A 72,089-nucleotide genomic window follows, 5' to 3' on the forward strand; every position below is an offset into this window, starting at 1 on the left:
CTTTTTAAAAATGCAAGCTCCTGGCTGGGTGCGGTGGCTCGCGCTTGTAATCCCAGCACTTTGGGAGGCCGAGGCGGGCAGATCACGAGGTCAGGAGATCGAGATCACGGTGAAACCCCGTCTCTACTAAAAACACAAAAAAATTAGCTGGGCGTGGTGGCGGGCGCCTGTAGTCCCAGCTACTCGGAGAGGCTGAGGCAGGAGAATGGCGTGAACCCGGGAGGCGGAGCTTGCAGTGAGCCGAGATCACGCCACTGCACTCCAGCCTGGGCGACAGAGCGAGACTCCGTCTCAAAAAAAAAAAAAAAAAATGCAAGCTCCTGAAACTGACTTTGCAAAAATTACAACTGAGGATATTATGACAGTGAAAGAAGTCAGACCTAACCGACTCCATCTTGCTTTAAGCTGTCCTTGTTCATTCCTGGGTGTCCGCCAAATTAACCTTGGGAAGGAATTTAGTTTATAGTTTGACTCTGAAACAAAAGTGTTAATAGTCCTGTTCCAAAAAGATCCCCTTTTTGCCTGGGGACCAGTCTGCCTTTGTAGGACTAACAAATTAGCTACAAGATTAGAAACTCCAGTTTAGGGACCAGGCAGCAAGGGTCTGAACCTCCCCAGATTGCTCCTGGGGATAACATCACTATTGTAAAACCTAAGATCAGTGCTTGAGATATTTTGCAGACCCTGTGCTCAGTGGATCAGCTGACACCACCCAAACTGATAATCTGGCTCAGCCAATTCTGTGATCCCACCCAGGAACAGAAGACAGCAAGAAGAACTCACTTCAACGCCCCCCCCCCATAAGTCCATTTGCCACCTAACCAATCAGCACTCCCCACTTCCGGAGCCCCTATCTGCCAAATTATCCTTAAAAACTCTGATCCTCAATGCTTGGGGAGACTGATTGCAGTAATGATAAAACTCTGATCTGCCATACACAGCTGGCTTTGCATGAATTACTCTTTCTCCATTGCAATTCCCCTGTCTTGATAAATTGGCTCTGCCTCGGCAGCGGGCAAGGTGAACCCACTGGGCAGTTTACATTCCTAAGCCTTACACCAGATCCACGAAATCAGAATCTCCAAGGTTAGAGCCCTTGAATCACTTTTTTTAAATTCTCTGTCATTCTGATCATTGCTAATCATTGGTCATAGATGAGATTTAAAATCTTAGTTTAATTTGTTATACAGATTTGATCTTAAATATTTAGATTCTGTTTATACCCTTAATTACATCTAGAATAATCCTAAAATGTACATTTTGTATTTTTTAAATAAATCATTAACAAAATTTAAATTTTGCACTTAAAAAGAAAACTTTTCACAGGTTTTATTCTACTTATGATGGAATGTGTAGGTTTTAAAAATTATCATATGATTAATAACACAATTTAAAGGTTTATATATGTCAGTGGTTTCATCACAACTCAAAAATTCCTAGTAATTAGTGCTTTGAGCCCCATTTAGCCTAAGAGGGCTAATTTGGCCCTGTGTGTTATTGAGCTTTATTAATTAACTCATCACCATGTATTTTATAAGTTCACAATTTATTTAGTGTGGTAGGAAAATAGATAAGCAGCAGCAAACAAACTTATCAATGCTGGTATATGTTGTTTTATTTGCTGTTTGCTTTCATTTTTTTATGTGATTTTAGCTTGCACCGCCATGAACCAGGAAACCTGGCCATACGTTGCACACTAACTCGTGTTGATTCAGCACAATGAACGACCATCTCCTTTAAGTGGAATATAAATGACCATTTTAGATGGTGGCAATGACTGCTAATTGTCCTACCTGTCAGTCCCGGCCTCCAGCCAGCCCCCAAGATTATATGGGACAGAAATATCTGTCCTATGTAAGCCACTGTTATCTTGTCTCTGTTACAACCAACACCTAACTAATACACAGTGAATGGTACTCAGTGTGTCCATTTTTAGGACGCTCTACATCCTTTTCTGTCATTTTGACATTGATAGCATTTGGGATGATGTAAATTCTGCACACACAATGTACAAAACATCTACTAAATAAGGCAATAGAGCTTACGCTGCTATAATATTTATGTTAATGAAAGTACTGTACACCTACAGCAGAGATGAAGCTAAACCGCAAGCTCATAATACGTAAATGAATCTTGGATTTGGGGATTTAGACATTGAAAGAATTGCAGTCCTTCCCTGGGCTAACACTATCTGTAATAACTCATCCTGAATAACATTCCAGGGAAGAGGAAAGGGAATACATGGATAATCAGAAACCAAGAATTTTTAATGTGTATATGGATAAATTTATGAATACTAACTGAAACTCTCAAAGACAGCTACAACGGTGCACATATTGAGCCAATTTTTAACTGGACCATTGGCCCTTGATGGAAATTATTTAAGTATCATTGAGAGCTGTTGCACGGATCAGCAACAGGGCGTTTTCCACAGTAAAGGGGAGAACTAGACCATATTTGCCTCGGGGAATGATACATGGCAGATATGAATCTAGGTTGGAGGAACTTGGCTCCTGCTGGAAGATTTTCTTTCTAAAAATCATTTAGTAGCACAAATGAATGTTCAGTGTTTGTTTTGGATAAATGTTCACATGTGAGGTTACCCTGGGCAAAAGGACTAATCCCTCTTTCTTTCACCTGCTTTTTTCTTCTTCTTTTATCTTGTACTCCAGTCTTAAAGGTGAATCTTTCAAATTTTGATTTACTGTATGATTTTCTTCTTTTTACCACATTTGTGTTTGTTTTTTGTCACTAATTTCTTTTATGTGGTTTCCAAGGCAATACATATTTTTGTAATGAATGTTTTTAAAACACCTCTTCTAATTTCCATTAGAGCTATCTACAGAACAATATCCCCTTATTTGTCTAGCAAACATATTTTATTGTAGATTGTTTGTGTTTTTCCATTTTAACCTGCTTCTTTATACAATCAAACTTACAAAACACCCTGTTTTATAAAATATGATAAATAAAATACCAAGTGTTGGAAAGGTCCACTCCTGGTCTAATGTTCTATAGATCAGCACATCTCAGCTGCTCTTCACCACATGTGCTGGCAAGATTCACTAGAGAAACTCCAGCACTTAGTCAATGAGTCGGTAAATGAAATGCTCCCTTAAAAATGTCCACATTACTAAGATAACCTGAATGTTGCCAAATAAAAGCACCTTTTCTGCTTAAAGGATCATCCTTCACCGGGTATAAGAACGTCTCTTTACTGTGGAGTCACTTGTACATAGTCTAGTGCCTGGCACTGGGTAAATGTTAAAATATTTGCTAAATGTTGCTCATTGCCAACAAATCACATGAGAAAAATGGTGGAGGTTTTTTTTTTTTCTTAAAGAAGATACAAGTAAAATCTTAAGTAGTACACTTCAATATCCCATCATTTACATAAAGTCTTCCTCATTCTTAATTTTAATTACTTCTATTTCCTCCTATTGTTGCAGGACATTTTCTTGACTCCTTCATGGGATTTGCAGCAGGGGTGCCCCATTTACCCAGCCTACCCCACTCAACCCCTCGCACGAGGGTGTACGAGACTAAACAAGTGCAGGAAGCGGCCGGCTGCTTTGGCACCGGCAGGAGAAAAGTCCATTCACTCGGGTCCGCCCCGCTCCACCCCTCGCAGGAGGAAGCACATAGGCAAGTGAGTGCAGGAACCAGCTGGCCGCTTTAGTGCCAGCAGGAGCAAACTTCATGCAGGCCTCACAGCAACATCCAGGCCAGGGTGCCCGCGACCCCAAGGCCCCAGAGGGCGTGTTACAATGCTGTCTTAGCTCTACCGACAGCAGTGGGCCCTTTCCATTGCCACATGGGGCGGCTGCCCTCTGCCAGTGAGGGCAAAGGGCCAGTGTGACAGCCTTTTTGGGTACCTGCACTTGGTGGGTCCCGAATTCTTGCCTGGTGCTCAAGGAGAATGAGGTCGTGTGGATGAATTGAAGGGTGGTGAATGCATTTCTCAGCAGAGAGGGGAGCTGGAATGTGACGGGAAGGGCAGTTCACTTTCCCCTGAAGTCAAGTTGCCTCTTCCCAATGTCCAGCCGCTTCTCCTCTCTACTGGCTAAGTCTGAGGTCTTTTAGGCACAGGATGGTTAGCAGGTGGGCCATAGGCAGTTTTGGAAAAGGCAACACTCGATTGGTAAAAAGGCCCTATTCAGAAAGATCCAATCAGGAAAGAGCAAGCACACTGGGATGGAAGTTCTCACGTTGAGCTGCGGGTTTAAGGCTTTTTGGCTTGAAGGTGGGGTTTTGCCAGGGACCCACCCCTGTCTGCCTGGAGTTTCTCTGCCTCCTGCCTCTATCACTATCAGTCCTTCTATTTTATCTATACATCTATTAGTCTCCTTCTTCTTCTATTATATCAGTTTTAACATCTTTATGGCATTAGAAATTTTTATATTTTTTATATTTTTCATATTGAGAATAGCTACCAAATCCATGAGTTAGTACATTGTTTATCACTCATCATCTTTTCCATCAGACTCTCTCTTTGAAGTACAGTAACTTTTTTAATTCAATAAAAAGCTGTCTTCATTTAGTTTTCAGTCGTTTTCTTATTGCAGAAGTATGTTTTAAAAATGTTAAATATAGCAAAGTCATCATAATGCATAACCAAGTTTTGCACTGCAGAAAAACTGACCACAAATTCTTTTAGTTGTCACAATTGTTTTAATATGCAACATTTACAATCTCCCCCAGAAGGCTTTAACTAACCAGATATTGTAAATATAAAATAAAGACGCCTTAATGCAAATACCTTTAACGATGCTTCATTGTTTAGTGAAAATATAAATCCTTTAGGTTGGTATCTACAACTTAGCAGCATATGGCCGTGATGTGCCCTTCTAACCGAATCCAAGTATCTATGTTACAGCAAAAATGGACTATTCCTTATTCTTCAAACATGCATTTCATTTCCTCATCTTTGTTCACTTTTTTCTACCTGGTACAACCTCTTCTGTCCCACTTCTACCTTCCATTATTTTCACTTCCTTTTAGTTCCATTTTAATTGTCCCTCCTTCCACTTTGGCTCTCTTGATCCTACCAACTAGCTCAAGAATCTCCCCTTCCACTGAATAAGCACAATGTATACTTGTTTCTCTTACAGCTCTAACATTTTGCTTTTATTGATAGTTCTTGCTTTAATGTCCTCCTATGTAAGGATAAATAAAGAGGAAAAAACTGATCATTTTTACTTATCATTATCATCCCAGCCATACCAACACAATCCCTTGAACACTGTAGGTCTTCAATAAGTATTTAGTGAGTGTATTAGTTTCCTGGGGATGCTGTAACAAAAAATAATAATAATAATAATACCACAAACTCAGACCTTAAAACAACACAGATTTATTCTCTTATAGTTCAGGAGGCCAGAAGTCTGAAATCACTTTCACTAAGCTAAAAGCAAGGTGTTGGCAGGACTGCACTCTCACTGGAGACTCTATGAGAAAAATCTATTTCCTTGCCTTTTTCAATGTCTAGAGCTGAATTCCTTGGCTCATGGCCACTCCTTCCATCTTCACCATCAACAAGTAACATCTTCAGAATGCTTTCTGCACTTGAAAGCATCTGTCTCATCACCTTCTCCTTCATATCAAATCTCCCACTGCCTCCCCACCATTTTTTTTTTTTTTTGAAATGGAGTATTACTCTGTCACTCAGGCTGTAGTGCAGTGGTGTAATCCCGGCCCACTGCAACCTCCACTTCCCGGGTTCCAGAGATTCTCCTGCCTCAGCCTCCCAAGTAGCTGGGATTACAGGCACACACCACCACACCCAGCTAATTTTTGTATTTTTAGTAGAGATGGGGTTTCACCATGTTGGCCAGGCTCATCTCGAACTCCTGACTTCAGGTGATCCACCCACCTCAGCCTCCCAAAGTGCTGGGATTACAGATGTGCGTCACCACACCCAGCTCTGCCTCCCTCTTAAAAGGACATGTGATTACTTTAGGGCCCACATGGATAATACAGGATAGTTTCCCTGTTCCAAAATCCTTAATCACATATTTTGCCATGTAAGGTAATATTCACCCTGTTGCCATTATTTTTAAGTTCTGGGGCTTAGGACATGGATATCTTTGGGAACCATTATTTAGCCTACCATGGTAAATTTAATGTAGCAGCCTTCACTAGTTCTGTCAATTACTTTTGTCCCTAGATGGGATGATGTAATAAGGCTCTGAATAGTTTACAAAGTGCTTTTATATTTAATCATCAGGACAGCTCAGTGAGTTCAGTATTGTTATTATCTATGTTTTTTTGTTGTTTAATATTTTTTTAGAGACAGAGTGTTGCTCTGTTGCCTCGGCATGATCATAGCTTACTGCAGCCTTGAATGCCTGGGCTCAAGTGATCCTCCTGCCTCATCCTCCCAAGTAGCTAGAATTACAGACACATGCCACCACACCCAACTAATTGTTTTTTAACCTGTTGTAGATATAGGATCTCGCTATGTTGCCCAGGCTGATTTCAAACTCCTGCTCTCAAGCCATCCTCCCTCCTCATCCTCTGGAGTTACTGGCATCACAGTCATAAGCCATAGTGCCTGATTTATCCATGTCTTAAACCACAGAGAGGTCCTGTCCAACGTTGCAGAGTTGCTCTGTGAGCAAGCCAGGTTAGGCTGACTTTTTCCCTGGGACTCCCAGAACCACCAGCCTTTGATTCCTTTCTGGGCATCTTTCCCACGTCCAAAGTACCCCCTTCTGTTAAAACTTTGTAAGCCACATTCATTTAAAGACTTTTAAAATAAAACCATCTGATGTAACATTCAAAATATTCATGCATGCTGAGTCTTCATCTAACAAGCAGTTTCCCCACTAACAGCACCTGATGTCCTCAGAGGTAGCAATTCTACCCTGACAGCCTCAGCTTCTGCCTATCTGACCGTGCTGAGTCCTCTGACCCAAGTAACCCACTGGGTCTGCCTTCTATCTCTCTTAGCCTTGTTAGAGAGTTCATTTAAAGAAGGCTTACTTGAAAAGGCTGTTTCTTAGAAGGAAATGACTACCTTTCAGTTAGAACTCTCTACTAATCTGGTAGGAAAATGGTTGGATCTGTCTCTCCTCACTTTTGTACAGTCTGAGTTTTCCTGACAGTCAGATGCCTTAGGCACAGCACACTCCACAGTCTGGCTGCTTCCTGGGTCTCTAGCATCTTCCCACATGGAACTGTGTCTTAGCACAGTTGGCACAGGCATGCCCTCTAATTGGAACACTTACTCTCATCCCTCCTTTGTCTCCCTGACAACATCCACTCTTCCTCCAGGGTTTAGCTGCATCCATCTCCTCTTTACAACTTCCCCCAAGCAGAGCTGACCCTGCTTTATTTTGTACCCCAGCATATCTGGGACCATTTTGCCTACATAGTTCAGTATTTATCAACTGAATGGCATCATTGTTTGTCTCCTCACATAGGAATTCCCAAGGGACAAACATTTAGTATAATTCTTACTTAATCTCCCTGGGTCTTAGTTTCCTTATCAAAAAATAGCGATGATGATAATTCCTGTCCCATAGGGTCATTAGAAGGATTAAATGGATAAATATATGCAAAATAGACTAGTTCCAGGCACATGGAAGTGATCAATAAGTGCTAGCTGTCGTTATTCATGACATTTATCACACTCTGGCATTATTTTAATACATTTGCTTATAGTCTTTCAACCTGCTTAGAAAGTAAGCTCCATAATGGCAGACATTTTTGTCTGTTTTGTTCACTAGTGTATCTGCCAGAGCCTGGGGACTCTATCATATGCCTGGTACACAGTAGGCACTCGATAAAAATTTGGTGAACAAATACATAAGTCAATAAAACTTAAGCAGCTAACATTATGCCTGTTATATAGTAGGAACACAATACGAGTTTTTTTAATTTAAATAGATTTTTTTCTTTAGTATCATTTTTACCTACCGGATTCTGAAACTGCACAATTACTTTTTCAATGAAGTATTATCCTGAATTTAGATGAAAGACATATCGTCTTCATAACTAAAAGTTCCCTTCTATTAGTTCACTTTGGTTCAAGGTTTCCTCATCTCCTGTATTTTCTGTTCAGTTGCAAGGGGTTTTGGAATATTTTCTCTAGGTGTTAGAGAAATCCTTTAAAGTATCAGCCAGGATACTGTGAAAGATTAATAGAATCTCAGGACCCCAAACTCAGTATGCCAAAAGGAAAGTTAAGCTTGGAAACTGTCACCCATACTGTTTTCCTTTTATTCCCAGATAGCTGCAATTTCACAACCCATGTCATAACCTCGCTTCCCCTACTCCCTACTTTCACATGTAAAATGTAGGTTTACTGAGGCTAATCAGAGTCTCACAAGAATGTATCCACTTGCCTCACTGCCTACCCTCCTTCCCTCCCCACCCCGCCCCCCGCCCCACCACCCACTCCCCTTTCACTCTACTTGCTCTTTTTTCTTTAAATACCAAAGTTCACAAAATCCCCTTTGGAAAAAGCATAGATGACAGATGCTTCTGTGATTCATGTTTTTTCCCTGGTGAGTCCTCAACTTTGGCTGAGTAAACCTCTAATCAATTGAGACCTGACTCATCACTTTTTGGTTTACAATGCTTATTTAAATGAATTGAGACTAAGTAAAATTAAACATTCTTTTCCTGAATCACACTAGCCACACCTGAAGTGCTCAATAGCCATATGTGGCTAGTGGCTACCATACCAGGCAGCGCAGATATAGAACGCTCCAATCATTATAGAAAGTTCTATTAGATAGGCCTGGTCCACTAAGTTATGCTTCAGGAACAAACACCACCAAAATCTCAGAGGTTTAATGCAGCAAAAGCTTATTTCTGTGTACACAAAGTTTACTTCAGGTCAGGATGACTCTAAGGTACTACCTTCCATGTGCTAGCTCAGAATTATAGGCCATTTTGTTTTTGTGGCACTTCTATATCCACATGTATTTCCATGAGCGCAGTGGCCAGGAAGAAAACAGATAAACATGCACCAGTTCTTATGTGCTTCCACCTGGAAATGACAGCCATGCCTAACTTCGAGGGCCTGGGAAGCCCAGTGCTCTTTGAACACAGAAATAAAAGGAAATTAGTAAACATTAGTAGTATCTGCCACATTTGGCATGACTAAGTTTGTGTTCAAACAACCTCCTTTAGAAACTCTTTATCTTACCAAGGATTTGACTGGAATGGCGTGCTTTCCTTTAAGGAGTCAAATTTGACTTACAGAGCCAATAAAAGCCCCCTGGGAAAACTAGCTTCATACCTTGCCCACACAGTCCCTGTACAGGCTTCCTGACCTGTGGCAAGTACAGAATGTCACTTTCTGACAGGCCCAGGAGCCCCACATAACCTTGGGACCTCAAGAGAAAAGGAATTTACCCAGTTCATAGGTATTTAAGGGTACAAACCCATGGCTGAGCCTGGCTTTAAAAAAAGTCTTATCTGAGATTCCTTATGGAACAAAGTTCCATCAAAACCAATTTTAAAAGCCTATGTAAAAAAATTATTATTCTTGCTGCACTTTATACAAATAATCAGGCCAAGTATAATAAAGCAAATTGATCTTACCATGGTTTGTCTTTAGTAAAAATGGGAAACTGCAAGGAGAAAAAAAAAATATGTTTCAAGAACTATGGAACATTCATTATTAGATTCTAGTCTCATTTTTAAGCTTTTTAAAGCTTTTTTCCTGCAATTTAGACTAACCCGGCTTATTCCTGTAAACCAACCAGTGATCTCTGGCTGTAGCTCGAAAGAAACAAGAGGGATGGGTAATGTAAAAAAAATCTAGATCAATATTCTAATTCTGGGCACATACTGGAATCAGCTAGCAATCCCATATCAGCTTGGTTCCAACAGTTGCCCACTTCATGGAAAGCCTTCTAATTTGGTTTATTTGGGGTAATTTTGCTTATTTTGCTTTACTGTTATGAAATACATTTGCTGTTGTACTCTTTGTGTAGGAATACAGGATAAGCTTACTGAATGTTTTCTTAAATTGAACACTTATTATTCTTCCAGATATTACCTTTCGTCAGAGTTATGAATGGCCCTTACCATGCTGATGCTTTCTGACTGAGCTTGTCTCTCTCCTTAATACAAAGGACCCTAATAGTTACGCAGGAATATCATCACTCCTATTCAGCCTGAAGAATTTATAGAAGGTGGATCTTCATCCTCCTACAACATTTAGGATTAAGGGATCTCCTATAAAAGGGAGGCAGGGGAATATGTCAGAGGTGTTTGAACCAGAGCAGCCCCATCTTGAATAGGGGCTGGGTAAAATAAGGCTGAGACCTGCTGGGCTGCATTCCCAGTAGTTTAGGTATTCTAAGTCACAGGATGAGATAGAAGGTCAGCACAAGATAAAGGTCTTAAAGACCTTGCAATAAAAAAGCCAGCCAACACCCACCAAAACCAGAGTGACCTCTGGTTGTCCTCACTCCACATTGTACAATAATTATAATTCATTAGCATGCTAAAAGACACTCCCACCGGTGCTGTGACAGTTTACAGATGCCATGGCAATATCAGGAAGTTACCCTATACTGTCAAAAAGGGGGAAAAACCTTCAGTTCGGGGAATTGCCCATCCCTTTCCTGGAAAACTCATGAAAAATCCACCCCTTGTTTGGCATATAATCAAGAAGTGACAAAAAGTATCCTTAGTCAAGCAGCCCATGCTGCTGATCTGGCTATGAAGTAGCCGTTCTTTTATTCCTTTACTTTCTTAATAATCTTGCTTTCACTTTATGGAGGAAAAAAAACTACCGCCTTGTATGTACCCTCCTGTAATGAAGACTATGGCATATTAACTGTCATTTTAGAAACACAGTAGAGACTGTCATAAATGCTACTTCTCTGCATCTTTCTCTTTGCAATCATTTTTAAATCTGATGTCTCAGGTTTTGACCTCAGCATGATTTAACCCATTTTCTACAATACCCCAGAATGACCAAATCATTTTTCTGCTCAAATCCTTCTGCAGTTCCTTACTGAATACAGATGAAAATGCAGTCTCTTGGCTGGGTGTGGTAGCTCACACCTGTAATCCCAGCACTGTGGGAGGCTGAGGTGGGAGGATTGCTTGAACCTAGGAGTTTGAGACCAGCCTAGGCAACAGAGCAAGACCCCATCTCTATTCTAAAACAAATTTTTAAATTTGTTTAATTTGAAGAAATGCAATCTCTTTAACATGAGATTCAAGGTCTCCCAGAATCTGGCCCACCTGCTCTCCCAAACTTATCTCCCATCATGCCCTGCACTCCAGCATTACTGCACATATGGCTGCTTTACTCCCTGGTCTTTTGCATAATTCCCTCACCTTATGCTCTTACTCTCTCTGCCTGAATGTCCTTTGTCTCCTTCCCTATCCATCGTAGTTCTCTCAGCCTTTTAAATGCCACCTTCTGTGATTTCTTCAGTTAAAATTAACCTTCATCCCATATTCTCCCATAGTTTGTATCTTACTCTGGTTATGTATCTCTTATAAGCAGCTTGAGGAAAAAAATGTAATATTATTCATCTTGATTGTCTTACTGAAAGCTAGGAACATACAGCAGTCTGTGCTTAGTAAATGTTTGGTGAATTTAATAACACTTTCCCTGAGAAGCATTTCTTCAGAAATTTTCCACCCAAACTATTATCGCCTTGCAGAAAAAAACTATATTCACAGATTAGAAATGCAATCTTTTTTTTCAATAAGCAACCAAATAGACTTGGGTTGAAAATATAAGGAGTGGATCAATACCTTAAAATTCAAAAGAAATTACTCAGTGTTTCACTCCTAAGGAAAGTAAACATTTAAGTCGTTTTGAATCAACATTTTCTAAGACTTTAGAGAAATGAAAGATTATATTTTAAGGATTTTCAATAGAAATCAGGAAAATTAAAACATATTTAAAAATAGCCTACAAGAACTTCCTGTGTCCTTGAAATGTATGTGTATGCTTTAATGTGGTAAGAGAACATAATTGCGAATTACCTCTAAAATTTCAATATCATTAAGAAGGCATTGAAAAGAGATTCTGAAAAGAGATAGCAAAGACTTAAACTAGAAAAAGGAAGTATAGGAAAGATGTTATTTAATTTGTTAAATTATACAAGAATAAGGGGAAATACTTAAAATAATAGAAAATGGAGAAAGGAAAGACATTATCTCAAAACATGTGGAGATGAATGATAATCATTTCCAAATAGGATGAAAACCTGGAAGAAATATTATCTCAATGATAGTCTACATAAAAGGAAAAAACTGGGAGGTTTTTCACAGTCACCTGCAGAGATTATCTGTAAAATAAAAGGTAGATGACAAACTGATAAAGATGTGACAGGCTATTTCCTAAGAGAATGTTCTCATGTTCTCTGTGGGAGAAAAGATATTACAGTTGATTTTTCAAATTGGAGTTTTTAAAAGTTTAGCTCTATTAAAAAATATGCCCTTCCTCATTTTCAAAGGATCACGGGGAACATATGATCACTCTTTCAAATACCCTTTTTGGAGTAAAACAGCTGCTTTTCTTACAGATGGCCCAAATCATCAAAACATCATGGTGGATGAGCTCTTTCCTAGAAAAGTCAAGGGAAAACATCAACACTCTCTGATGAGCCAATCATGAAGACAATAAAGAGTCTATTTGTGCCCAGATGGCTGGCAGAATTCTTTAACCCTTACCTTTGCTTCAGCTGTGGTACCCATGCTAAATAGATCAGCTCAATTAATGTAGTATCCCCTGGGATCAGAGCCGCAGGTGTCATCTCTATTCAGAGAAGTGAGCTGTGCTCAGAGAAAAACTGTGCTATAGCCACAGGGGGTTGCTCTGTGGTGGTCATCCAGCTCACAAATTAATGTCATTGGTTACAGAATCTGGGTCAAGATCCCCAATTCTTGAGGGTGGGAGAGAGAATGTCTAAATTTCTTTTAAAAATGTATCCATGGACTGCAGTGAATGAGTTTCTACCCAGCCTAGAGGACAACCCAGATGGCTGAGTTCCAATTTGCCCTAAGATTTAAATATGTTGTAGGACATGAAAAATGAGAGTCTCTGAGGAAATACAGAGAATGCAAGGTCCATTCTAGAAGAGCAGCAAGGCCTTAAAAGGTCTAACTCTTTAAGGCCTAGAATAGATGTCTCAGAAGTGGGGCTGGCTGGGAATGACTTGTGCTGTCTCACATAAGACAGTAAGAATCTGCTCTATGTCCCTATGGGACACTGACCCAGATTCTGCCATCTGACCTTTTCTGACCTCTGTCTGATTACCAAGCCAGAGCTGGTCTGGAACACACATCTTTTCTTGGTATCTAATGCCTCAATCCATTGTATGACTAGCCCTCCTGACCTGTTCTTGCTTTGGCATTACCCAACACTTTGTCCCAATCTTCGCCTATCTCTTAGGCTCCAGGATACCATGTTCCCCATCAACCCTAGTCTATTGGTTCACATCTCCAGCAGAAATGTGCAGAAACCACAGGAACAAAATGGCCCTTTGCTCCAACTGACCCAACAGGATAGCAGAAAGACACCCAAGCTATGCCCTGGGCAACAGAGAGAGACGCAAATCTCACATTGCTCACAACATGTCTCTCACTTTCCCATGACTTGAACACAGCATCCACTCGAAAATCCTGATATCTTCCTTCATGATGTCTTCTCTATAAAGGAAGCCTCTTTCCACCCACTTCTCCCTTAGTGCCCATCTCCACCTCTATTCCTACCACTCATTAAGCCAGTGCTAGGGCACGTGGGGTTCATATATTCCCTAACAGAAGCAGAGTCACTGGGGATTTCCAAATTGGTTAAGATTATAACCTTGAAATCGGGTAGAATCCCAACACCCCCACCTTCTAGCCATAGTAACATATTCATAAAATTAGTCTGATATTCATTTTTCTTTTTAAATCTCCAAAAGACTATTACAACTAATCTCATAGGTTTGGCATGAAGATTTTGTCAGATAATGTGTACAACGTACCCAATACAATACCCAGCTCATAGCAAGCATTTAATAAGGTAAAATATTATCCCAAGTCTAGACCATACAACGGAGACACCATTATGTTCATCACTGTATCCCCAAAACTTAACACAGTGCCTGGTACAGAGTGGGCACTAAATAATTATTTGATGAATGAATCAATTAAATAGCAACGAAATGCATAATTGTATTCAGTATCCCTTCTCTCCCACCTGCGCATATAATAAGAAAAAGAGTAAAGTCAAGGTCCCTTAGACATAATATCACTATTTAATAGACCTAGAACAGTCAGCTATAATTTAAACAAAACTAGTTCTCAGGGGGACATACAATTAGGTTTAAATAAAGAAAGGGACAATGTTCAAGGCATATTGTGAACACATGGACAGACTGTGCCAGTTGGCCTGCATAATGCACTCTCACTGTTCCTGTACTTCCTGAGCAAAGGCTTCCAAGGTCAGCAGACAAACCTCTGCACAGTCATGTCCTGGAGGAATGCTCTGGGACTCACATGCCCAAGATGGATCTTCTGCCAGGTTTCTCTTTCGTCCCTGAAGGCATTTGTGGCAGTTAAGAATTGGGTTTGTCTGCAAGTAGCAGAGATCTGTTTTCCATGGTTTAGACATGTAAGTTTATTATTAATTACAAAGTCTGAGGATAGCAGCTGCTGTCACTAGCACGGCAGCTCAAAGATTTCAGGGACACTGTCTCCATGTGGCCTTTTACTCATTATCCCTAGCATCCAAATATCATGTCCACATTGTAGGCATGAAGGAGAGAATGGAAAAGCCAAAAAAGCACAGCATCTGTAGCAGAAAAACAACTGTTTTCAGAAAGCAAACACTGTAGTTTATACATCATTGGCCAAAATTTTATCACATGACCTCCTCTAGGTCAAGAGAGATTTGGGAATGTAGGTTGTTGTTTTCAGCTAGGCATATTGATGCCCTAAAAAAAAATTAGTCAGTAAAACAGGATGGGCAATGGATACAGGGTAAGCAACCAGCACACTCTGAGCTAGCACTGTACATGTCCTGAGACTGGAATGACAGCCAGGGTTTCTTACTGAAATCTTCATTCTTAATTACTCCCTCTACCAAGCTATTTCAAAAATATCAAGTCTTTCAATGACTGCCTAAAGCTCAATTGTCCTTCATCCTCTTGAGTTAGAGAGCTATCCCTGCTGCCAGGTCAGTGACAGGTATTCACCCTGGAGAAAGATGCTTTTAATTTAACAGTAGGGTCAGTCTCATCTCCGGTCAAGAAAAGCTGCTTCTCTCCCCTCATAAAAAGGCATCTCCAAATCAATAGAATAAACTGGATCAATATATTTTTCATTGCCTTACATATCAAGAAGGCAAAAGAGCTTTGACCTTCTGCACAGTGGAATCCATATAAGGAACCTTCATTACATCCTCATTGCTTTCCCGTCAGTTAAAGATTCTCCTACACATAGAGGGGGAACAACAGACACTGGGGCCTTTAGCAGGGTGGAGGGTGGGAAGAGGGAGAGGATCAGGAAAAATAACTAATAAGTACTAGGCTTAATACCTGGGCGATGAAATAATCTGTACAACAAATTGCCGTGACACATGTTTACTTATGTAACAAACCTGCACATGTACTCCTGAACTTAAACTTTTATATATATATTATATATATAACTATTTAAATTATATATAATATATATTACATATATGTTATATAAATTATATATTATATACATATATTTAAATTATATATATTATTTAAACACTCAAAGAGCACCAATATCCCCAAGTGAGTTTGGAAATATATCTAGAGCAGCCTCTGTCATCTCACAAGAACAAAACAGCCAAGTAGGCCTCAATACATCTCTTGCAGTGGGAAACCAAAATATAACCCCCACTAAGCATCTCAGCTTCCTGGAAAGTTAGGCAATGAGTCCACTAAATGAAATTCCACTGAAGACACTCAATAAAAATTTCCAAACCCATAGCCTATGAGCCCTTTACTCCTCCAAAAGCACAATTACTCCTTTCATATATTGAACCAGGCACAAAACCACACTCCTCAGTTCACACACTCCCTCATTCTAAAACTCAAGCTGATTCTTAAGAGCAGTGGAGATGGTGACTTTATACATACTAACGTGAATACAGCCTAGAGGCCTTGAGCCTTGTTCCCAGCTGTGTCCCTGGAAGGGAAGGTTGGGGAGCCGGGTAATGAGAAAAATATCACAGACCAGCAAAACAAACATTGAATGCCCATCTCGCCAGGCTGAGTTCTAGAAGAAGAGTAGATGAGTTCAGTGAAGAAAATCAGACCTTTCGGGACCTGGTTCCACTTACCTCTCTGGCCTCCCCTTCTGAACTCCCCTCTTCCTGCTCTGCATTCAGCGTGCACATCGAGCGTGCTCCCTCTAGCCTCTGCTTTTATGCATGCTGCTCCCCTGCCTGGAACTCTCCCCCACCTCATTCCTGCCCTAGACTTGGCTAACTCCTACGTGTTCCTTAGGACACAACTTGGACATCACTTCCAGGTTAAAGATCTCACCTCTAGGCTTCCGTCATTTCCCTCAGCAAGCACTCGCCATATATACAGCTATAATACAACTCGCACTTGCCTGTTGGTAACATCCTTCCTCTCCACCCCACAGTAAATTCCAAGAGGGCGGCAGCTGAGTCAGCCTAGTCCACAGGTGCATCCTCCATGTCTGTGACTGTGCCTGCTACATAGCAGGCACTCATTAGAAGTTTACCGAATCAAAGAGTATCTAAAAGCAGGTGCGGGTACAGACAGGTGGTCTCATGTTCTCAGAGCTGGCTGGCCAGAATTTTCTCCCAGCCACATACCTGGATTCACCCTGATACTAAGAACATGCAAATGAAGGGAATAAAATGTGGATAAGTCACGGTATAGCACCACAACCAGGGAAACAACTCATTAATATCTCAACAGGTGAAAGGTCAGAAGCATCATATTGTACGCTGGCAATTGATGTGTCTGTGTGAGTTTCTTTGTAGATTTGAGGGAAATGTTTGTCTTTTGTTTACAAGTATTTCTATATTATTTTCTTCCTCTGATAAGTTACAGCTGGTTTTGTTCCAGGCAATTTTAAACATTTTGTATAAATTCAACCACCACCATGACTTTAAAAACGGATAAACATACCAAAATCATTGTGGTCCAAGAGAAATCATGACAGCCTTTTGTCATTAAAATAGAAGTACATACTATCACGTTGGGAGAATCTCAACAAGCCAGCGGGAGAAAAGAATGGGGAAAAAGCATAAAATGAGTTGTTTTGCTTCCGACTCAAGTCTGTCTCCCCACAGGCAGAACAAGTCTGGCTGAATCAAAATCTATGTTCCAGGGTATTCGCTTTCTTATCCGAATCAGGCTGTAGGTAACTTGGGGACATCTTTCTCTCTCCTTCAGATAACACCACTAACAGCACCCGTGAATGTTAATGTCACACCCACAAGCCTGCCATAGCACTAGATCTAAAACTCTCTTAAAACAGTTACCACACCACTTGGCTTTGAAGACATAATGAGTATATGTATCTGTCACTTCAACCAGTTGTGAACTCCTAGAGGGGAAGAAAGACCACTTCCTTCCACCTTTGAGTCCTACATAACACCCAGCCATTCAGTGCATGGTACGCGTAGTTCTCCTGATACTTCTTTGGAGGTGGGAATGTCAAAGAGAATTGGAATTTTAAACACTTAATTGGGGCTCACTAAATATTTTTGACTTTTTAAATGATGTTTAATTCCATGAAACAGCTTTCAATTCTAGTAATTATGCTTTTGATTATTTCCCCCCCATATCTTATGACTGTTTTGACACTGTGTAGCTTGAGTATCTTTAGTTATTGAATTGCTTCAAAATCTCATTAACTTTTACCTTTTATCTAGTGTGCTTATTCTTTTAATCCATGAAATTTGGCTAATGGAAATTGATTTATTTCTTCTAAGTGTAATCTTCTTGCCACATCTAACCCACATCCTATGTTACTAAGCTTATAGGTTTGTTATGCAGTCATTTCTGGTGTTAAGTTTGTAAATGACGCTTATATTTCCTATACCTGAAGAATATTGCTTTGCTATCTTTCCAGGAGTAATTATAATATCTTGGTTCATTTCAATGGGATTTTCATGGTTTTTTTTCCAGCAGAAAACTAAGTCAGATCATTACTGTCTCATTCAACAAATATTTAAATGCTTCAGATCTCTGAAGGTGATTGTTGCTATTGCCATTTATCGCAATGACTTAGGAACTATTCACTATGTAAAACTGACCTTGGTACTACACTGTGGGAAGGAAGACGCCTTGCTTATGCTTGTCTTTGAAAACTCTTACGTGCTATTAACTAGCCATGTGACCTTAGGCAAATCACTGGACATCTCTGAGCTTTAGTTTCCATATCTGTACCTAAGTCACAGGATTGTTGGAATAATTGCATAAGAAAATGTTTGAGAACATTTCAGGAAAGATGTCCACTGCATAATAGGGGGTTAAATAAGAATTTATCTTCTCTTATCATCTTCCTAAAGTAGCTCCTTTCTTCCTATTTCTATTCTATATCCTAAAGGTCTTGTCGTCAGACTACTTAATGATACTTTAATAGGGTCCTTTTAATGGGAGACTCTGAAAGTCTGAAAAAAATTAATGTTCAAAAGATACGAATGTTGGGCATGAGGAGAGGTCAGAGGGGAGAATTCAGAGGTCAGAGGTACCTCCTGGCCCCATCAAACTACATTGTATGGGGCTACACTTTCTGCCCTCATCTAAGGGCCCTGTCCTCTGGGCTCATTCTTACAGCCAAGCAAGAAGAGAACAAAAAGATTGGTTTTTCAGGATATTTGATAGTAGATGAGTCACTTGGGAAACAGTGCAACTTCCCTCTGAATTTTGGCCGCAGGGTTCCATACCACTGTAATGAGGAGAAAAGAGAGCAAGATTTTTTTAAAATCTTTAAAAATTAAAGACATTATGGACTCTCAGAAGCAGGTGCCCTACTGGCTATCAGCACATTACTCTTTTGGGGTCCCATTGTCTTTAAAGCTTTAACATGGAGTACTTTGAAATTCAACAACAAAATAAGATGATGGGTGTGGTCAGGTGTATCTTACAGCTTTTCAATTCTCCTGTAATGTGGAGATTTTCTATGAGGAGTTTTAAATGCTTCTTACTTTTATTAAGTGTCAGTTCTGCTGCTCAGCAGTAATTAAACTGAAAGAAAAATGTCAAGAATGATAAATTACTATTACAGGTTTATTCTTTCTTTTTTTCAGAAACTAGTCAGCCCTATATCATGAGATTCAAAAATATTAACTTTGAGGATATTGAAGAAGAAAGCCTTCCTACTATGTTATTTTCAATAAATGCTGTCTCAAATCCATGTAAATTTTAATGTCTAGGATTTAAATATAATCCATGGTGTCTGAATACCTTCATGTTTATTCAGTTTCATTTAGAACTACTTGACCCTGCAGAAGCAAGCCACCATAGCTGACACAGGCATACATGGCCAAGTTCATTATTTGACTAAGAGTCAATAATTTTATATTTCAATATTTAACATAGAGAGTGAGGTGGGGGTTAGTGAATAATTTTTCTGAATCAAGTCAATCATCATTAAAGTTTTTTAGAGACAGTTTTCCAAGTGTCTCTGGTATTTTCATCCAAATAGAGCCTTAGGGATCATGAGTAAGAGCATTAAAAGCCAATTCCTTTTCTAAGCATTATATTCCAGACTTGAAGTCTCCTTATTTGAGATAATTACATTTCAAGCTTATTTCTCAAACAAATAGAAGTCAAGATAATAAGCAGGATGGAAGTATAGAGCAATTTAAAGATCCCCCCAACAATTGATTAGTTTGGGATGATGGTATCCAATTTCAAGGAGGGAATATGTAAAATCTAGAAATACAGTTTTCAAATCATTAATATTAATAAAGATGTACCCATTTTTCTTACAGAAGCATTATATCAGTCCAATTGAGTTAGATACATCACTGCCTCACTCTCAGCCAAAACTAATTTCCAACATTTAGTTGGAGACAATAATTCCTGTAAAAGTAGCTGAGAGGCAAGAGAAACAACCTATAATAAGACATGGTTTCTGAGAAGTGTAGACCCTCCACATGTAAAGATTTGTGTGTGGAAACCAACAGAGAGGAGCCTTGGCGACTGTGTACATTGGGAATTGTGGTGTTTCATGTGTTACATAAATCAAGGAGTTAAAAATATTAGATAACAAGAATATTAGGAAATAAGAAAGAAGATTTATTTTCTTCCTTGGTATAATCGAGTTTTACTAGAAGAATACCTTCTGGATAATGAGAATTGAAATGGGAACTGTGCGCATGAAAGAACTTGGAAACAGATATGAAGGGATTTGAATATTACCAAGTTAATGGTCAAGTAAAGACTATGCCTTTCTACCCACATCCAGCCGCTGTATGTTTGAGAAGCTCAAGACTAAATAAATCTCACTTTGAGAATAAACAAAGAGGAAAAATTCACACTTGGAACTATAGAAAGAAATTTCAGAGAAAGAAAAATTAAAAATATTCTAAGGACTACAAAGAAGAGTAGACTCTTAAAATGATTGACTTTTTAAAATAAAAGATATTGAGTGATTTGATTGATTGATTTAAATCAGTATTTATATCATAAAATATAGTCCATACCTGCGCTACAATAAATGTTAAGAAAGTTCTACAAGTAGAAGGAAAATGATAACATTAAAATTCAGATTTACAGAAAGGAATAACGTGTGCTGGAGGTGGTAAATATGTAAGTAAATAAAAATATTTTTTCTCATTTGTTCACTTGTTTTATGCTTAAAGCAAAATAATAATAATGTATTGTGAAGTTTGGAACATATGCAGAAATAAAATATATGGCAGTGAAAGCCCAAAGAATAGGGAGGGGATACTAAAATTTTGCTGCTGTAAGAGTCTGCATTTCATGTGAAGCAGTGTAATAGTATTTCATAGTAGGCTTTGATAAGTTTTAAAATGTATATTCTAAACCCTAGAGCAACCACTAAGAAAAATAGCAAAAAGACTAGCAAATAAATCAATAGTTGAAATAAAATACTTAAAATTACTTAATATAAAACAAAGAAGGATTTTAAGGAGGAATATAGTGTAACAAATAGAAAACAAATATGAGAAAGTAGATTTTCACTCAACCATATTAATAATTTAATAATTACATTAAATATAAATGGTCCACCACTCTGATTAAAAGCTAGAGATTATCATTTAATTGAAAAGCTTCATCATTGTCAGCTTCATTATCCTACTTAAAGAAATTCCTAACTGATACAGAGAGACAATTCAGTTGTTCTTTCTAGAACAATTAGTTTACCTTTCAGAAATGAAAAATGAAATTAGATCCCACCTTGGACATTAGAGAAAAATAAACTTGAAATAAATTAATAACTTGAATTTTAAAAGTAAAATCATGAATTAACTGAATGAAAATGTAGATCAGGATTTATCTGATATTAGGATACATTTTTTTAAGCAGTGATAAAAACAGAAACCATAAAGGCATACTTTTAATATAGCAAAACTTCAAATGTTTTGCCATTCCAAGCAGACAATTCAACAGAGAAGAAATAAAGGTGGCTAAAAAACATGGACAAAATATGCTTCATCATTGAGAAGCCAATGTTTAAATATCTAATTGGAAAAGATTTTTAAAAGCATGACATTATTCAATACTCATGAGAGCATATGGAATCAGGCATTCTCATAAACCATGGAAGAAGCATGAGCACATGCAATGCTTCGAGATGACTATTTACACTATTAATATGTGCTTTAAAATATTCACTTCTTTTTAAAACATTTTTGTCCAGTTTTTAAAGTCATTTAACAGTATTGAAGATGCCCATGAATATTTTTTAACAGATAAAATTTTAGGGTTGGGCATGGCGGTTCATGCTGGTAATCCCAGCACTTTCAGAGGCAGAGGCAGGAGCATTGCTTGAGGCCAGGAGTTTGAGACCAGCTTGTGAAAATAGTGAGATCCTTTCTCCAGCAAGCAATCACTCAATGAAATATTAATATAAAATAAAAGTATGCATATTCATACAATAGAATACTCTGAAATTATGCAAATTGTTTTATTTTTAAAAATTTATAGAATCAGGAGGTACACGTGTGCAGGTTTGTTATATGGATACACTGTGTATGGCAGAGTTTGGGCTTCTAATGTACTTATCACATGAATAATGAACATTGTTATATTGTGTATGGTGGAATTTGGGATTCTAGTGTACTCATCACATGAATAATGAACATTATATCCAATAGGTAATTTTTCAACTCTCACCCTCTTCTGACCCTCATCCTTTTTGGAGCCTCCAGTGTTTATTATTTCCATCTATAATATGTCCATGTCCAGGTGTACCCATTGTTTAGTTCCCACTTGTAAGTGGTATTTGATTTTCTGTTTCTGAGTTATTTCACTTAGGATAATAGTCTCCAGCTCCACCCATGTTGCTGAAACGACATGATTTTATTCTTTTTTATGGCTGAGTAGTATTCCAGGGTATATAGATACCACATTTTCTTTATCCAGTCCTCCATTGATGGACACTTAGGTTGATTCCATATTTTTACTATTATGAATTGTGCTGCAACAAACATCCAAGTGCCAATATATTTTTGATATAATAATTTCTTTCCCTTTTCATATATGCCCTGTAGTGGGATTGCTGAGTCGGAAGGTAGTTTTATTTTTGTTCTTTGAGAAATTTCCATACTGCTTTCCATGGTGATTGTGCTAATTTACATTCCCATCAACAGTGTATAAGCATTCTCTTTTCTCTGCATCCTTATCAATATCTGTTGGGGTTTTTTTTCTTTAGTTTTTAGTAATAGCCATTGTGACTGGTGTGAGATGGTCTCTTATTGTGGTTTTAGTTTGCATTTCTCTGATAATAAATGATGTTCAGTATTTTTTCATGTTTGTTGTCTGTTGAGAATTTTCTGTCCATGTCCTTTGCCCACTTTTTAATGAGGTTATTTCTTTTTTTCTTGTTGAGTTATTTGAGTTTGTTGTAGATTCTGAATATTTAGTCCTTTGTCAGAAGCACAGTTTCCAAATATTTTCTCCCATTGTGTAAGTTGGATGTTTATTGATCATTTCTTTTGCTGTGCAGAAGCTTTTTAGTTTAATTAAATCCCATTTGTCTATTTTTGGGTTTGTCACATTTGCTTTTAAGGTCTTGGTCAATTATTCTGTGTATAGACCAATGTCCTGAAGAGTTTTCCTTAAGTTTTCTTCTAGAATTTTTATAGTTTCAGGTTTTATGTTTAAGTATTTAATCAATCTTGAGTTCGTTTTTATATACATTGAGAGACAGGAATCCAATTTTATTCTTCTGCATATAGCTATCCAATTTTCCCAGCACCATTTATTGAATAGGGTACCCTTTCCCCATTGTATATCTGTCAACTTGCCAAAGATCAGGTGGTTATAGCTATGTGGCTTTATTTCTATTCTCTGTTCTGTTCTGTTGATCTATGTGTCTATTTTTATACTAGTACCATGCTGTTTGGATTACTATAGCCTTGTAGTAAAATTTGAAATCAGGTAATATGATGCCTCCAATTTTGCTCTTTTTGCTTAGGATTGCTTAATTCTACTAAATGTAAAAAGAAGAGCTGGTACCATTCCTACTGAAACTGTTCCAAAATGTTGAAGAGGAAGGACTCCTCCCCAACTCATTCTTTGAGGCCAGCATCACCCTGATACCAAAACCTGGCAGAGACACAAAAATAAATGAAAACTTCAGTCCAATATCCTTGATAAAGATTGATATAAAGATCCTCAACAAAATAGTTGCAAACCAAATCCAGCAGCACATCAAAAAACTAATCCACCACAGTCAAGTAGGCTTTATGCCTGGGATGCAAGGCTGGTTCAACATATGCAAATTAATGAATGTGATTCATCATATAAACAGAATGAAAGAAAAAAATCACATGATCTCAATAGATGCAGAAAAGGCCTTCGATAAAATTCAACATCCCTTCATGTAAAAACTCTCAATAAGCTAGGCACTGAAGGAACATACCCCAAAATAATAAGAGCCATCTATAACAAACCCACAGCCAACATAACACTGAATGAGCAAAAGCTAGAAGCATTCCGCTTGAAAACCAGCACAAAACAAAGATGCCCTCTCTCACCACTTCCATTCAACATAGTATTGGAAGTTCTGACCAGAGAAATCAGGCAAGAGAAGGAAATAAAGGGCATCCAAATAGGAAAAGAGGAAGTGAAACTATACCTGTTTGTGGACAACATGATTCTATATCTAGAAAATCCCAGAGTCATAGCCCAAAAGCTCCTTCAACTGTTAAACAACCTCAGCAAAGTTTCAGGATACAAAACCCATGTACAAAAATCACTAGCATTCCTATACACCAACAACAGCCAAGCCAAGAGCCAAATCAGGAATGCAAACTCATTCACAATTGCCACGAAAAGAATAAAATACCCAGGAATACAGCTAACAAGGGAGGTGAAAGATCCCTACAATGCAAATTACAAAATGCTGCTCAAATAAATCAGAAATGACACAAACAAATGGAAAAACATTCCATGCTCATGGATGGAAATAATCGATATTGTTAAAATAGCCGTACTACCCAAAGCAGTTTACAGATTTGATCCTATTCCTATTAAATTATCAATGATATTCTTCACAAAACTAGAAAAAACTATTTTAAAATCCATATGGAACCAAAGAAAAAGCTTGAATAGCCAAGGCAATCCTAAGTCAAAAGAACAGAGCTGGAGAGATCATGTTACCTGACTTCCATACTGCAGGGCTATAGTAATCCAAACAGCACAATACTAGTACAAAAATAGACACATAGACCAATGGAACAGAACAGAGAGCCCAGAAATAAGGCTGCACACCTACAACCATCTGATCTTCGACAAAGCTGACAAAAACAACCAATGGGAAAAGAACTGCCTAGTCGGTGGAGCCAAGATGGCCGAATAGGAACAGCTTCGGTCTCCAGCTCCCAGCCTGGGCGACACAGAAGACAGGTGATTTCTGCATTTCTGTTTGAGGTACCGGTTTCATCTCACTAGGGAGTGCCAAACAGTGGGTGCAGGACAGTCGGTGAAGCGCACTGTGCGCGAGCCGAAGCAGGGCGAGGCATTGCCTCACATGGGAAGTGCAAGGGGTCAGAGAGTTCCCTTTCCTAGTCAAAGAAAGGGGTAACAGACGGCACCTGGAATATCGGATCAGTCCCACCCTAATACTGCACTTTTCCAACGGGCCTGGAAAACGGCACACTAGGAGATTGTGTCCCGCACCTGGCTCGGAGGGTCCTATGCCCACGGAGTCTCGCTGATTGCTAGCACAGCAGTCTGAGATCAAGCTGCAAGGCGGCAGCGAGGCTGGGGGAGGGGCGCCCGCCATTACCCAGGCTTGCTTAGGTAAACAAAGCAGCCAGGAAGCTCGAACTGGGTGGAGCCCACCACTGCTCAAGGAGGCCTGCCTGCCTCTGTAGGCTCCACCTCTGGGGGCAGGGCACAGACAAACAAAAAGTCAGCAGGAACCTCCACAGATTTAAATGTCCCTGTCTGACTGACAGCTTCGAAGAGAGTAGTGGTTCTCCCAGCATGCAGCTGGAGATCTGAGAACGGACAGACTGCCTCCTAAAGTGGGTCCCTCACCCCTGAGCAGCCTAACTGGGAGGCACCCCCCCAGTAGGGACAGACTGACACCTCACTCGGCCGGGTACTCCTCTGAGACAAAACATCCAGAGGAACTGAATTTGTGGTCTCACAAAAATCCGCTGTTTTGAAGCCACTGCTGCTGACACCCAGCCAAACAGGGTCTGGAGTGGACCTCTAGTAAACTCAAACAGACCTGCAGCTGAGGGTCCTGTCTGGTAGAAGGAAAACTAACAAACAGAAAGGACATCCACACCAAAAACCCATCTGTACATCACCATCATCAAAGACCAAAAGTAGATAAAACCACAAAGATGGGGAAAAAACAGAGCAGAAAAACTGGAAACTCTAAAAAGCAGAGCACCTCCCCTCCTCCAAAGGAACGCAGTTCCTCACCAGCAATGGAACAAAGCTGGATGGAGGATGACTTTGACGAGTTGAGAGAAGAAGGCTTCAGACAATCAAACTACTCTGAGCTACGGGAAGAAATTCAAAACAATAGCAAAGAAGTTAAAAACTTTGAAAAAAAATTAGAACAATGGATAACTAGAATAACCAACGGAGAGAAGGGCTTAAAGGAGCTGATGGAGCTGAAAGCCAAGTTTCGAGAACTACGCGAAAATTGCAGAAGCCTCAGTAGCAGATGCGATCAACTGGAAGAAAGGGTATCAGTGATGGAAGATGAAATGAATGAAATGAAGCGAGAAGGGAAGTTTAGAGAAAAAAGAATAAAAAGAAATGAACAAAGCCTCCAAGAAATTTGGGACTATGTGAAAAGACCAAACCTACGTCTGATTGGTGTACCTGAAAATGACGGGGAGAATGGAACCAAGTTGGAAAACACTCTGCAAGACATTATCCAGGAGAACTTCCCCAATCTAGCAAGGCAGGCCAACATTCAGATTCAGGAAATACAGAGAACACCACAAAGATACTCCTCGAGAAGAGCAACTCCAAGACACATAATTGTCAGATTCACCAAAGTTGAAATGAAGGAAAAAATGTTAAGGGCAGCCAGAGAGAAAGGTCGGGTTACCCACAAAGGGAAGCCCATCAGACTAACAGCTCATCTCTCAGCAGAAACTCTACAAGCCAGAAGAGAGTGGGGGCCGATATTCAACATTCTCAAAGAAAAGAATTTTCAACCCACAATTTCATATCCAGCCAAACTAAGCTTCATAAGTGAAGGAGAAATAAAATACTTTACAGACAAGCAAATGCTGAGTGATTTTGTCACCACCAGACCTGCCCTAAAAGAGCTCCTGAAGGAAGCACTAACCATGGAAAGGAACAACCGGTACCAGCCACTGCAAAAACATGCCAAATTGTAAAGACCATCGAGGCTAGGAAGAAACTGCATCAACTAATGAGCAAAATAACCAACTAACATCATAATGACAGGATCAGATTCACACATAACAATATTAACCTTAAATTTAAATGGGCTAAATGCTCCAATTAAAAGACACAGACTGGCAAACTGGATAAGGAGTCAGGACCCATCAGTGTGCTATATTCAGGAAACCTATCTCATGTGCAGAGACACACATAGACTCAAAATAAAGGGATGGAGGAAGATCTATCAAGCAAATGGAAAACAAAAAAAGGCAGGGGTTGCAATCCTAGTCTCTGATAAAATAGACTTTAAACCAACAAAGATCAAAAGAGACAAAGAAGGCCATTACATAATGGTAAATGGATCAATTCAACAAGAAGAGCTAACTATCCTAAATATATATGCACCCAACACAGGAGCACCCAGATTCATAAAGCAAGTCCTCAGTGACATACAAAGGGACTTAAACTCCCACACAATAATAATGGGAGATTTTAACACCCCACTGTCAACATTAGACAGATCAATGAGACAGAAAGTTAACAAGGATATCCAGGAATTGAACTCAGCTCTACACAAAGTAGACCTAATAGACATCTACAGAACTCTCCACCCCAAATCAACAGAATATACATTTTTTTCAGCACCACACCACACCTATTCCAAAATTGACCACATAGTTGGAAGTAAAGCTCTCCTCAGCAAATGTAAAAGAACAGAAATTATAACAAACGGTCTCTCAGACCACAGTGCAATCAAACTAGAACTCAGGATTAAGAAACTCACTCAAAACCACTCAACTACATGGAAACTGAACAACCTGCTCCTGAATGACTACTGAGTACATAATGAAATGAAGGCAGAAATAAAGATGTTCTTTGAAACCAACGAGAACAAAGACACAACATACCAGAATCTCTGAGACACGTTCAAAGCAGTGTGTAGAGGGAAATTTATAGCACTAAATGCCCACAAGAGAAAGCAGGAAAGACCCAAAATGGACACCCTAACATCACAATTAAAAGAACTAGAAAAGCAAGAGCAAACACATTCAAAAGCTAGCAGAAGGCTAGAAATAACTAAAATCAGAGCAGAACTGAAGGAAATAGAGACACAAAGAACCCTTCAAAAAACTAATGAATCCAGGAGCTGGTTTTTTTGAAAAGATCAACAAAATTGATAGACCACTAGCAAGACTAATAAAGAAGAAAAGAGAGAAGAATCAAATTGATGCAATAAAAAATGAAAAAGGGGTTATCACCACTGATCCCACAGAAATACAATCTACCATCAGAGAATACTACAAACACCTCTATGCAAATAAACTAGAAAATCTAGAAGAAATGGATAAATTCCTCAACAAATACACCCTCCCAAGACTAAATCAGGAAGAAGTTGAATCTCTGAATAGACCAATAACAGGTTCTGAAATTGTGGCAATAATCAATAGCTTACCAACCAAAAAGAGTCCAGGACCTGATGGATTCACAGCCGAATTCTACCAGAGTTACAAGGAGGAACTGGTACCATTCCTTCTGAAACTATTCCAATCGATAGAAAAAGAGGGAATCCTCCCTAACACATTTTATGAAGCCAGCATCGTCCTGATACCAAAGCCAGGCAGAGACATAACCAAAAAAGAGAATTTCAGACCAATATCCTTGATGAACATTGATGCAAAAATCCTCAATAAAATACTGGCAAACTGAATCCAGCAGCACATCAAAAGGCTTATCCACCATAATCAAGTGGGCTTCATCCCTGGGATGCAAGGCTGGTTCAACATATGCAAATCAATAAATGTAATCCAGCATATAAACAGAACCAAAGACAAAAATCACATGATTATCTCAATAGATGCAGAAAAGGCCTTTGACAAAATTCAACAACCCTTCATGCTAAAAACTCTCAATAAATTAGGTATTGATGGGACGTATCTCAAAATAATAAGAGCTATCTATGACAAACCCACAGCCAATATCATACTGAATGGGCAAAAACTGGAAGCATTCCCTCTGAAAACTGGCAAAAGACAGGGATGCCCTCTCTCACTGCTCCTATTCAACATAGTGCTGGAAGTTCTGGCCAGAGCAATCAGGCAGGAGAAGGAAATAAAGGGTATTCAATTAGGAAAAGAGGAAGTCAAATTGTCCCTGTTTGCAGATGACATGATTGTATATCTAGAAAACCCCATTGTCTCAGCCCAAAATCTCCTTAAGCTGATTAGCAACTTCAGCAAAGTCTCAGGATACAAAATCAATGTACAAAAATCACAAGCATTCTTGTACACCAATCACAGACAAACAGAGAGCCAAATCATGAGTGAACTCCCATTCACCATTGCTTCAAAGAGAATAAAATACCTAGGAATCCAACTTACAAGGGATGTGAAGGACCTCTTCAAGGAGAACTACAAACCACTGCTCAATGAAATAAAAAGGATACAAACAAATGGAAGAACATTCCATGCTCATGGGTTGGAAGAATCAATATCGTGAAAATGGCCATACTGCCCAAGGTAATTTATAGATTCAATGCCATCCCCATCAAGCTACCAATGACTTTCTTCACAGAATTGGAAAAAACTACTTTAAAGTTCATATGGAACCAAAAAAGAGCCCGCATCGCCAAGTCAATCCTAAGCCAAAAGAACAAAGCTGGAGGCATCACGCTACCTGACTTTAAACTATACTACAAGGCTACAGTAACCAAAACAGCATGGTACTGGTACCACAACAGAGACATAGATCAATGGAACAGAACAGAGCCCTCAGAAATGATGCCGCATAGCTACAACTATCTGATCTTTGACAAACCTGACAAAAACAAGAAATGGGGAAAGGATTCCCTATTTAATAAATGGTGCTGGGAAAACTGGCTAGCCATATGTAGAAAGCTGAAACTGGATCCCTTCCTTAAACCTTATACAAAAATTAATTCAAGATGGATTAAAGACTTAAATGTTAGACCTAAAACCATTAAAATCCTACAAGAAAACCTAGGCAATACCATTCAGGACATAGGCCTGGGCAAGGACTTCATGTCTAAAACACCAAAAGCAATGGCAACAAAAGCCAAAATTGACAAATGGGATCTAATTAAACTAAAGAGCTTCTGCACAGCAAAAGAAACTACCATCAGAGTGAACAGGCAACCTACAGAATGGGAGAAAATTTTTGCAACCTACTCATCTGACAAAGGGCTAATATCCAGAATCTACAATGAACTCAAACAAATTTACAAGAAAAAAACAAACAACCCCATCAAAAAGTGGGCAAAGGACATGAACAGACACTTCTCAAAAGAAGACATTTATGCAGCCAAAAAACACATGAAGAAATGCTCATCATCACTGGCCATCAGAGAAATGCAAATCAAAACCACAGTGAGATACCATCTCACACCAGTTAGAATGGCCATCATTAAAAAATCAGGAAAACAGGTGCTGGAGAGGATGTGGAGAAATAGGAACACTTTTACACTGTTGGTGGGACTGTAAACTAGTTCAACCATTGTGGAAGTCAGTGTGGCGATTCCTCAGGGATCTAGAACTAGGAATACCATTTGACCCAGCCATCCCATTACTGGGTATATACCCAAAGGACTATAAATCATGCTGCTATAAAGACACATGCACACGTATGTTTATTGTGGCACTATTCACAATAGCAAAGACTTGGAACCAACCCAAATGTCCAACAACAATAGACTGGATTAAGAAAATGTGGCACATATACACCATGGAATACTATGCAGCCATAAAAAATGATGAGTTCGTGTCCTTTGTAGGGACATGGATGAAACTGGAAAACATCATTCTCAGTAAACTATCGCAAGGACAAAAAACCAAACACCGCATGTTCTCACTCATAGGTGGGAATTGAACAATGAGAACTCATGGACACAGGAAGGTGAACATCACACTCTGGGGACTGTTATGGGGTTGGGGGAGCGGGGAGGGACAGCATTAGGAGATATACCTAATGCTAAATGACGAGTTAATGGGTGCAGGAAATCAACATGGCACATGGATACATATGTAACAAACCTGCACATTGTGCACATGTACCCTAAAACCTAAAGTATAATTAAAAAAAAAAAAAAAAAAAAAAAACTCTGAGAAAAAAAAAAAAAAGAACTGCCTAGTCAATAAATGTTGCTGGGATAATTGACTAGCCATATTCAGAAGATGAAACTGGACCCCTTCCTTACACCATATACAAAAATCAGCTCCAGATGGATTAAAGACTTAAATGTAAAACCCAAAACTATTAAAACCCTGGAAGACAACCTAGGCAATACCATAGGAACTGGCAAGGATTTCATGAGGAAGATCCCAAACCCAATCACGACAATAGCAAAAATTGACAAATGGGATCTAATTAAATTTAAGAGCTTCTGCATAGCAAAAGAAATGATTAACAGAGTAAACAGACAACTTACAGATTGGGAGAAAGTATCTGCAAATTACGCATGTGGCAAAAATCTAATATCCAGCATCTATAAGGGATTTAAATAAATTTACAAGAAAACAACAACCCATTAAAAAGTGAGCAAAGGACATGAACAGACAGTTTTTAAAAGAAGACATAAATAGGGTCAACAAACATATGGGGGAAAAAAGCTCAGTATGGCTCATAATTAGAGACAGGCAAAGCAAAACCACAATGAGATACCACCTCACACCAGTCAGAATGGCTATGAAAAAGTCAAAACATAACAGATGCTGGCGAGGTTGTGAAGAAAAGGGAACACTTATACACTGTTGGTGAGAGTGTAAATTAGTTCAGCCATTGTGGAAAGCAGTGTGGTGATTCCTCAAAGAGCTAAAAACAGAACTACCATTCAGCCCAGCAATCCCATTACTGGGTGTATATCCAAAGGAATATAAATTTTTCTGCCATAAAGACACATGCACACATATGTTCACTGCAGCACTATTCACAATAGCAGACACATAGAATCAATCTAGATGCCCGTTAATGACATATTAAAGAAAATGTGGTACATATATACCATGGAATACTATGCAGCCATAAAAAGATCAAGATCACATCCTTTGCGGGAACATGGATGGAGCTGGAGGCCATAATCCTTAGCAAACTAATGCAGAAACAGAAAACCAAATGCCACATGTTGTGACTTATAAGTGGGAGCTAAATAATGAGATCAAATGGACACCAAGAGAAGAAGGGAACAACAGACATAGGGGCCTACTGGAGGGTAGAGTTTGGGAGAAGGGAGAGAAACAGAAAAAAATAACTGTTGGGCACTAGGTCTAGTACCTGGGTGATGAAATCATTTACAGAACAAACTCCCATGACACGAGTTTACCTATATAACAAACCTGCACATGTACCCCTAGACCTAAAATTAAAAAAAAAAGAAAGAAAACAGATGATCCTAGATTATCCAGGTATCACTAATGGAATCACAAGGGTCCTTATTAGAGCTAGGCAGAAAGATCAGACTCAGTAGAAGGAGGTATGATGACAGAAGCAAAAGATGGGAGGTAAGGAATAGAAAAGGAAAGGGGCCATACTCAAACAATGCAGGTGACCTCTAGAAGCTGAAATAGGGAAGGAAACAGATTCTGCCCTGAAGCCTGCAGAAGGAGCATCATCCTGAAAATACCTTGGTTTTCAACTTTTGGCCTCCAAAACTTTAAGAAAATAAATCCTGTGTTGTTTTAAGCTCCTGCATTTGTAGTAATTTGTCACAGAAGCCACAGGAAACTAGTACATACAAAGTATTTTTAGTGGCCTCTTTGACCACACTGAAACTTCCTCTGCTGTTGAGTTAAAAATTCCTCTCAATTCTGTGCTTTAAACAGTCCTAAGGAGTCCCCTAATGCAGGGCATCTGGTGTCCTGAGTGGGTCCAAGATGTCCAGTCCACTTCTAGCAGCTGTTCAGAAACTACACTGACAGCATAGTCAGCCAGGAAGACTCCCATTCATTTTAATGAGGAGAAAGTAAGTTTATACGCAATTTTGCAAAGGGTAACTATGTCATAATTGCAGCTTCGGTGTATCTGCTATGACAGAGGAGAAATCTATTTTGAAGAGCAATTATTTTTATTTTCTTTTATTAATTGTGTATTGAAACAAGTAAGATTCCCTGACATCAAACAGACCAGTTCTGAGGTTTTACCCGAGATAATTTAACAGCTCCAGCTTCTGCAGTGTTCATCAAAATACAAAAGAAAAAGTAGAGGTCATCTTTTTTTGATAGCAAATTGGACTCCTGCAAGCTAAGGGAGAGAAAGCTATGTCATACATGGAGATAGGGTGCTTCCAAGGGTCTGTAGGTTTAGAAGCACGGCCTGCCTGGCTCACACACACTCCTGCTGGTGATGCCAAAGTCATCCCACCAACGTCAGCGCTGGAGGCAATGAGCCCACTCTGGCCACATGCTTACCGAGGGACAGGTGGGGCCTGTGTCCCCTGAGCTGGCTGTGGGCAGGTGGATGGGCAGCTGAGCAGCCTAGGGGAGAGTGGGCTGGCAATGGGTTCCTAGCTCAGCCCTTAGGAACCATGGAAGCACGGGGACAAGCACAAGGCTATGGGATGCAAAGTGACCCAAGAACAGGTGAGTCACAGGGATCTCTATTGCAATCATGCAGAAGCGATGTGGTCTGACAGGCCACCATCTCACATTCCTGAGGGGAACAGCCAAGCTGGTGACTAGCATCCAGCCCATAACTGCAAATCCACACTTGGCAGGGTCTCCCTTCTGTGCGTTCAAGTGTTCTCAACTTGGATTTTTAACCATTTTAAAAATGGCTGAGTTCAGGCTTAAAACCAACCACAAGAATGGATTTCAACACAGCTCTAAAGCCAGGGGTGCATCCAGTAATCCCAACACAGTGACTCCTGGAGGCCAGGTGCCCACGGGCCTACAATCCCTCTCAGCACTGACCAGTGAGTTGATTTTATTTTTTTACAATTAAAAAAAAAAAAAAAGCTGAGTAGTATTGCACGTGACTACCAGAAACCGTCTTGTTGGAAACAAAACCTATTTACATTTAATGAAAAGCCTGGCCACAGGCTGCTTCCGCCACATCTACAGCACAGTGCGATGCACACAATAAGCCCAACCACAAAGGCAGTTTCTGGCACTCACAGCACAGAGCTTTTTGCCACATGGGAGTAAAGCAGAGGTTTTAAGAGGAGGAGGGAGATGGAGAAGGGTGTCACATTCACTTCTAGTTCTGGAGCTGACTGGACAGCCAGTCCAGTCCTTCATGGAGCTGGTCACCACAGGTGCCACAGGTGGCCTGAATGTACCAGTTCCTGTGGAGCAGGGAATGCAGCCCCAGCTTGTCTGTGATCTCAGTGGTGCTCATGGCGTTGAGGAGGGCCTACTTGTTGGGAACACCAGGGGGACCGCATTCCAGAGCTCATCCTCAGCCAATATCCTCATGAGCTCCTCGTGGGCCTTATTCATGTGCTCTCTGTCACTACCGTCCTCCATAAAGATCAGGCCTTATGTGTTCTGGAAGTAGTGGCACCACAGAGGCCAGATCTTGTGCTGGCCTGCCATGTCCCACACAGTGAAGCTGATGTTCCTAGACTCCATGTGTCTGCATTGAAGCCTGTGATGGGAACAGTGGTCACAATCTCAACCAGCTTCAGCTCATACAGAATCATCATCTTGCCTGCAGCATCCAGACCCACCATGAGGACAAGCGTTTCTTTTTTGCCAAAAATGCCCTTAAAGAGGTTGGTAAAAGATATTCCCCATGGACCTTCAGCCTTCCAAGTAGCTGGTACTACAGACAAGCACCACCATGCCTGGCTAATGTATATATTTTTAGTAGAGTTGGGGTTTTGCCATGTTGGCCAGGCTGGTCTCGAACTCCTGGCCTCAAGTGATCCACCCACCTTAGCCTCCCAAAGCGTTGGGATTACAGGCATGGGCCACCATGCCTGGCCTCCATCAAATAACTTTTTTAAAAAACAGTTCTCTTAACTTCCTTGCATCACTAGCTTCCCTTCACACTCCCTGGAATTTGTCTCCACATCTAGACTTTCCCTGAGCTTCTGATCACACTGGCAAATATCACACAATTTTCCAATTGCTATCACTCTAAGTCAAGGGTCTTATCTGGGCTCCCCTTCCTGCTCCACAACCCCCTTTTCTGTCTTTGGTCAAATCCCTTTTCCACTTCCTGAAGTGATGCTTCAAACTTCATTGTCTCCTTAGGCTTCCTACTCTCCGCAATCCCAGCCCTCCTTCAGGAAATTATCTCACTTCACAGTTCATGTGAATTTCAACTTCTTGCCCCCTGTCTCACCACTACCTCCCTTTAAGACCAAGCTTCCTTTCTTGCTTTGTCTCCTCAGAAGATGAGATGTTCCTCCTCTAGTTCAAAACTAACTTCGGGTTATAATCTCATTCTGTTTTATTTCTACCTCAACTTACTCGGATTATTTTCTGCTCTCTCTCTCCCATTCAATTGTCTGTTTTCCCTCAAAGTATACAGGTGCTCTAGTCATTCCTATCTTTGAAAAAAAAAGTGTTTGGACTCCAAAATTCCCTCTTGCTTTGAGCCACACTTTCTAGACCACTCTTGATTCCTTTACTTCTTCACCTCTCATTCACTCTTCACCATAATTTAATGTCTACTCCAAAAGCAGCCCTGAAATTACACTGGCAAATATGACCAATGAACTCCATGTTTCCAGTTCCCACAGATATTCTCATTACTAGATTCCTTGTTAGAAAATGAGAGCAAGAAATTAGCTTACACAGAAATAGAGAATTTTTCTCAGGGTTATAGAAATGACTCCACAGGACTCAAAGACAAAAATGGCTGAGCTTCAAGAAAGACTAGAACCAAAAAGCGAAAAGTTACTGGCAATTTGGGCAGTTATTCCTCTCTGCCTCCACTCCCCCTCTACTGCCCTAGACTCTGTAAATGGGCTTCCTCTGCCTCTTCTGTCCACATAGCGTCACCAGTGAGTCATCATCACTGCTACACTTCATTGCCTCTGGTAGAATTCATTCCTTCTGAGGTATCTACCTCATTTTAAATCGGCTCTAAGATGAAAAGTTATTTATGTTTCTACACTGTATCTCCCTGCTTCTTCCAAATAACCTACATCCTACTTCTCAGACTACATAGAATAAACTTAATCTATTTTTATATATATCATTCCTACAAATACTTCAAAACAACTATCATGTCTTATTGAAGTTTCCTCTTCTATGAGAAAAGCATCCCCAGGTCCTGGTCCTCCCTAGCCTTATCCTGGTCTAAACCAGTGGCTCCCAAACCAGCAACAGCATCATTACCCTTGGGAACTTGTTAGAAATGTAAGTTTTGGGGTCCCAAGTCAAACCAATTGAATGAGAAACTCGGGCTTAGGATTCAGCAATTTGGCTTTTAAAAAGCCCTCCATGTGTTCCTCATGCATGCTCAAGTTTGAAACCCATTGCACTAAACTTTCTCTCATCTGTCTAATTCTCCAGACGTGTGACTCACCTCAGCTGAGCACAATTCTATAGGCATGGGGTTGGGTGACAGATACAACAAAGAACAGTACGGTCTTCATCACTCTTGCTGTTCTTATTAACACTTAACAGTAACTAAAAAGTATTTTATGGATTTGTTTTTGCTGGTTTTTATTTTACTAATCATGAGAATGTAAGTTCCTTTAAATGAGAAGACCATGTCTGCTTTACTCATCCTTGTGTTCTTAGTGACCAGGACAGCACCTGGTTTAAGGTATGCACTCAATAAATAATTAGTGAATACATGAACAAATAAATGAGTGAATAATATACTATGATAATTTGTTGTAGCCACATCATATCATTGATTCATATTGAATGTGTAGTCAGCTAAAGGTTTCAGGACATTTTTCTCCCATCTGATACACATTCATTTGGGGTTTTGTAGCTAAATATGGGAATTTGCCTCTATTCCCTATCAAATCTCAGCTTGTTAAATTTAATCTATCATTTCAGGCTATAAAGATCCATTTTCTTTTAAAATATCACAATTCTATCATTTGGAATAATATTTCAGCCCCATTAATATATTATAAATTTTACCAGGATTAGATAAATTTCTCTTCCAAGTACCTATTCATAAAACCAAATACCGTTTTCTAGCATTCCTTTGATAAATCATTTAAGTAGCTGCAAATTTATCCATGTACAGTGCTGCTCCAATCCTCTAAAGCCAGTGGTTCTCAAACTTGAGATGCATCAGTCTCCTGGAGGACTTGCTGAAATACAGATTTACAGGACTGCACTCCCAGAGAACCTCATTTGATAGGTCTGGTGTAAGACACAACAAATTGCAGTTCCAAAATTTGCCCAGGTGATGCTGATACTTCTCATCCAGGGACCACACTTAAGGAACCACTGCTTCACTTCGTAACACACCTACAACCACAGAAAAAGGGCCTCTTATAAGCTGGCCTTTTTACAGCTTTAATCTCAATCTACTTGTTGTTATTCCTTTGCACTCCACTTTCAAATTATCACTGGGATAAGGATCTTAGGGATTAAAGAAAGCTTGTATGAAAATAACAAATGATTCCTGAAGCTCTTGAAAACACTTGTTAAATTATTAGGTTCAGAATATTGAAGTGTATGAGCAAGTCGCTCTATAATTTTGCCTCCCCCTACTCCATTCACAATTTAGACTCCATATACTACTGTACTATTACATGTGTCTATATAGAATACAGAGCTTATGTAGCTATCTAATGTTGAGTTAAGATTTTATATTCTGCAACTAATTGCCACCTAGATATCATTCTTTGGATGACTTTGTGCATAAAACATATTTGAGCGGTTTTCACTCACGTGGTTGAACTTAGAGACTGGGCTTACATGAGCCAAACAGTGCTCAGGAGAAACAGCTCTAAAGCCTGGTTATACTGTGGCTTTTTTCACTATTCTTGGAACACTGATGGAGGAAAGATGTGACTTCTCATGTTGCCAGTAGCAACTATAAGCTTCTTATGGTCTGCACGTGCATGAGTTTTTGAGGTGGTCTGTCAGCCCAGCTATGGCCCATATCTGTCCTATCTTGCAGGCTTTTGTCCTCAGAACTCATGTTCTCCTATATTCCATTCACCTCACCCTCTTCCCTTGAGCTTCACATTGCTTCTCTGACTTGGACCTTTTGCTTTCCACTGCAGCCTGTCACTCTAACTACATTGCACTGCTTTTAAATGCCTGGAAGATTCTATTTTTTAGGATGGATTATGAGATGGGAAAAAGTAGAAATAATAGAGTTTGAAATAGGGCAATAATACAGCAACATTCTGGGGGAGAAGGAAGGGATAGAATTAAAAGCAAGTCAGTGCATGCATGCAGGGGTTCACTGCGTGCACAAGCTTACACTTGGGGTGGGAGGGGATGGGAGTACTGACTACACATGGAGAGAGGGTCACATCGTCTATCCTCTGACACTGAAAGAAAGAAGAAAAAATAGATACAAATGGGGCAATTCTGTAAGTGGTGAGTGGAGAGTTCAAGTTATTTGACAACTAATTACCTTGCTTTTCTTGTGAAAGTAGCAAAAGACATACTCTGCAGAGAATTAGGAGATATGGGCAGATATATGACTTGAAACATTTAGTAATGATTTGTATTGCCTGAGGAGAAACATGGAAGAGGGAAATGATGAAGCATGAAGGTCCTATTGAGGCTGGAGACCAAGTGTGTGTCCAGATATCTGTTCACATGGCAGTAAGATTTTCTTCAGCAGTATGGAGCAGCACCGCTAAAGGAGCAGAGAAGGTAAATTGTGGCATTGATCTCAAATCCACACACGCAAAATGCAGGTAACAGGATGAATGTTAGTAAAAGAGTTATTGGGCTGCTGCATGGAATCCAGATTAAGTACTGGAAAAAAAATCAATAAGTGAAGATAAAGAAGAATTCAAAGATTAAGGTCAAATCATGGTTTCACTAGGAGTGAGGACATGAGAAAGCTGGAAGAAGTTGAGGTTGTAATCTGCAAATGGAATACTGACACTTAAGAACTTTTGATGGATATAAATTTCTTGTGCCAACAAGGTTTACTAGATGGTCGCAGTGTCAGTGCCTGAACTTTGGCGATGTTTGAGGTTGCTAGAGTTGGAAAGAGTAAAAAATTGAGACTATGCCACTAAATTGGCTATAAATAGGACACAAATAATAAAAGATACTTCCAAGACATGAACAAGAGACATAAGCCAAGTGCCAATATTTTTACTTCATATAGGGGAAAGATCAGAAAATTAGCTGATGGCAAGTAAAGGGTAGAGAATAATTAACCCCAAAGATAGGATTATAATAGCTATCATTGAGCGTTTTTTATATACCAAATTTATCAATGCTTAAATCACATTGTATATTCACAACAACCTTTTTCACAGGTGAGGAACCTGAGACCCAGAGAGTTTAAGTAGCTTGCTCAGTGTCATCTAGCTAATAGTAAGTGATGTCAAGACTCAAACCCATGAGTCAGTCATTCAGTCAGTAGATCCGACCAGAGTTTTCACTTGTAACCATAATTCAGTGTCTTCTTTCATTCCAGAAGGAGCAAGAATTGCACCCAAGGTGGGGGAAATCATGTTCTGGAAATAGGGAACCAGCAGAAGAATTAAATTTGAAAAATATTACCAAATTCACTTAAATATTAAATAAAAATATTAATATGAATTAAAGCAGTTTTTCAGATTCTGCCATACAGACCCATGCCAGGTTGAGAGTTAATACAGTATGAAAAAGAAGGGATGGCTAACAATTAAGCAATTAAGTGGCCTACTTTTCTTTTCTTTTTTTTTTTTTTTTTGAGATGGAGTCTCACTCTGTTGCCCAGGCTGGAGTGCAGTGGCGTGATCTCAGCTCACTGCAAGCTCCACCTCCTGGGTTTACGCCATTCTCCTGCCTCAGCTTCCTGAGTAGCTGGGACTACAGGCGTCCACCACCACGCCCGGCTAATTTTTTGTATTTTTAGTAGAGACGGGGTTTCACCATGTTAGCCAGGATGGTCTTGATCTCCTGACCTCATGATCCGCCCGCCTTGGCCTGCCAAAGTGCTGGGATTACAGACATGAGCCACCGCACCCGGCCTAAGTGGCCTACTTTTCTTAGAGACAACCACTCTTTTGGGCAAATATTATAGCTTGTAAATAGATCTGAGAGTATGTCAGTCCTTAGGGACAAAAGAATGTAATGAACAGAGGACCTGCATTTGAAACTTTCTTCTGTGTTTTTTCAAAGATGCATTACTCTTTTCAACCATAAAATTCACAGTTTATAGAGTTAGATTCTAAAAGCCTGCCATATTACTATTCATGTATTTTATTATGCAGTTAAAATCAATATTATAAAAATAAACATTTTATGTTCTATTTCAAATCAAATTTTCTAACTAATCCTCTCAGTAAAAGAGGAGAAAACTGCACACACACCCATGCGTACACACAGACACACACACACTGGTTTTGTTTGTTTTAAATGGAGCCTGCCTAAAATAGCAAGTCAGAGATAGGGTCAAAGACTTACGAATTTATGCTGCTTCTTTTTTTTTTTTTTTTTTTTAACAGAAATTAGTTAGAATAACTCCACTCCAATAGCATCAATGTCTAACAGATTTCTAAATCACTAGCGTTCCTGTCCCCACTTCCTCTCCAGAGCTCCCTATTCTCCTCCTATATCAAATCTTACCAATCCCCTTGTATTAACCATCAACACAATACTCCAGCCCATAAGGATCAATTGTTTTTGCCTCTGAACAAGGGCAAAAAAAACATCAGTTGATCTGTTAGCATTTATATATTGTGGCAAAGAGCCTCTAAGATGGCCACCCAAGATCCCTACCTCCTGGTATTCATACCTCTGTGTAGTCACCTCCCCTTGAGTGTGGGCAGGAACTATGTGCCTTTCTTCTAACTAATAACATATGGTAAAGATTATGAGATGCTCCTTCCTTAGTTACTTTAAGTTATATAAGACTCCATCTTGCCAGCAGACTCACACTCTAGAAACTCCTTGCTGGCTTGATGAACTAATTCACCATGTTGGGAAAGCCCAAGGTGGGAAGGATATGCAGGAACCATGAGTTGCCACTAGGAACTATGGGTAGCTTCTAGGAGCTATAAGTAGCCTCTAGGAACTATACACCAACTTTAGGAAGTAAAGATGGCCTCCAGCTGACATCCTTCAAGAAGCTGGGGCTCTCAGTCCTTAAACTGCAAGGAAATGAATTCTGCCAACAATCTGAGTGAGTTTGGAAGTGGTTGCTTCCCCAGTTATGCCTCCAGATGAAAAGGCAGTCCGACTGACACATTCGCTACAACTTTGTGAGACACTAAAGAGTAGGCTTAGCTAAGCCATGTCCAACTCCTGATCCACAGTAAGGTAATAAATATGTGTACAACCCTCCATATTCAACTTAGACTCCATGGTCTACCACTCAACCACTTTCTTGCCAATATCCCCAACAACCTGTTCTAAAGCAAATATCTACCAAATTCCCAAACTGGAATAAATCCAACTAATTTCCTTCTCCATTCTTACCCTGTACTCATTGAAAAAATGATTCAACTGTGCAAATTGGTGATACTGAAAATTCACGAGTATAGAAATATTTTCATTATTAAAAATAACCAATGTGTGTGCATTTTGTGAAGAATATTGAAAAGGTGGCTGGTGAAGTACTAGATGCAAATTTAAGTGAAAATTATCTCACTGGGGATAATGCATATAAAGATGATTTCTTCCCTATTTAGGTAATGCTATTACAACTGTATTTTTAAGTCTTACAAACAATTATTCAGTCATTCCTGCTATGCTTGGCAGAAAGAAGGCAAAGGAAGTGGGGATTCCAAGAATTCTTCCTTGTGACTCAATAGAAGTCATGTCATAGCCTTTCTGTTCTCATTTCAGAAACAGTAATGTCTTTGTGTCATTCGGTGAGAAAAGCTACTTGGATATTCTATTTGCTTCGGCTTAAGGTATTTTATTGGCTAGAATGCAAGTGGCTCTTGGGAGCATAATGGAATTGTTTAATGGCTTGTGGTTCCTGAGTGAGGAAGACACGGCTAGATATTTCGTCAAATGTGTGAGATTGTTCTTTGTTATTGTCCTTGTCCTGTATTAACAAAAACTCTCTTAATTGCTCTTCCCTTACGGATATCCCCAAATCCATTATTTCTGTATTTTTCTTTTAGATACAGAAACTTCAGAAAATAGATAGTATTATTTTTTAAAATATCCATTTTATAATATTCATTTAACTGCTAACTAAAAACAATTATACCAAATAACCAGCATTGTGTATTCAAGACAGCTTTGTCATCTGAGAATCAGTATTTTTTCACTTCTGAGAGTATATACTCTTAAAATAAGTAGAATTTTTGTATGTTGTTTGTGTTTGTCAGTATGACATTAAATTTTTTTCTTTCCCATTTTTTACTTTCCTAAAATATCTTAAACTCTTTCCTCTTCTAGCTTTAGCATTTTCTATCCTCTTCTCTGTCTTCTTTTTTGGCAACAGTTTCATAAAGATAGCCCTAGTATATCCAAATCTAGATCCCAAAGATAAATTTTACTCTTTTATAGGAATTATGTTTAGTGGATAATGGGCCACAAAATAATGTTTAAAAATGAATACCTTATTCATTTATTCATCACTCCTTCTAGAGTCAGCTTTATGCAAAGCTATGAATTCACTTCGGTTATGTTTCTGCCAGATTCTGTGAAGTAAGTGAAGTAAATCTTAAGTTTCTTTTATTCCCTATCTACCCTCCTTCTATCCTTTCAGCAATCACCTCTTTATATCAAAGAAACAAATGCCATCCCCAACAGCTACCAGCCTTGGTTTTACTTTTTGAAAGGACCCAGTCATTTGAATGTCTACTGCATTCTTAATATGTGGAAGACATTGTGCAAGAGGAGCTGTACTAACTGCTAAGCCCTTACCTTCGGCCTTGACTGGCTTCTCTCCTGGCACTGTGCTTCACCTGTCTTGGACTAGTTGACTCTGATTCACCACTCAGGTCTGAAACTGGTCAAGATTTCCTCTAGGAAGCCACCCTTGAACTCAGCATTGTTCCCCAAATCAACTTGTTCAAGGTGTTAATTGTATTTGAAGTTAAGCTCCTCCAAATTATTTGTTGTTGTTGTTTTTACAGTACCAAAAAAAAGGGAGAAACTATTATTGGAATGAGATATGTTATCTTTAGTCATGCAGGCTTAGGGGGAAATCTTTTATTCTTATTCATAGAAGGAGACATATCCAATGCCTCTTTCCAAAAGGTTTTGGCTTTCATCGCAAGCCTTCTCTGCAGTTTTTGAAAAAGAAAAACCTTGGCTGGTAACCAGCATTCTTATTTCATAAGTATACACAAGGAGTAATTGATTATCTTTCCCCTTATAGAAGCAGGGGGAAGTAAATTCCTACCCTCTAATGTATACACCAATTCAAACCTCTTGACTGACCTGCATGCTTAAGTTTTCCTTTTTGAAAATTTAACTAAAGCAATAAAATTTAACCAAATCGACTACATAGCCCAGTATAGGATTCATTCATCACACAAAAATTAAAGTCAATTTAGTGCCATCAATAGGGCCTCTATTGCAGTTGTCATCAGAAATAACTTAGCATATGTTAGTGAAGTCAGTCAGATTTTAATCATTTCAGCATTTGTTCATAGGAAATAGGCTATAGACTGTTTCCCTTTGGATTATATAAGCAAGAAGAAATGTGTAAAATAAAAATTCAAGGAGAAGAAAGCAGTTCAGATACAGAGAAAAACATTTCACTATTATACTATTTTATGGTGATGGTGTGTGTGTGTGTGTGTGTGTGTGTGTGTGTGTGTGCCTGCACATGTACATGCTCTTGCTCCTTGTATCCTGTGGAGCTGATCTGAACAAGATGCCAGCTTTGAAAAGAAACATGCATGAGAGAGATACAGAGCTGGAAGGAAGCTGTAAAGCTGGCCTTTAGTTTAAAGATCCAGTTAAAAATACGTTCACATTTTTTTAGTCTTTTACTTCCTAATATTTTTAATGAATGTACATTCATAGTATCAATCTCACTCTGTAAAATTAATTACATAATTTATAACCCTAATATAGTATCCAACTATACATATTTCCTCCCAGATCAAATACATCCAGCCACAAAGAAATGACAAGTCAAAAAATTCATACAACATTCTTCCTTTGGTCTTGACAGTTTATGTCATTGCTTCTGTCTCAATTTCCCTTTGTCAACAAAAGAAGAACCGTTCTAAAAATGTATCCTAAACACTCAATCAGGATACACATCAGTATGCCAGAAAGATCTGATCACTCCCAAGACACGCCTTGTAGACTTTTTCTTTATAGAGAGATGGAATAAAAATCCCCATCCCTGATAATAGAGGAGAAGCTAATGTGTAAGAGAAAAACCATTGGAGTATGGGGCACCATTGTCTAAATGGCTCCAGCTGGGACATTTTCTGTAAAACCTATGGGAAGCCTTTCTAACGAAAACCAGGTCAGGAGGGGAAAATGTGCTTCAATTTAATAAAGTCAGAGTTATCATTTAGAGAGAAGGCTTAAAGTCACAGGGGGACTATGCATCCCTTATATAGACCAGACTATGCAATGTCCATAAGAAGATAAATTCTCACCATATCACGTATTTAACTGTAGGTGAATGAAGATCTGCCATATCACTGGTAAGGAGTTAACTGCACTTAAAGCACTACTTCTTATTCAGCTCAACTACAAGCCCAGAGTTTCTCCCTGTCCCTCTGTGGAACAAGAAAACCCCAAAATTATAATAAAAATAAAAGCATAATCAAATGAATCCATTTATACTCAGTCGAAGCCTAAGGAGACAGAGTTAACAAGACAGAAAAAGGAACTGAGGGCAGGACAGTTATCCTTTGGAGAAAGGAAGCATTTCATAGGGTGGAAGTAGAGGGTGCACAAAGATACCAAGAAAGGGTGGGCTGAAAGATAAGTTTGCCGGGCAACATGGGACCAATTACAGAGAAAATTGCTAAAGCCAGGGCACAAGGGAGATGTGAGTTTCCATCCTATTCCTTGGACAAAGAAATGTGTTGGCTAAAGAAAAACAATTCCCAGATTTCTGGCACTACACTGCTGTGGAATATACACTTGAAACCTTCTTAAACCCCCACCAGAGTTTAGTGTGAATTTAGTCTGGGGAAATAATGGCCAATGTCTCTCTGGGGGTGAGGCTGGCATAGGGGAGATAGGAAGTGGGCAGTGGCAGCCTCAGCTCCTTATTCATCTAACAGGCACTGGCCTTGTGCAGATTCTACCCTGGGAGGATTTCCAACTACATTTCTTCTTTGCAGTGATTATAAGATTAAACCCCTCACATCTATGACCCAGAGGATGATGAAGACAGCCACAAAGGATAGGAAAGGACAGGATGGCCATAAAGATGACATGAGATTTTATTCAGAGATGTATCTTAAGTCCCCTATGCCTGAGAAAGATGGGCCAAAAGAATCATCTTTCTTCAACATTTCTAAACTCCATTTTCCTAGGGACACAACCTTTTTTTCAGACGTAACATCATATGACACTTGCTTGAAAGGTGATCAGGAAACAAAAACTTTAAAAAGAAATCCTAGACTTTTTAAAAGCTAAGGAGGAAATGCTTTCCCCCTTCCCTGGTAGGGGTCAAAATTTATGTCTAACTCTTTTATTTGAGCTAAGAGGCTCTGTATCCACCATTCCATTCTCTCCGTCCGTTCTAAGAAACAAGAGCCTCAAGCAGCACTGTCTGCCTGAAGGTCTGCTTCTCCTCTTCTCCCCTCTGGGACATGTGCCTCCAGGAAACCCTGGGTCAAGTCTCCAGCTTGCACCCCCTCTAGTAAGAACTAGGGCCAAACAGCTATTTGCAGAGCACCAGGATCAACTAGAAGACACTTCTGTAATTACTAATTTAGGTATAATTAATTATCTAATGATAAATCTATATTGATAGAAAACTAATTATGTACAATTATGAGAGCATAACACTTAAAGTTTAAAGAAACAAAATAACAAGGGTATAGCTCATATGCTTAGCATATAAATATAAATTGATTTTAATGACTGTGGGACTTAATCCAATCTTGGTTCTGTCTTTTCTGAAGAACAAAATCCTCGGGTTCCAGACTCCCTTCAATGTAGGGGCACTTCTGTGTTCACTGAGGTTATTCCTGAAAAACTATGCAGATTTCCTCCATGCCTTCTCATAGGCCATGTGGGGGAGGGGGAGACCTTCCATTAATTATATAACAATATGTGGCTGGCCATTGTTTAGAAGGGTACCCCTTCCTGCATTGACACTTTGCTGATTGACAAGTTTAAAACACATTTTCTCCTCTTCTGCCCCTTCTGCCTGCTCCAAACCAAAGACAGCAACCTCTTCTCAATGGGAGCTTGAGTTCCTCCTTCTAACTCCAGGTCCCTTCACCTCCCATCAACCTATGAAGACCTGAATCACTGAGTCACTGGAATACATTTCTTCATTTGTTCCAATAAATTTAGATCGGGTCTTCTAGTGAAGAGCAACATAAATACCTAATGCACACAGAACAAAAGCGAAGTCATAAAACAAGTACTAAGTACGTGTTTCTGTACACACCCCTTACTCCATTTCATTCATTTCAAAAAGCCAAGCCTTCTGCATTCTCCAGAAAAGGCCTGGCTGCTTCCCCGGCCTAGTGGGGACAGTCCTGATGACTACTTTTCTGGGTTCTCTTCTGAAATGTGTTCCAACCTTGTCTCCCCCCACTCCCGCCCCATCATTTCTCACCAGTCCCAAAATAAATCCTCAGCTCCACGCAATTATATTTTTGTACCATGTGTTGATGTAACGACATTCTTCTTGATATTTATAAATATTTGTGTTGTATTACTATATGGTAGTTTGCAAATTTACAAAGGAAAAAATAAATTCTGAGTACGACCCTCTGTGTGGAGATGAGCACAGTAACGCATGGAAAAAGGCATTTAATTAATGGTTTTCTGTCATAAAAAGAATCATGTTCATCCATCTAGAGCTCTTTCCATTAGCCTATACTGCCCTCTTCATAACCATCATGTATTTCAGAAAACGAGTAATCTCTCCATTTCCATGACTGACTACTCAGCGAAATGTGCTTGTCAATATAATAACTGTAGTGTGATGATAACATTTCCCACAGTTAGATTTAATGCCATGTGGACATGTAGAGATCGAAAATATGGATCCTGTCAGAACCAATTAATTCACTAAAGAAACGTGCTAGTAATACACAAGATCGAGAAGCTGGACAATAGTCACGATGATACAGAACCAGCGGACAGAAAGGGTGTAGATTCAGTCTCCACTGGGTTCAATAAGGCAACACGACTGCAGGGTAACTCTTTGCCAGGTGTTCTTCAAAAGCAAATGCTTGGGAGACATAATAATGATGGAAGCGAGTCCGAATTACAACTTAAGCCTATGAGCATTAATTTGAACATTTATTTTAGAATCCTTCACTACATCATTTCTTTGGGGTTTCTCTTGGGGAAGCTGGAACATGAGATTTGGCAACATGCTTACTCTGAAAATTCACTAGACAAGCAGTCTCTTCCCAATAAGATTCCCAAACCACCACTTACGCTGCAGCTAGAGGAGCTCAGTCAGACTGCCTAACCCTGTGAGGGCTGCAACTAGGAAGCAGACCATGTGTATTTAAAAACATAAATTGCTTACTTCCAAATAATTGCTCCCTTAACTTCTCTCCCCACCACTGCCCAGCTCAAACTCTCAACATAAGGGACAACTTGACCACTACTCAGGATTAGGAGTGAGGAAAGTGAAGGAGGGATGTTTGCATCTGTATAACAGAGGCAGATGATATAAAATTTCATTTAACTGAAACCCAACTGGATGATCCTTCACTTACCAGTTTTGTTTCACTTGCCAGTCCCACAGTCTACCCCAGCAATTCCTTTAAGCACAAAAGCAGTAAGTACACTCATAGGAGAAATTTAGTTTTTTAAACTAATACATTAGAGAGTACATTCTCAAACTGTGCAACTTCAACCCGATTTCCTCCACATTCTCTGTTTTTACATTGACTATTCATGTTCAGATTAATGACACCCAGGCCAGCCATGGTGGCTCACACCTGTAATCCCAGCTCTTTAAGAGGCCAAGGTGGGAGGATTGCCTTTGTCCAGAAGTTCAAGACTAGCCCGGGCAACATAGCAAGATCCAGTCTCTACAGATTAATGACACCCAAGGTGAAGCAAGATTTTCAATCTTCAAAGATTCAATATTGGTCATGAAACTCTACTTGTTCAATCAAGAAGCATTTTTGAAACTTTCAAAATAAAAACACCTGTTTCTTTAAACCTCTTGTCAAGCAAAAATTTTAATTAACCAAGAGTATCTTCCTTCAGCATTTTTATCAACCACTGTGTTACTTTATAAATGATTTGAGAATTATCCATTTTTTGGTATAATCCATGTGTCTTTTACCCTTCCTTTGAGTAGTCAAAATTGTCTGCATCTGACAATGAGCTTATGTGTTTTTAAATATACATTAACATATGAATAGGTTCTATTTTCAGGAATTTTATGCTCAAGTCCACAGAGAAAAGACTCACAAAAAGTATTTTTCAATAATGAATTCTAATAATATTGTTCAGTCCAAATTCTACAACATACTAAATGCTTGGCTTGAATGAAAGGCAGTATGAACAGTGATTGAGGTCTTAAATGATAAAATAATATGAAATGATAAGCTACTGTTAACAAAATACTCCCACTGTCTATTATATATTTAATATGTCTCACTGCTGTGCTTTATAATATATATTATCAACCAGTGAACCTCATTTCATAAACCACATATAATCATCAGACATGTCAATTGATAAGCACAGCTTGGGTATACCATTAGGGAAAAGCACAATATATTGAAACCCCCAATTAATTAAATTTTGGCTGCATTCTACTTTAATGAGAGAAGCCAATCACAAGAAAACTTCAGGAGCAAATGTTTTAAAATCCGTTAAATCCTAGGGTCCAAAGAACATTCAGGCCAAACTCCTACATGGGTGGTTTTTAATCTTTTCTTAAGCAATAAAAAGGGTTTTGTCAAATAAAATAAAATAAAATAAAATAAAATAAAATAAAATAAAAATAAGGAAAAAAAACAAAACAAAGAGGAGCTATTCCAGTTAAGGGGAAGGGTGGGGGAAAGGAGTTAATTCCAGGGCTCTGCCACTTCTGCCCCATGGATTACCCATGGCCTTCCCAAGACTGGGATATGTTGTGGTATCAAAAATCTCAAAATTTCAGTGGCTTAATAAAAGTGTATTCCTTATCCACCCATGCTGGAGAGTCTCCATCTTGACACATGCTTCTATGATTACCAAAGAAGGAATACTCAAGCCTGACAATTAAAGGCTTTGACCTAGAGCAACATACATCACTTCCGTTTCTATTTCCTCAATCACAGAATGCACATAGCCATGCCTAATCTTAAGGTGGCAGAAAGTAGAATCTTTCTATGTGCCCCAAAGGAGAGTAGAATAAGACAGCAGTGGGCAGGAATAGTGTCTGACATGTGCCAACTAGCAGTGTCAAAACTACAAAACAGTTCAAAACCCTCGCCCTCCAGGTTTTCACTTAGTGTCATGTAGAAGGATACCTTGAAAGATGCAAATTTATGAGGAAAAATATTTTCTTTCATATGTGATATCTATTATGAAAGTTAAACGGAAAATATATTAAGGAAAGATCTTAAGAAGATGAAGGATTTTGAGAATACCACTTCAGTAAGCTGTAAAATTCAATTAACCGGAATCACAATGTACCAAATATATCATTTAACTCAGGTTTACCTGTTTTATTTATGAGATTTGGTAACATTTAACATACCTTCAAAAATTATAAGAGTACTAACATTTCCTAATCTTTCTCTTTTCTCTCTTTTTTTAAAAAACTTTCTGTTTTCTATACTGTCAACAACTGCAGACACCCATATGACCAAAAACCAGAAGCAAGTGAAAAAAAAAAAAGACTGAAGAACATTGGTGAAAACAACTTCAGTGGTCATCTACGTCACATTATAGTTATTAATTCACCCCTTAGTGAACAGATTTAGTATTGTGTGTGAAGTTGAGGTTATCAGCTTATAAAGCATGATTAACCTTAGTGACTCTCATTCCTTTCCTATCATACAGTACACAGAAGATTAGAGGCAACAAGAATGATCAAAGAACTCCCAAAAGCAGCAGCCAAAAAGCAACAACTAACTGGAAAAGACAGATGGAAAGCTATTTAGAAAAACACTTCCATTAGTGGAGGCAAATAGTCTGCATTTAATAATCTACCATACACATTACAGGACAATCTAATGCTTAATGTTGATAATGATGATTCAAAGTCATGAATAAAATATTAAAACTATGACTGCATAATCTAGCGTGTATCATCTAGCCTCATTATGTTTACCTTTATTATCTAAAAATAAGGGAGCAGGAATAACTGATCTCTGATCATTTCGTGATCCTATGCGGTTATAAACAATTGATCAGCACCAATATAAATTTAAATATAAATATAAATATTAATATTAATATAAACTAGAAAGCTGAAATATAAACTAGAAAGCTGAAGAGAAAAAAATTTTATTTTGAGATGGAGTCTTGCTCTTGTCACCCAGGCTGGAGTGCAATGGCACGATCTCTCCTCACTGCAACCTCCGTCTCCTGGGTTCAAGCAATTCTCCTGCCTCAGCCTCCTGAGTAGCTGGGATTACAGGCGCCTGCCATTATGCCAGGCTAATTTTTTTTTTGTATTTTTAATAGAGACAGGGTTTTGCCATGTTGGCCAGGCTGGTATCAAACTCCTGACCTCGTGATCCACCCACCTCTGCCTCCCAAAGTTGCTGAGATTACAGGCATGAGCCACCATGCCCAGACAAGAAACAATTTAAACTGAAACAGGGTAAAGAATTAGGCAAGCAGAAAAATTAATGAAGCAGACTGCCAAAATGCTTATATGATTAAATAGGCTGAAAATGTAGTGCATCAGTTATAAGGATTTGGGGTGCAGTTGAAAGAAATCCAACACAAACAAGCTAAAACAATAAAGGAATGTATTGGTTCCCATCCCTGGATAATCTAAGGGTAAAGTGGATTTGAGATTTGGTTTGAGCCAGCAGCACAAAAATGTCCACCAGGAAACTCAAACTGTCTCTATGCTCTCTGCCTTTCACCATGTCTACCTCATGCTCATAGTCACAGTTTTAATATTTTATTAAAATACGAAATCATAGTTAATATTAAGTTATAGTATAATATTTTATTCTTGACCTACGGTCATCATTACCAACATTAATGGTTAGGTTGTTCTGTAATACGTAGAGGGTATGTTTCTAAGTGCAGACTCTCTGTCCCCCATGAAAGCTACTCCCCCAGTGGTTGCAATATCACTGCCAACAAATTCCACATGTTGCCCATATCCTACCTGAAAGAAAGGGCATCTCTGTCTCAGATTTCCAAGGAATAATCCTGAGATTCACTGCAGTTGGTCCAGGCTAGGTCTCCTGTTCATTCCTTAACCAAACATTGTAGCAAGGTTATACAGTGTGATGCTTAGCCTAAAACAGTGAGGGCCTAATCCAGAAGCAAGGATAGGATCACCTTCTCCAGATGCATGCAGGCCACCAGCAGAAGGAACTAACACACTTAGTTCATTCTTATATTGCTATAAAGAAGTACTTGGGTAATTTATAAAGAAAAGAGGCGTAATTGACTCACAGTTCAGCAGGCTGTACAGGAAACATGGCTGGGGAGGCCTCAGGAAACTTACAGCCACGGCAGAAGGTGAAGGGGAGGCAGGCATGTCTTACATGGCAGGAGCAGAAAAAAGAGAGCAAAGTGGGAGGTGCTACACACTTTTAAAGAACCAGATCTCATGAGAAGTCACTCACTATCACGAGAACAGCAAGGGGAAAGTCTGCCCCTATGATCCAACCACCTCCCACCAGGCCCCTCCTCCAACATTGAGGATTACAGTTCGGACATGAGATTTGCATGAGGACACAAATCCAAACCATACCAAGTGGATACCCAGATAAAAAAGGGGTACTGGCAAGAAGAGGAAAAGCAAAGGTCCACTACACACAGAAGAAAGCAAAATAGAACAGGAACAATATAACAAGTTATTTTAATTTATTGGGCAAATATTTAAATACTTAGATTTAGCAAAGTACTGTGCTAAATACTAGTGGAATGATACAGTAGTGAGTAATACACAGTCCCGCCCTCCAAGGAACTTACAATCGAGTGATAGACAGCAGACATGCAAACAGTTGATTAATATAAGAATAAAAAGCATAGACTATATAACATCCATGTACTCTTTCCAAAAATAATCGCTTCAAAAAGAAAAAGAAAAATCTCAAAAAGTGCCAGGCATGTGGCTTACACCTGTAATCCCAGCACATTGGGAGGCAGAGGTGGTTGGATGGTGCGGGAGTTCAAGACCAGCCTGGCCAAGATGGTGAAACCCCATCTCTATTAAAAATACAAAAATTAGCTGGGCATGGTGGTGGGAGCCCATAATCCCACCTACTCAGGAGGCTGAGGCAGGAGAATCGCTTGAACTCAGGAGGCAGAGGTTGCAGTGAGCTGAGGTCATGCCACTGCACTCCAACCTGGGTGAGCAAGGCTCCATCTCAAAAAAAAAAAAAAAAATCTCAAAAATTGATGTGTTGTGGTATTTAAAAAAAAATAATTGAATCAGGCCATTTAAATATAGTTATACCTAAATAACCATAGATAACAGTATCATAAAATGTAATACATTTTTCAAAAATATTTCTTTAAATGAAAGAGCCATGATGTCAAAATAAAAGTGTAAAATAAAAATCTGCGTCTAATATACCATATCAAGAAAACCTAGAAAATAATGGTAGAAAGAAGAGGGAAATAAAGGAATGCTAAATGAGAGAAAAACTGATTTCAATATAACTAATGGTATCTATGTTATAGACACGAGGATGGATTTAATCACTTGTTGGGTGACAGTCTGATGCCCACAACCAAGGAGGATTTAACAAAGGGATTTTATTTCTTGCAATAAGTAAGGAGGACATGGGAATGGTTCTCAAAGCAGTGTCTCCTCGAACAAAGGTGGAAACAGGCCTTTTAATGGGCTGATTAGCTGAGTCTTTGTATGTAGGGGTGGCATAAAGGCAGTGAAGACATTGATTATGCTTCTACATACATCATATGTATAGAAAATGATGAATATATTTATAAAAAGTCTTCTGTATGGAGATTTTAGTATGGTAATGAAGAGAGTTTGCCAAAGTTCATCTCCAACTCAGGCATCGCTAGACCCTTCCTGGAACTTTTTGAAATGAGAACTCAAGGAGCAACAGTTACAGGTGGGTACTTCTTCACAGTGCATACCCCAAAACCCATAGACACTGGGTTGCATATACAGTAACTATACTGAATAAAAATAGGGTTAAAAGTTTTTAAATTACTGAGGGGAGTAAAGAAAAATATTCCACATAGCAAAAAGAAATGTAAAGTAAGCATAAAATGTAAAAAGTGTAAAATAAAATTACAGTGATACAAGCCTATCATTTGTGACAATAAATATGAATGGATTAAACTTCTTTAAGATGCAATTTTAAAATCCAATGAGTTTATTATTTGTGCTTTTCTTTAGTTTCCAAATGTATTTCAATAAAGATACTTCAATTTTATAATGACAAAAATAATGTTATAAAATATAGAAAAAAACTAACTGGATAATGGGGACTGTTTTGACACACACAAACATAGTAAGTTTGCCTATTCTTGCCCTGTCAACTAGATGCTGCTGGGTGCCACACTGAACAAACATCAGAAGCCCCTTCTAAGGCCAGCTGCCCATCTACAATCTCTACTAAAGGACCAGTGCTCTGCCCATAATGTGGTCCTGTCTTCCCTCCCTTTCAAGCACGCAGGCAGAGTTGATTGGACAGGATACTCAAAGTCAACAGATCCATGGGTTTGCTTATGGCCTGCTGGGAAAAGAAGAGCTGGAGCAATTTGATTTCCTCTCTAGAATATGTGGGAAGGGAAGGATGAGAAGAAGTCAGTCAGCAGTGACAGCCAGAGCTACTCGGCTGACAGTCCTTAGGTATCTTTAAAACAAATTCTCCTTTTCCCAGAGGCAATATGAGCCAGTCTCTGCTCCAGCAGCCAAAAAAGCCAAATGAAAATATGGTGGAAAAGTGAAAGTTCTATTAATCAAATAATCTGCTCCACATCAAATAAAAAGTAACTTACTGAATTGACTGAGTCGATTCATTTTTAGCACATTGTGAGGATGTGATTTTCACTCCATATTGAACAGTTACTTAATTTATTAGAGTTCTGCCTAATAAGGTTCATTAAGGAGCTTTGTGCTAAAATTGTTTAAATAGAGTGACTAAAACAATTAACAAGTTGACTAGTGTGTTCACATCTGTCTGAGTGAACGAGAGCATCCTCTCTCCACAGATAAGAGTGATACTGTTATTACATTCAGGCAAACACTTTTCAGGCCTATGCCTGTTGTAAATTTCTCATTATCTTGTTTGAATTGAAGAAATAATAGCACATTGAATTTAATTCCTTACAACACAAGCTTTCTTTGCCTTATGTTTACGGTGGCTGATAGTTTTAAAAATTATAGTGTCTGGTTAGTCTTTTTCAGATACAGCCATTATTGCCATGTTTCTGATTAGCAGTAGATATGATCATTGGAAATGAATAAATAAAAGTACTTGAAGTGCTTGTTTGCTTGCAGTCTTGCCAGCGTACCCTGTAGTAACCATTTGTTAACCTAGAATTCTGTAAGGGGTGTTGCCTTCCATGTTTTCTAACTTTTGACTATCAGAGTCTTTGCTAGAACAATCAGGAAAGGTCTGCCAAGTACAGATAAATAAGAAAAAGAAAAATACTTGTGTTTCTGTGAAAACAGTGAAATAATAAATAATGACTAGATGCACACTATAATTTTTAACTATTGAATGAATGAACAAGTGAAGGAATGAGCAATAAAAATAAGAAATGAGTGAATAAGGGAACAACTTATTAACACACAAAGAAAACTTTAGAAACAGTTTACCTTCCAGTTAAACAATTATAACCAGACACAATGGATAGTTTACTGTGGTGTTAAATTAATTTCTAGCACCCTACATTGGAAATGGTAGAAAATATAAGTTTTTATATTATATATGTAGTGTCTTCTAACAAAGACGCTACAAATAAAGTTTTCCTTTTAGTTATTCTCTCTCCTCAGTTTCTGCTGATGCTTTTCAATATGTCCCACATTGTTCTGGTCAGAAATACTTGCTTCTTATTAAATAGTATTTCAGAGCCTCTGTTACCAGTAACAGAAAAATATCAGTTCCTTCTTACACAGTTGATCAATGTGTACGATAAATGCAGTCTTTGTCAATGGCACTTGTAAAAAGAGATTATTAATATTGAAAATGGCCACTATGTCCTTTCTTTCCCTGAGAATGGCTTTTTTCTCTGCCTGTCATCATAGTATTGTCCTCACTCCTTTCTCGTTCTCTCATGATGGTGCAGTCACATGGCATAGCAGAAAGATGGGGTTTTATATTTAGGTGTTTTGGATAGAAAATTAATTTTCTAAGCAGAAAACAGATTCCCCTGTTGGATGAAAATATACCCACCATATCGTTTCTTCCACAGCACATAAAATATTCCCTCCCCATGACTTAGCCTCCTGGAAGTTTGACTGTATAACCATTTCAGTACTGACATTTGAGCGTTTTCAACTTTCGGTAAAAATTTATCCTATAATCTGCTGTGTCTGTTTTGTGCTCTATTAAGTTAACTTAGAATATTCTACCATCCTCAACTCTTCAAATCTTTGAAAGCAGGAATTCTCATGGTACCTAAGTATCTTTATATATGTATATATATATTAATTAAATTAAATTGAAATGACTTAACATTAGGTTTTTAATGCAGGAAATAATAGAGTGTGTAATAGAAAGTAATCAAAATATTTAAGATATTCTACTGGGGAAATACTAGACATGAAACATTAAAAATATTAGTAGCAAATGCAGTCAAAAATATAATTTAATTCCTTATTACATGGATTTGGAGACATATTAAGTGTTAAATCACATCTCTTGAAATATAACTTGATAGAGTAAAATCCTAAGGTAACCCAGTTATCCTCTGGGTTTTGTTCTCCTACCTCAACTCTATGATGGGGTCTGACTTCATGGATTGGCCTTGCTAGCCAAGAAAATATAAGATAGAACTGATGCAAAGAAATATCTCAACAATGAGGTCTCCCATGTTAGAAAAATTTTTCTGAAATGGAATTGTGACAAGTATCAGCTCCTGGGGACACAGAAAATTAGTTTGCTCAAAATTCCAAAAGGCATGCTCGAGCGAGGCAGTTTCAATCAATGCAAAAGAAGGGACATGGACTCAATAACCTGCTAGGTCTATTCCCTTCTTTATGTCTCCGAACGTGTCTGAAGCACATTAAGAAATCATTTACGTGCTGCTCACCTTGAATGCAAAGGCACACACTGCATCTCCCACACAGCTCACACAGGACCTCTCATTTTCAAGTTTACAAAGAATAAAATAAAATTAGAGCTTGTCACCTTTAGGGGGAAGAAAACAGACTCAAATCATGCAGCAACCTGAACTGCTCTATCTTCAATTGAGAATAACCAGAAAGAGGAGCCCTTGGCAGCCTATCCTTAGGCTGAGAGAGTGATGGGGTTTTTCATGCATAATGTGAGTGGCATAATTGCTCTGAGAACCTGAAACTTTCTGTCACCTGACTCTAGACAGTCATAAAGTCCCACAGACTGTTCATAACACTGCAGCGTGTGGTCGTTAACCTACAAAGAGCTATATTCCTGACCCTCCCCTACCCAACATGGTGTACAATTTCGTCTACCCAGATTCCATGAGCAAAGAATTCTGGACAGTTCAGAAAGTAATTTGGGCTGAAGCTTATCTTACCTATGGGGAAAAAAATATTTGTATAAGATATTAGTGTTGTAAACAAAATTGCAGCAAAAATAAACAAATTCCATGGCAGAGACATAACCAAGCCTTAGCATTCTCCCCAGGTTGACTAAATTTTAGACAGGCTTCTTTCTGACTATAAGACCTTGACCTCCCTTTTCTTAGAGCATTTACTTTAGAAAACTTGCAGTTGTAAATTCTTTCTCTTACCCGTTGTGATATAAGTGTTCTGTAACCCAGGAATGGAATGTCTTTCTCAAAGACCTGGGAGCCATCCTTCTGCAATGAAATCACCAAGAAAGATGGAGCCTCTACATCCCAGTACCTGTGGGAGAGTAGGAGCCTAACACAGATGGTTTAATCACATTGACCAACATCCCCACTAACATCCTCCAGTACTTTTCCACCAGCTCACTGCTACGTTTAAGAATCTTCCCCCATTTTCTTATAGCAGAGATAAGCTCAAGTTTCTCCCCTATTACAGTAGTCTTAAATAAAGTCTTTCTTGTCTGTTTAACTGGTCTGGTGCAATTTTTCTTTTACAGACAATAGCTGGCTATCCCATTGTCCATCATTTCCTTCTTTCTTACTCTTAGAATCCAATTTTACTGAGGGCAGCAGTACTCCCAGCTAAAAGATTAGGTGCTCCAGCCTTCCCTGCACCTTGGGGTGGGCATTTCTGCTGCAGCAGCTCTGTGTTAGAAATGGCTAGGGAGGGGGCATGACCAAGCCGGGGACCCTGATAACCTTGTGGAACTGCCATTAAGCCTCATCTCCTTACCTCCCCACTTCCTTTGCATGAGAGAGAAATACATTGACTGCGATTTGGGGCAGTGTCTTAAGCAAAGGGAGGACTCAGATTGTATGACAGGATAAACTTTTCAAGCATCCTTCAAAACCTCAAAAACCTCTATTTCATACATATCTTAGGACCTGATGGGATGTTAATCCCCACTCAGTATTTTACAGATGACAAAGCAGAAGATGCAAATATTTCAATCAGCTTGACTAAAATCCTTTATATAGGCCAACAGACAAAATACAGATCATTAATTTTCTCCATTGCCCAACGTGGTGCCTGACATCTGGCAGATGATTGATGTGTGTTTAGTGAGTAGAAGAGCATGTAAACAAATAATTATAATGCAGTGTGGTAACTGTTACAGTAGACAAATAAATGGAAGCAGAAGTTCAGAGGTGCATGCCTCTAACCATTCTACTTGCTAGTCACCGTGTATACCATCTTTAAAGTTGACATACTCATGTTTAGAGACTTATTTATTATTAATTCTTTAAATCAGACTTTTCACTAACAAGAACTGGCCTATGTATTAGTGCTTTTTATATTTTTCACAGCAGGTCACTTACTCAACACACAGAGTTTGGCGAAAATATTCTGTAAACCCAATTCTCTCTGTCCATGAACAGCACAATCTGAGTCCCAGACACCACTACTTTTGCGGATCTGTTGCTAAAGTTCTGTGTGAATTTATGGCAGTGAAATGAAAATATTAATTTCAATTGGATTAGTTCCATTGTTGCATGTAAATCCACACCAAACGTTCCAAACCAAAATGTAAATTCTTTCATTTGCAATCTTATTAATTGTATTTAAAAATTTTGCAGATATTTAAAGACAAAAACATGCATACAAACTTTCTACTGTGGCATAAGCTATATTAAACTGGCAACCTGTTTTTTTTTCCTATTTTTTTTCAGAGGTGTTAATATGCAGGAGACTTTACAGGGGAGCTCCCCCCAGACTCTGTTAATGCACTTTTGTGGGGCTGTTTTCTTATATATAATGACGGTGTCGGACCAGACAGCATTTCATGTCCCTGCCAGCTCTGATCATCTATAATACTATGATTTAACTTCTACAGTGTGTGATATAAGGATTGCTTACTACTCCTCCCTCACATTCCAGAGACAGAAGAAACTTCTCTACTTCCAAGGAAGGGGAGTACAGGAACAAATATTTGGGTTCCCTGTCTCCATCCCCGTACTCACTCCTCCCAGGGGAAGAAGGAGTAACTTATCCGATGGGTGAAGCAAGGAGCTCCTGAAATCCATGGGACCTTGTTTACCAAGAGTAAGGTCACAACATCAAAGTTTACACAGCCAAGCTCCTTGCCCTCTTGACTCATTTGATCTCATGCTGGGTGCTCTCTCCACCTCTGCCTCCTGCCCCAAACAGTACCTTTCCTGCACCAGGAGATCCAACATTCTCTAGCTTCTCTGCTGAGGACTTACAGGCAAGTTTCAGCTGGGATATAAGAGGCCAGGCCACCACTCTCTAAGTCAGCTTTCCTTGTATAAAACTGATACTGTACTTGAATCCCTATTTGACAACTGCTACCCACTATCAATTATTTAAACATCACAGGCAATAATTGTCCCAAAATAAGAACCCAAGCTGGATATCATCTGCATATTCCAGAAAGTCAGGACATGTCCCCTCCTAGAGAAGAGGATATGACTGAACCTTGGAGCCCGACGGTTGGGTCTCATCTTCTTGGCAACATGTGGTAGACTAAGAAATTCACAAACAGCGAATCAAGTCAAAGCAAAGAGGAAGCTCTCTAAGCATGGTCCACTGTGTGAGGATGTTTGTATTGTTTTCCAACCTTGCCCCAAGTGAATTTATTCCAAGAATTAACCAAAATCACAAACTTAAAGAGGAAGGTTAATGAGCAACGTCTAGCATCAGGCAAACTGTAACAGAGTCAAATTATTTGGTTCCTTAAAGAAATAAATACATAAAGGCACTTAGATAGGGACCCTGTTTCCTCTCCCATTTACCAGCCATAGGAGTGGAGCAAAAGTAAGCCCTGTCTTAAGCCAATGACAGGAACAGCAGCTATAGCTAAGAGGGGCAGAGCAAATGCGGAGCAAAGAAGACAGGAGAGTGGATACTGCCAGGAGTTATGGCTCAGAGGAGACACTTGGGATAGGATCCCTGAATGTCAGGACCTGGTGACTGGGGTTCCAATAACTTTTCACAGCATGCCATGGAATATCAAAGGATCATTTGTCACAATGAATATTCTTAAACCAGCATTGTCCAATAGAAATATGTGTAATATGTACATATATACATATATGTTTTCTAAAGATAGCAAACAAGTTAAAAAAAGATGAAATTAACTTTAACCTGATATATACCATATATATACACATATATACATATATATACATACATATATACATACATATATACATATATACATACATATATACATATATACACATACATATATATACATATATATACACATACATATATATATACATACATATATATATATATACACATACATATATATATATTTTAAGACAGAGTCTCACTCTGTTGCCCAGTCTAGAGTGCAATGGCACAATCTTGGCTCACTGCAACCTCCACCTCCTGGGTTCAAGAGATTCTCCTGCCTCAGCCTCCCAAGTAGCTAGGATTACAGGCGCCCACCACCATGCCTGGCTAATTTTTGTATTTTAGTGAGACAAGGTTTCACCATGTTTACCAGGCTGGTCTCGAACTCCTGACCTCATGTAATCCACCCATCTCAGCCTCCCAAAGTGCTGGATTACAGACGTAAGCCACCACACCTGGCCAGCAAAAATATCACTATTTTAATATGTACTCAATGTTTAAAATATTAATACATTTGCATTTTATAAAAATATTAATATATTTCCATTTTGAAATTTCATTTGCATTTGAAATACGGTGTGTATTTTATACTTACAGCATATCTGAATTTAGCCCAGAGAGAGTTTAAGTGCTCAGTAGCCACATGTATCCAATGGTCATGACACTGGACAACATAGTCTTCAACAATACCTTAGAAGCTGAGTAGAGTATGAAACCCAGATGTCATATATGTATGTATACAAGAAAATATTTCCTAATGGCTGTAGGAGTTATAAACTTTGAACTCTAAAGACATTACTACTTAGCCAAACTGTGGATGATTTCATCTCGCAAAGGAGATGATGTCTTGATCTATAGCCACTGTTTACCCTCATATTGTAGATTTTATCTTAAGGCCAAAAAAAAAAAAAAAAACTTGTATTTCAGGATGTCAAAAACCTGGCCACAAAGCTGTATTTTAAAATCCACAGCTCTTACACATTCAAGATTGGCTTCTCCTGAGCAAACCTCCCTCTTCCCCTACCGCAGGCTCTGGGTTCATGTGAATAATGTGATGACAAATTTGCCTCTGCTCCCAGGAGCAAACCAGTGAACTGAACTGTTGTCTCTTGTCTCACTGGGCATCAAACAAAGGCTGATCTTGTAAGTTTCCAAGAAAAATTACTCTTTTCTACCCATGGAAACATTTTCAGATTTCTGCTAGTAAGATATTAGCCAACAATAGAAGGATTTTTTTTTCATCAAAATTTGAATCAATGAATCAGTTTCCTATCCTTTACCTTTGCATACTTCCTTAGTAATCATGAAATTGGAGACACAGTTGATGATTTTTAAGAAAAATATATCCTCCTACTTCTATGAAAATGTGCTCAAGAGAATAAGATGGGTTGCCTAATATCAAAGAAAGTAATCTTATTTGAAAAATAGGCCTCCTGTCTTACATAGAGACAGCTGATAAATTAAAACAAAACAGAAGAATTAAGTAAAAGTTCACATATGTTTAAAGATATATAAGTTAATGCAGCCTGAAGGCAACCTCAGCTTTAATGCCAACAAATCATACCATTTTTACAAGGTTTTGCTTACTGATTTTACATTAAAGAATGGATAGCTAATAAAGCAAAAACAAGCATCTTCTTACAAAAACATATATATAGCAAGGATAGAACAAATAGACCCTTTTTTCACCATTGAATTAAATTCTTAGCTACAGCAATTAGCAGTTGCCAAATGATCAATACCTGAAATTGATTCGCATGGGAACTTGTGAAACTAGGTCTTGACAGCAGGAGATTAGTGACCATCAACGTGCTGGTGAGAAATCACAAATAAAGAGAACGTTGGATAAAGAGTGAATCGATGGTTTCACCATGTGTGAACACTGTTCCCTTTGCAATTTAGTCGTAGAAGCTCAAAATGACTGAGCGTAACTCAACAGAAGTGACCTGACTTTTTGAAGTCCTGCAAGAAACACCTCACCCCTGAACTCATAAGATCTTAAGCATACCCTCAAATTCTCAGGACTGCAGTCATCCAGACAAGTCCAATCTCAAACGATATACTCTGTTTGTTTATGTGCCCCTTCATCATTAGCACATTTTGTCTTTAAGCCCTGAGGCTAATTTCTCCCAATGGTAGATATCAGTAAATGGTGTGTTTAAACTCTTTTGTATTAATGTTGGCATTCTCTGGAAATGGATCTCACTAATATTTAGGCCTTGTGGCCACAAAGGTATAGAACCTGTCTTCACCATGCCTCCCCAGGAGCAACTTGCAGCCTCCTTTTTGAAATAGACTTATAAAGGATACGTCTCTATTATTTTCTCCTCAGAAAGTGGGGAGAAAATATTTCAGGACTGAGCTTCATTTAGTAAACATAAAGGTGGCATAAAATTCCATAAAAGAAATGTGGTAATTATTGTTTCAAGTATCAAAAAATATTGAAGGCTATTTTTTTTTTTGAGACGGAGTCTCGCTTTTTCTCTCAGGCCGGAGTGCAGTGGCGCTATCTCGGCTCACTGCAACCTCCGCCTCCCAGGTTCACGAAGGCTAAATTCTTCAGTGGCCCATTTTAGGAAGTAGTCCATGACCTCTCCAGGCCAACCAGAAAAAATCCACCCAGAGCACGTGCCTTCTGGGCACCTGGAACTTCAGTTTAGGCAGCAGCATTTGGATGCTCTAGATAGTGCCCTGGAACCTGAAAACAGATTTTGCTGGAGACAATTAATCACTTGCCTGTCCATATCTCCTGCCCTTTAAGGGTGGCTGAAAACCCCAGATGTTACTCCAAAGAGAGCACATAAAATCCAGCTGGGTGGGCATGGTAGTGCATGCCTGTAATCCTAGCTACTCAGGAGGCTGAGGCAGGAAAATCGCTTGAATCATGGAGTCGGAGGTTTCGTGAGCCAAGATCATACCACTGCACTCCAGCCTGGCAACAGAGCAAGACTCCATCTCAAAAAAAAAAAAAAAAACAAGAATCCAGCTGGGTCATATACTCTGTGTCTCAGGGACACACCAGGGTCACCCTCCTGTCTGGACCCAGGGCTTCTTGCTTCCATATATTTGGTGCTGTGATTCCTCTGGTTTCACATTCAGGTTCCCAGTATCCGCATCAAGCACTTTTACTTGTAGACAATTTGGACCCTCTTATCTGACTTACCATTGTCTCGCTCTACCCTAGTCATTGTCAGCCCTAGCCATACAGATTAGCCCCCTGTCTACACCGTCCATCTACAAGAGAATTATTGGACATTGCCTGCCTCAACTCCCAAACACCACGTCTGTCAGGTCCTCCTTCTCTGTGCTCCACCTCCCTGTGGGATACTTATCAGTTACTTGAGTTTGAGGTGGCCTTCCTGCCAGGCTTTAGCTTTTGGATCTTGTGTTTGGATGGGTAAAGCTAAATGTCAGTCAACACAAGCAGCTAAATCTATAACGCCCCTCCCCAACTCCGCACCCACCCCTGTGAGCTGAACATTCTCATGCCTTATTTATACCCACTTCCTTCCCCCCTCTGAGCCATTTCTCTCCCACTTAGTCTGCCATATTGCTGGCATAGTTATTGGACCATTCCTAGCTCTTTCTATGAAAATAGCAGCTCTTAGAGTGACATGGATTTCAGAGAATTGAGTAGTAGTCCAGGAGTTGGACATCTTTTCTTCTCATCCTAAGTTTAGCCATCAGTGGTATTTCACTGTTCTTTTAAAGTAGTTTTCTAGAACATCAAACACATGCATATTCATCAGCTGCTATCTATATTAGATTATCCATGCTTCTGCCTTCTTTCATCAGTGCAGTTAATCAGAAGCCTTAAAAAGTAGAGTTGCCCTGGGAAGTCTGAATTTTTTGGCAAAGTAAGTGTGTGCAGAGCTAGCAGATACCCTTGCTGTATTTGTTGACCTCTCATGAAGGTACGAAGGAAACTGAAAAGCTTCAAATATTTCCAATGATTTGAAATGGTTTGGGAGGAATTTTATTTGCTCATAAGACTTCTCTAAAGGGAATTGCATTTTGAACTGTTATATCACATATACATTTTTATTGCCATTTCTGTTCACTCAGTCATCCAAATACCAAGTTAGAGCATTGGACCACTGGACACAAGGATGAATTCCAAGAAGATTAGGGAACCAGAAAAGTGCAGAATGGGTTTAATGACTCGTGAGTAGAGCATTAGTCATTGGCCATAAACCAATAGGGAACCAGAGACACTGGGAACAAATTCAGGCTACAGAGCAATAGGCTCTGCAGATTCCACTCAACAGTAAAGGCAGCTGACTCAACACTTACGCCAAGTTTACATAGCAGAAACCCTAGTTGGTTTATTCTACTTCATCTTCAATTTAACCTACTACAATCAAGGTCTCCTTTAGCGTACTAGGACAATGCCAAAAAATGATTTATGGAAACATATGATTCCCAAGAAAGAGAACAATGACTTCTAATACCCAAATACACATAATACTTTACTTACACATGAGTAAAAGGCTGCAATAATTAAGCTAAAAGTATTTTTAATGAATGCATTGAAATAAAGCTCCTAACATAAGGGAATATCTAGTGGTTTCATGGGTGACAAGGAACCAGGAATTCTAGCTCTGCCTAATTTTGCCTGAAATGCAGGTTCTAACTTAGTCTAGGTGGATCCCTTGTGTGTTCTGTCTCCCCATTTTGGACACATGGGGAGGAATGTGTACCATCTCAGGATCCTTTTCAGGCCTTACCACACCTCTGAAGGCTTGTCTGACCCTTCCACTTGCCATGAAGTAAATTATACTCCTCTCTGTACCACTTCTCCATCCTACAAGTATTTCCTTTTTTACACATATCTATTTGTATTAGTGGTTTACCAGGTGGTACTAACTTCCTGCCCACTACCCAATTCCTCTTCATATGCTGTTAACAGAGATTCATTATTACTTAAGGCTGACAAACACACTTTGTCAGGGATTGAATTGGGTGAGCCATATGAAATTTAGAAAAGGCATAATGACTTTAGATCAACTGGCCAGAATTATGGTTTCCAGAGTCTTGGGAATTCTGATCCAAATGTCTTTAGTTAATTAAACAATCAGTAGGATAATCATGCAAAGAGCATGGATTTTGACATCAGAGAGGCTTGGATTCCAACTCCAATTCTGTCTCAGATCTGCTTTAATTCCTTCATTCTACAAGTATACATTATGCACCTGCTCTGTTCCAGGCACGGTTCTAGATGCTGGAGGTATAGCAGTAAACAAAACAGATAAAAGAATTTAAAAACTGTGACTCCAAAAGAAAATTTAGGGATTCTCTAAGTAGCAATTCTACCCCCTTGTTTTATAAATGAAGCAAAAGCAATTCATGGAAGTAAGGTATTTTCCACAAGTTCATGCAGCCACTTGGTAATTGAATCAGGGTTAGAATTCAGGTCTCCTGATTTTCAGGTTAACGCTCTTTATACCAAACCAACACATAGTCAAATCATTAATCTTAAACAAAAAGTTAATCTCAAAGTATTTATGATGCTGTTTTTTAAATGAAAGTAAATTTCTTTGACTATAATGTTCTATATCACTGTAGGATGACTATAGTTAACAATAATAGCTAGAAGGAGGATGTCAAATGTTCCCAACACAAAGAAATGACACGTTTGAGATGATGGATATGCTAATGACCCTATTCTGATCACTGTACATGATATGTATAAAAATATCACTATGAATCCCATGAATATATATACTTATTATTTGTAAATTAAAGAAATAAAATTTAATAAACAAATCTTTAAGTATTACATATAATAAAATAGTTCTTTTAAAAATACTATGTGGCCCTTCTAGACTATTGGAGATACTCTGGTCATAGCTTCTGCTTCTCTGAGCCCAAGAGAAGGCTGAGTTTGAGCAGTTGTGTGCCAGTTACACTCGTCCACATTCGGCATAAAGTATACCGATTTTTGGAAAAGCTATGTCAAGAAGGTCATCAGTTAGGGAGTCTCCGTGGGCAGCTTCTCATGTCTCTTGCAGTTCCCCCACATTGCAGCACTCGTCAGCCTATTTGTGATGGAGCTCCTGACATGTCCTGGGAAGCCCATGCCTGCAGCTGCTCCTTGAAACTCCTTATATGCCTACCAAAACTGCTTTCTCACCAGCCACATCTCCCCAAGCTACACCCGAGATCCAGGTAACCTTTCTTGTTCTAACACACAGCGTCGTATTACCGCACTCGCCCTAGGTTATAAAATACCAGTTAGGAGTTACAGCTTCTCAATTACACTACCACAAGATTAGGATAACTAGTCTGTGGGCTCGTGCTCTACCAAAAGGCCATTTATCTACCTGATCTTGGCCCATCGTATGCCATATGGAAAGGACAAGAGCTTTAGTATCGGACAGTCCTGCATTCAAATTCTCACTCTGCCATTTTCCAGTTGTTTGAATGTAGACAACTTGCTTGAATTATCTTGGTTTTCTCATTTCTAAGAATAATGACACCTTATTATAATGGCACCTTAGACATGCAACACAAATACACAAGTCTACTGTTTATCAGATTGTTCCTTGTAGCTGTCAGCATAGCTAAAGTCCATTGCACAATGTATAATGTGTTCACCTGTAACCTAATAGCATTTTGTTGTTGTCTCCTGTTGTGTGGGGTCTAGGGCACTGCTGCTCAATCAGTGTGTCCACAAGACTTTCTTAGTATTAGGAATACTAAGCAAAACCTTATCCACCTCACTGTCCCATGCCAATTGTGCGTGTGTGTATGTCTGTGTGTGTGTGTATATGTGTGTAAAAGGATTCAGTGAGATGTCTGCTATTTTAAGACTACATATTTCAGGGATCATGTACACATCTGCTTTCACAATGCGCTATGGATAATTCTTTATTGAACTTCAGAATAGATTAATCTAAATTCCAATTATGAAGAATTATGGTCAAGTATATTCTAATACAAATACAAATCAATGTGAATCGTTGAGTTAGATAAAATCTTCTACTCACAGAGTAAAAATGGAGCAGTTGAGTTAGTGCAGGGAGGAGAGCTAAGCCCCTCATACCTACCTCCTCTTCTCCACTCCCTCAGTGGCTTCTAAGGGGACTTCAAGGAACCCCTAAGAATTCTAAGGGGATGGGGAAGATGAGAATCTAAGATTCTCAGTCTGATGTATATATTTTTTCTCTATAAGCAAATTATATGGGGAACTAAGTTATGATCACAATATTTCATGAAATGTATAGAATCCATACAAAATGAATTCGTTATAGCTTTGAATGTATAATTACATTGGGCTGAGAGGGCCTGAGAGAGACATCTCACAGCGATGGATGGTCTTGCCAACGGGCAAGGAAAATTCCAAGTCCTTGAGCTAAGGCTCCTTCTCCCTGGATAGTCCTAGGAGGACACTTGCCAACATCTGCCTCTGACTTTCCATTTTCTGTTCTTCCACTGCTGGCCAACTGAAGTTTTGAATGATCAGTTCTTCTTTTAGGTATGTTAATATAGTTAATCAAGTTACAGTCCAGTTTTGCTGATTCCGTTTAAAGTTATTCTCAAAAGTGACTTTCCTGTCTTTGTCCTAGCCTGCTAGGCACAGAGGGAACTTTTATTCTCCCTGTTTTCACATTCATGGCTTCACTGTCCTCTCACCCCACTGTGGAGATAACAGTTTCTGATGTTCAAATGCTTGCCCTGCCCCAAGTTGCTTCTTGTCCCACAAGTTTCTAACAGCTGGAGCAGGACTCGATTAAAACAGGATCTTATATATTCTCTAATTTCCTTGCTTTTTATTAAAATAAATTTTCCTGCATTTGAAATCTGGTTTAAGATATCATTAAAGCTCTTATATCCTTTATTGATTAAATTTTAAGATTACTTGGATGTAAGAGACAGACATAACACTGCAACTTACATGGTGCTTGCTATTTACAGGCACTGGAGTAACAACTTAATACATATTATTTATTTTAAGCCTTTTAATTCTGTATGATAAAAGTAGCACTACCCTTCATACATGTACAGGGAAACTGATGCTCAAAGAAGATAAGTGATTTACCCAAGGTCACCAAGTGATACAGCCAGGATTCAAAATTAGGCCCATCAAATATCAAAGCATGTAAATCACCTTTCTGTGTTCACAAATATCAAAGAAGAATTAACCTGGCCTCTGTTAGGAACGTGGCTGTTTTTCATCTTTACTACACCACTCAACCCATCCAGAAACTGAAAGATGAAGCATATGATATTTTGATGGTAGTCTCCCTGGTTCCTCCAATTTTGCTTGGATCCATTTGCTGGTGGAAGTATGTTCAGGGGCTCCTAACCTGTGCCTCTACATCTTTGACACTGGCAGCCCCCTGATGTGTCCCAACACTTTTACAGGTATATCATTGCCTAGGAAAAGGTTGGGAAACTTTGCTTTTTGCTGTTATGATCTAGCTTTTTCTCATAATACGGTTCCAGACACTAGTAATCAAGCCAAACCAGCTAATCCCACATTGTGGCAGGCTGCATGGTTAGGTGGATTCTAATGCTTCCCAGGTGTGGCTCTGCTGGCCTTTAAAATACCCACTTGCCTGTATCCCCAGGGTAAAGAAGAATTTGTAGTGATTGGTGAGAGAATGATATTCGGTTTACCTTACACAGTGGGTCCTAAACCAGGTTGATCATCAGAATCACTTCAGATATTCCTTAATTATGTAGATTCGAAAGCCCACTCCAAGAATTGGTCAATTTAAAAAGCTCCAGGGCTAATTTGGAAGCTCATCCAGGTTACAAACCCCAGTGAAGTGAATATGCCCATGGGTGCTGGGAGCAGAAGGCTTGGGTGTAAATTCTCATCTGCCACGCTGTGATCTTGGGCAAATTAATCTCTTTGAGCAACCACTTTCTCTTAAGCAGAGGAAGGTTATAAAATACTGATTTATTGGTGTGTAGGGAAAGGATGAAATCAGAGAACTTAGGTGAAAAATCTTCATAAATTATTTTTAACATTAACGTACCTCAACAATGACTTGAAATTAAAATGGACATGCAGTCCAATTTTAGATTCATTTTTTGGCATTTAGGGCATCTCAATATATTCATCCTTAAATTCAACAATTCCAGATTCATAACAAATATAACCATAGCTATCCCTTATAAAAACAAACATAAGTATTACAGTTATATTTAAAGAGAAGCCAAGAATCTTGAGAAGCCTTTTTGGTCCTCAAGCTATTAATTTGTCTTTCTTTTGGGAAAGGGTGTTTGGGATTTCTTGCTATCAATTCTTCACTTAATAGAAAACTTCATGAATTCCAGCTGTTAACCACATCATTTCTCTCAACATTTCATTTCTGGGCTTTTCCCTTGTCTCTAAATTCTTCCCATATGTTAGTCCGGGAGGCCCAGGCCTGGGGGTGCAGAGGACACCGAGGCTCAGAGCTTCCCCCTGTCCAGGGGCTAAAGTGATACGCAGGACCACGTGATGGCCCGAGAGCCCCTGATTAGGAGGCACTCTTTGCCTTTATACCAGGCTTTCTGCCCTGCAGGCTGCAGCAGCCACCTGCTCCTTATTTTCCTGAACTATTCTTCAATTCACCATGTTAAAAAAAAAAAAAAGTATGCTTTTTTCAGCTGAAACCTCTCCTAGACTGCATTCTGGCTTTTGTTTATAAAGGCTCTGTGGTGTTCTTGCCAAGGGAAGAAGAGGAATAAAATACCCTACTTCATCTTCAATTTAACCTTTTGCAATCAAGGTATCTTTTAGTATGTGAGTAAAATATAAAACAGTGATTCATATGGGAACGATATGATTCCTAAGAGATGGGACAATGGCTTAAATTGCTCAAATACACATGTATGTAAAAGGTTGCAATTTCTAAGCTAGGAATATTTGTTTAAACTAAAACACATTGAATGCAGCTTCCAACATGAGGAGCATCTAGTGGTTTCATAGCTGACTTGTCAGGAATCCTCAGGCTGTTAAATGTTGCTGGTAATTCAGGTTGTGCCTCAGTCTGGGCACAGTGGATCCCTCATATGCTCTGCCTCTCCATCTAGGCACACACATCGAGGAGTCAGGGTACCTCAGAATCCTCTGTAAGCTTCACATCCTCTCTGAAGGTTTCTCTGACCTCTCCACCTGACATTTGTCTCTAGACCATTTCTTCATCCTCCAGGCATCTCTGTTGTAGCCCATACCATTTTATTATAATTATTTGGCTACTTTTTCAGTCTCTCCAACTAGACTAAGCCCTCATTAATGTCAAGATTATCCCATATTCATCAGCATGCTCCCCACCCTCCAGCACCTAGAACAGGACCTGCCAAATCCTGGGTGCTTGCTGCTGAATCTCTCTAGTAGCAATGTGTGTTTGAAGAATGCAGGAGAGCATATGTGCCAATATTTGTGATAGGTTGATCTTAAATCTGTTTAACACAGCCATCACTCTTTCCCTCCTGTCTGCCCTAAGATCTTCTCTGGACAGAAGCTATTGGAGAGCTTATTTAATTATGAGTACCAGCTCTTGAAAGGGATGTGGAGAGACTGCAACACATCCAGAGACCAGCAGGGAGCCTTGTGGACCGCAGATGCATCAGATAATTCCTGTGCCCATTTCTGATTCTCTTAGGACTATCTGTCTCTTAGCCACTACCATAGGACCAGATCAGCTCCCTACAGGTACACCTGTCAGCACCTCTCTTAGCTCCCAGCCTTCTGCCTTTTGCTTCCTCCCCAGGACTTCTCCACTGAGAAAGTGATAAAGTTGTGGGGGACTCTTCTGCTCACGCACATGCAACCCCATTATGCAACCTTCTCACCAATGGGAAATGGGAGCCAATGGATAAATTCTTCCCTTGGAAAGACAGTTCTGAGACACATTTCATACAGCTCCTCTGGCTCTGCTTTCAATGAATGGACTCTGTCACCCTGAGCAGTGGCCAACCTGAAAATGCATCTTTTATTGCCTCTCCCTCTTTCTTCACTTGGCCCCCACATCCTTCACTCCTGTTCCATAGATCATATTCTCCAATAAAAAAGAAAACATATACATAAGCTTTGGCTCTGGCTTTTCTTTCTGGAGAACCAGGCATGCAAAACATAATACCTGAATGAATGGATCAGGATGACAAAAGTCTGTGAATGGTGTCACGTGGTGCATGTAAAGAACCAGGGCAAGGTTCTCTTTAAAAAGGAAAGACCTGGAAAGAATGTATAACTTGTCATATGGAAAAGAGAGTAGACTTACTCTGTGTTACTCCCATTAGGTTAGACTAGACTCATAAATAAAAGTAACAGTGAGGAAAACTTTGAGTCAATGTAGAATTAGAAAAAATATTAAACTATTAGTACTGACCTCCCTGCCTACCTCCCAGCTGCCAGCTCTCTCTTCTCAGAATCATTCTGCACAGGAGTCACAGAATAATTCTTTAATCAATAGCCTTTTAATCAAGTTATCCCTTGTTTGAACACTTCCAGTAACTTGCGAACAACTAAAGGACAAGGTTCAGACTTGAACATTGGAACTGTTTGTCAACACGGTGAACTATATATGTTGTGAGGTAAGGAGAGCTCTGGCAGAGGAAGTGGTCAGGAAGATCCATTGTAAATAAGATTTTCACAAGAGAAGGTTAGACCAGAGGTCCTCGAGGGTTCCTTCCAACTTTAAGACCATGTGACTCAGTCATCTCCCTTCAAAGTCTCATCTGCTCTTCCAGGTTCACAAATTCTCCCCAAAGCCGATGACTCTCAAATCGTGACCTCCAGCACTGACTGTCCTGCAAAATCCCAGTTCCATCTTCCAGCCACGTGCTGGACATTTCCACTGTGGTGTGCCATTCTCACTTTGTACTTGGTCCATCTGAAATAGAATCATGGCCTCCTCAACCTCCACCAACTTAGTTTCTTGCCTTCTTTCTTTC

The 72,089-nt window shown here is 39.2% G+C and overlaps 1 pseudogene; it reads right to left on the reverse strand.

The window, feature by feature from the left end:
* Window positions 1-34,214: 34,214 nt before the first annotated feature.
* On the reverse strand, window positions 34,215-34,734 carry LOC100604685 (annotated as a pseudogene).
* Between the last annotated feature and the right edge of the window lie 37,355 nt (window positions 34,735-72,089).

Source organism: Nomascus leucogenys, chromosome 11, assembly GCF_006542625.1.
Source record: "Nomascus leucogenys isolate Asia chromosome 11, Asia_NLE_v1, whole genome shotgun sequence".
Classification (NCBI taxonomy): domain Eukaryota; kingdom Metazoa; phylum Chordata; class Mammalia; order Primates; family Hylobatidae; genus Nomascus; species Nomascus leucogenys.